The sequence below is a fragment of the Accipiter gentilis genome, chromosome 4 (assembly GCF_929443795.1).
Source record: "Accipiter gentilis chromosome 4, bAccGen1.1, whole genome shotgun sequence".
Taxonomy (NCBI): domain Eukaryota; kingdom Metazoa; phylum Chordata; class Aves; order Accipitriformes; family Accipitridae; genus Astur; species Astur gentilis.
Window position 1 is genome coordinate 1,935,839 of NC_064883.1, and position 68,618 is coordinate 2,004,456.

The window sequence follows — 68,618 nt, forward strand, 5'->3', positions numbered from 1 at the left end:
TGTTGCGGCTAATGATAGGATGCAGAGGGATAGTGAAGACCTGCATTAGCTTTCAGGGCTGGCACCTTCCTTGTGGGAGAAGGAGCCGTAAGTTTGCCTTTTCAAAAAAAGGCTCTGCCGAGAGCGAGCACCGTGACATGCTGAGTCTCTGGGAAAGCAGAGATCCCCAGTGCTGATGTGCCTGTGGATAGGCTGCAGGGGTACGGTGAAGACGAGCAATTTCTTTCAGGGCTGGCACCTTCCTTGTGAGAGAAGGAGCCGTAAGTTTGACTTTTCAGAAAAAGCTTCTGCCGAGAACGAGCACCATGACATGCTGAGTCTCTGGGAAAGCAGAGATCCCCAGTGCTGTTGTGCCTGTGGATAGGCTGCAGGCGGATAGTGAAGACCTGCATTAGCTTTCAGGGCTGGCACCTTCCTTGTGGGAGAAGGAGCCGTAAGTTTGCCTTTTCAGAAAAAGGCTCTGCCGAGAACGAGCACCGTGACATGCTGACTCTCTGGGAAAGCAGAGATCCCCACTGCTGTTGCGTCTAATGATAGGATGCAGAGGGATATTGAAGACCTGCATTAGCTTTCAGGGCTGGCACCTTCCTTGTGGGAGAAGGAGCCGTAAGTTTGCCTTTTCAGAAAAAGCTTCTGCCGAGAAAGAGCACCGTGACATGCTGAGTCTCTGGGAAAGCAGAGATCCCCAGTGTTGTTGTGCCTGTGGAGAGGCTGCAGGGGGACGGTGAAGACCAGCAATTTCTTTCAGGGCTGGCACCTTCCTTGTGGGAGAAGGAGCCGTAAGTTTGCCTTTTCAGAAAAAGGCTCTGCCGAGAGCGAGCACCGTGACATGCTGAGTCTCTGGGAAAGCAGAGATCCCCAGTGCTGTTGTGCCTGTGGATAGGCTGCAGAGGGATACTGAAGATCAGCAGTTTCTTTCAGGGCTGGCACCTTCCTTGTGGGAGAAGGAGCCGTAAGTTTGCCTTTTCAGAAAAAGGCTCTGCCGAGAAAGAGCACCGTGACATGCTGAGTCTCTGGTAAAGCAGAGATCCCCAGTGCTGTTGTGCCTGTGGATAGGCTGCAGGCGGAAAGTGAAGACCTGCATTAGCTTTCAGGGCTGGCACCTTCCTTGTGGGAGAAGGAGCCGTAAGTTTGCCTTTTCAGAAAAAGCTTCTGCAGAGAAAGAGCACCGTGACATGCTGAGCTCTGGGAAAGCAGAGATCCCCAATGCTGTTGCGGCTAAAGATAGGCTGCAGAGGGATAGTGAATACAGGCAAGATCTTTCAGGGCTGGCATTTTCCTTGTGGGAGAAGGAGCCGTAAGTTTGCCTTTTCAGAAAAAGGCTCTGCCGAGAGCGAGCACCGTGACATGCTGAGTCTCTGGGAAAGCAGAGATCCCCAGTGCTGATGTGCCTGTGGATAGGCTGCAGGGGGACGGTGAAGACGAGCAATTTCTTTCAGGGCTGGCACCTTCCTTGTGGGAGAAGGAGCCGTAAGTTTGCCTTTTCAGAAAAAGGCACTGCCGAGAACGGGTACCGTGACATGCTGAGTCTCTGGGAAAGCAGAGATCCCCAGTGCTGTTGTGCCTGTGGATAGGCTGCAGAGGGATACTGAAGATCAGCAGTTTCTTTCAGGGCTGGCACCTTCCTTGTGGGAGAAGGAGCCTTAAGTTTGCCTTTTCAGAAAAAGGCTGTGCCGAGAACGGGCACCGAGACATGGTGAGTCTCTGGGAAAGCAGAGATCCCCAGTGCTGTTGTGCCTGTGGATAGGCTGCAGAGGGATACTGAAGATCAGCAATTTCTTTCAGGGCTGGCACCTTCCTTGTGGGAGAAGGAGCCGTAAGTTTGCCTTTTCAGAAAAAGGCTCTGCCGAGAGCGAGCACCGTGACATGCTGAGTCTCTGGGAAAGCAGAGATCCCCAGTGCTGTTGTGCCTGTGGATAGGCTGCAGGCGGATAGTGAAGAGTTGCACTAGCTTTCAGGGCTGGCACCTACCTTGTGGGAGAAGGAGCCGTAAGTTTGCCTTTTCAAAAAAAGCTTCTGCCGAGAACGAGCACCGTGACATGCTGAGTCTCTGGGAAAGCAGAGATCCCCAGTGCTCTTGTGCCTGTGGATAGGCTGCAGGCGGATAGTGAAGAGCTGCACTAGCTTTCAAGGCTGGCACCTTCCTTGTGGGAGAAGGAGCCCTAAGTTTGCCTTTTCAGAAAAAGGCTGTGCCGAGACGGGCACCGAGACATGCTGAGTCTCTGGGAAAGCAGAGATCCCCAGTGCTGTTGTGCCTGTGGATAGGCTGCAGAGGGATACTGAAGATCAGCAATTTCTTTCAGGGCTGGCACCTTCCTTGTGGGAGAAGGAGCCGTAAGTTTGCCTTTTCAGAAAAAGGCACTGCCGAGAACGGGTACCGTGACATGCTGAGTCTCTGGGAAAGCAGAGATCCCCAGTGCTGTTGTGCCTGTGGATAGGCTGCAGGCGGATAATGAAGACCTGCATTAGCTTTCAGGGCTGGCACCTTCCTTGTGGGAGAAGGAGCCGTAAGTTTGCCTTTTCAGAAAAACCTTCTGCCGAGAATGGGCACCGAGACATGCTGAGTCTCTGGGAAAGCAGAGATCCCCAGTGCTGTTGTGCCTGTGGATAGGCTGCAGGCGGATAGTGAAGACCTGCATTAGCTTTCAGGGCTGGCAGCTTCCTTGTGGGAGAAGGAGCCGTAAGTTTGCCTTTTCAGAAAAAGCTTCTGCCGAGAACGGGCACCGTGACATGCTGAGTCTCTGGGAAAGCAGAGATCCCCAATGCTGTTGCGGCTAAAGATAGGCTGCAGAGGGATAGTGAATACAGGCAAGATCTTTCAGGGCTGGCATTTTCCTTGTGGGAGAAGGAGCCTTAAGATTGCCTTTTCAGAAAAAGGCTCTGCCGAGAGCGAGCACCGTGACATGCTGAGTCTCTGGGAAAGCAGAGATCCCCAGTGCTGTTGTTCCTGTGGATAGGCTGCAGGCGGATAATGAAGACCTGCATTAGCTTTCAGGGCTGGCACCTTCCTTGTGGGAGAAGGAGCCGTAAGTTTGCCTTTTCAGAAAAAGCTTCTGCCGAGAACGGGCACCGTGACATGCTGAGTCTCTGGGAAAGCAGAGATCCCCAATGCTGTTGCGGCTAAAGATAGGCTGCAGAGGGATAGTGAATACAGGCAAGATCTTTCAGGGCTGGCATTTTCCTTGTGGGAGAAGGAGCCGTAAGTTTGCCTTTTCAGAAAAAGGCTCTGCCGAGAGCGAGCACCGTGACAAGCTGAGTCTCTGGGAAAGCAGAGATCCCCAGTGCTGATGTGCCTGTGGATAGGCTGCAGGGGGACGGTGAAGATGAGCAATTTCTTTCAGGGCTGGCACCTTCCTTGTGGGAGAAGAAGCCGTAAGTTTGCCTTTTCAGAAAAAGGCACTGCCGAGAACGGGTACCGTGACATGCTGAGTCTCTGGGAAAGCAGAGATCCCCAGTGCTGTTGTGCCTGTGGATAGGCTGCAGGCGGATAGTGAAGAGCTGCATTAGCTTTCAGGGCTGGCACCTTCCTTGTGGGAGAAGGAGCCTTAAGTTTGCCTTTTCAGAAAAAGGCTGTGCCGAGAACAGGCACCGAGACATGCTGAGTCTCTGGCAAAGCAGAGATCCCCAGTGCTGTTGTGCCTGTGGATAGGCTGCAGAGGGATACTGAAGATCAGCAATTTCTTTCAGGGCTGGCACCTTCCTTGTGGGAGAAGGAGCCGTAAGTTTGACTTTTCAGAAAAAGCTTCTGCCGAGAGCGAGCACCGTGACATGCTGAGTCTCTGGGAAAGCAGAGATCCCCAGTGCTGTTGTGCCTGTGGATAGGCTGCAGAGGGATACTGAAGATCAGCAATTTCTTTCAGGGGTGGCACCTTTCTTGTGGGAGAAGGAGCCGTAAGTTTGACTTTTCAGAAAAAGCTTCTGCCGAGAACGAGCACCGTGACATGCTGAGTCTCTGGGAAAGCAGAGATCCCCACTGCTGTTGCGGCTAATGATAGGATGCAGAGGGATAGTGAAGACCTGCATTAGCTTTCAGGGCTGGCACCTTCCTTGTGGGAGAAGGAGCCGTAAGTTTGCCTTTTCAAAAAAAGGCTCTGCCGAGAGCTAGCACCGTGACATGCTGAGTCTCTGGGAAAGTAGAGATCCCCAGTGCTGATGTGCCTGTGGATAGGCTGCAGGGGGACGGTGAAGACGAGCAATTTCTTTCAGGGCTGGCACCTTCCTTGTGGGAGAAGGAGCCGTAAGTTTGACTTTTCAGAAAAAGCTTCTGCCGAGAACGAGCACCGTGACATGCTGAGTCTCTGGGAAAGCAGAGATCCCCACTGCTGTTTCGTCTAATGATAGGATGCAGAGGGATATTGAAGACCTGCATTAGCTTTCAGGGCTGGCACCTTCCTTGTGGGAGAAGGAGCCGTAAGTTTGACTTTTCAGAAAAAGCTTCTGCCGAGAAAGAGCACAGTGACATGCTGAGTCTCTGGGAAAGCAGAGATCCCCAGTGTTGTTGTGCCTGTGGAGAGGCTGCAGGGGGACGGTGAAGACCAGCAATTTCTTTCAGGGCTGGCACCTTCCTTGTGGGAGAAGGAGCCGTAAGTTTGCCTTTTCAGAAAAAAGCTTCTGCCGAGAACGAGCACCGTGACATGCTGAGTCTCTGGGAAAGCAGAGATCCCCAGTGCTGTTGTGCCTGTGGATAGGCTGCAGAGGGATACTGAAGAACAGCAGTTTCTTTCAGGGCTGGCATCTTCCTTGTGGGAGAAGGAGCCGTAAGTTTGCCTTTTCAGAAAAAGCTTCTGCCGAGAACGGGCACCGTGACATGCTGAGTCTCTGGGAAAGCAGAGATCCCCAGTGCTGTTGTGCCTGTGGATAGGCTGCAGAGGGATACTGAAGATCAGCAATTTCTTTCAGGGCTGGCACCTTTCTTGTGGGAGAAGGAGCCGTAAGTTTGACTTTTCAGAAAAAGCTTCTGCCGAGAACGAGCACCGTGACATGCTGAGTCTCTGGGAAAGCAGAGATTCCCACTGCTGTTGTGCCTGTGGATAGGCTGCAGGCGGATAGTGAAGACCTGCATTAGCTTTCAGGGCTGGCACCTTCCTTGTGGGAGAAGGAGCCGTAAGTTTGCCTTTTCAAAAAAAGGCTCTGCCGAGAGCGAGCACCGTGACATGCTGAGTCTCTGGGAAAGCAGAGATCCCCAGTGCTGATGTGCCTGTGGATAGGCTGCAGGGGTACGGTGAAGACGAGCAATTTCTTTCAGGGCTGGCACCTTCCTTGTGAGAGAAGGAGCCGTAAGTTTGACTTTTCAGAAAAAGCTTCTGCCGAGAACGAGCACCATGACATGCTGAGTCTCTGGGAAAGCAGAGATCCCCAGTGCTGTTGTGCCTGTGGATAGGCTGCAGGCGGATAGTGAAGACCTGCATTAGCTTTCAGGGCTGGCACCTTCCTTGTGGGAGAAGGAGCCGTAAGTTTGCCTTTTCAGAAAAAGCTTCTGCCGAGAAAGAGCTCCGTTACATGCTGACTCTCTGGGAAAGCAGAGATCCCCACTGCTGTTGCGTCTAATGATAGGATGCAGAGGGATATTGAAGACCTGCATTAGCTTTCAGGGCTGGCACCTTCCTTGTGGGAGAAGGAGCCGTAAGTTTGACTTTTCAGAAAAAGCTTCTGCCGAGAAAGAGCACCGTGACATGCTGAGTCTCTGGGAAAGCAGAGATCCCCAGTGTTGTTGTGCCTGTGGAGAGGCTGCAGGGGGACGGTGAAGACCAGCAATTTCTTTCAGGGCTGGCACCTTCCTTGTGGGAGAAGGAGCCGTAAGTTTGCCTTTTCAGAAAAAAGCTTCTGCCGAGAACGAGCACCGTGACATGCTGAGTCTCTGGGAAAGCAGAGATCCCCAGTGCTGTTGTGCCTGTGGATAGGCTGCAGAGGGATACTGAAGATCAGCAGTTTCTTTCAGGGCTGGCACCTTCCTTGTGGGAGAAGGAGCCGTAAGTTTGCCTTTTCAGAAAAAGGCTCTGCCGAGAAAGAGCACCGTGACATGCTGAGTCTCTGGGAAAGCAGAGATCCCCAGTGCTGTTGTGCCTGTGGATAGGCTGCAGGCGGAAAGTGAAGACCTGCATTAGCTTTCAGGGCTGGCACCTTCCTTGTGGGAGAAGGAGCCGTAAGTTTGCCTTTTCAGAAAAAGCTTCTGCAGAGAAAGAGCACCGTGACATGCTGAGTCTCTGGGAAAGCAGAGATCCCCAATGCTGTTGCGGCTAAAGATAGGCTGCAGAGGGATAGTGAATACAGGCAAGATCTTTCAGGGCTGGCATTTTCCTTGTGGGAGAAGGAGCCGTAAGTTTGCCTTTTCAGAAAAAGGCTCTGCCGAGAGCGAGCACCGTGACATGCTGAGTCTCTGGGAAAGCAGAGATCCCCAGTGCTGATGTGCCTGTGGATAGGCTGCAGGGGGACGGTGAAGACGAGCAATTTCTTTCAGGGCTGGCACCTTCCTTGTGGGAGAAGGAGCCGTAAGTTTGCCTTTTCAGAAAAAGGCACTGCCGAGAACGGGTACCGTGACATGCTGAGTCTCTGGGAAAGCAGAGATCCCCAGTGCTGTTGTGCCTGTGGATAGGCTGCAGAGGGATACTGAAGATCAGCAGTTTCTTTCAGGGCTGGCACCTTCCTTGTGGGAGAAGGAGCCTTAAGTTTGCCTTTTCAGAAAAAGGCTGTGCCGAGAACGGGCACCGAGACATGGTGAGTCTCTGGGAAAGCAGAGATCCCCAGTGCTGTTGTGCCTGTGGATAGGCTGCAGAGGGATACTGAAGATCAGCAATTTCTTTCAGGGCTGGCACCTTCCTTGTGGGAGAAGGAGCCGTAAGTTTGCCTTTTCAGAAAAAGGCTCTGCCGAGAGCGAGCACCGTGACATGCTGAGTCTCTGGGAAAGCAGAGATCCCCAGTGCTGTTGTGCCTGTGGATAGGCTGCAGGCGGATAGTGAAGAGTAGCACTAGCTTTCAGGGCTGGCACCTACCTTGTGGGAGAAGGAGCCGTAAGTTTGCCTTTTCAAAAAAAGCTTCTGCCGAGAACGAGCACCGTGACATGCTGAGTCTCTGGGAAAGCAGAGATCCCCAGTGCTCTTGTGCCTGTGGATAGGCTGCAGGCGGATAGTGAAGAGCTGCACTAGCTTTCAAGGCTGGCACCTTCCTTGTGGGAGAAGGAGCCCTAAGTTTGCCTTTTCAGAAAAAGGCTGTGCCGAGAACGGGCACCGAGACATGCTGAGTCTCTGGGAAAGCAGAGATCCCCAGTGCTGTTGTGCCTGTGGATAGGCTGCAGAGGGATACTGAAGATCAGCAATTTCTTTCAGGGCTGGCACCTTCCTTGTGGGAGAAGGAGCCGTAAGTTTGCCTTTTCAGAAAAAGGCACTGCCGAGAACGGGTACCGTGACATGCTGAGTCTCTGGGAAAGCAGAGATCCCCAGTGCTGTTGTGCCTGTGGATAGGCTGCAGGCGGATAGTGAAGACCTGCATTAGCTTTCAGGGCTGGCACCTTCCTTGTGGGAGAAGGAGCCGTAAGTTTGCCTTTTCAGAAAAACCTTCTGCCGAGAATGGGCACCGAGACATGCTGAGTCTCTGGGAAAGCAGAGATCCCCAGTGCTGTTGTGCCTGTGGATAGGCTGCAGGCGGAAAGTGAAGACCTGCATTAGCTTTCAGGGCTGGCACCTTCCTTGTGGGAGAAGGAGCCGTAAGTTTGCCTTTTCAGAAAAAGCATCTGCAGAGAAAGAGCACCGTGACATGCTGAGCTCAGGGAAAGCAGAGATCCCCAATGCTGTTGCGGCTAAAGATAGGCTGCAGAGGGATAGTGAATACAGGCAAGATCTTTCAGGGCTGGCATTTTCCTTGTGGGAGAAGGAGCCGTAAGTTTGCCTTTTCAGAAAAAGGCTCTGCCGAGAGCGAGCACCGTGACATGCTGAGTCTCTGGGAAAGCAGAGATCCCCACTGCTGATGTGCCTGTGGATAGGCTGCAGGGGGACGGTGAAGACGAGCAATTTCTTTCAGGGCTGGCACCTTCCTTGTGGGAGAAGGAGCCGTAAGTTTGCCTTTTCAGAAAAAGGCACTGCCGAGAACGGGTACCGTGACATGCTGAGTCTCTGGGAAAGCAGAGATCCCCAGTGCTGTTGTGCCTGTGGATAGGCTGCAGAGGGATACTGAAGATCAGCAGTTTCTTTCAGGGCTGGCACCTTCCTTGTGGGAGAAGGAGCCTTAAGTTTGCCTTTTCAGAAAAAGGCTGTGCCGAGAACGGGCACCGAGACATGGTGAGTCTCTGGGAAAGCAGAGATCCCCAGTGCTGTTGTGCCTGTGGATAGGCTGCAGAGGGATACTGAAGATCAGCAATTTCTTTCAGGGCTGGCACCTTCCTTGTGGGAGAAGGAGCCGTAAGTTTGCCTTTTCAGAAAAAGGCTCTGCCGAGAGCGAGCACCGTGACATGCTGAGTCTCTGGGAAAGCAGAGATCCCCAGTGCTGTTGTGCCTGTGGATAGGCTGCAGGCGGATAGTGAAGAGTTGCACTAGCTTTCAGGGCTGGCACCTACCTTGTGGGAGAAGGAGCCGTAAGTTTGCCTTTTCAAAAAAAGCTTCTGCCGAGAACGAGCACCGTGACATGCTGAGTCTCTGGGAAAGCAGAGATCCCCAGTGCTCTTGTGCCTGTGGATAGGCTGCAGGCGGATAGTGAAGAGCTGCACTAGCTTTCAAGGCTGGCACCTTCCTTGTGGGAGAAGGAGCCCTAAGTTTGCCTTTTCAGAAAAAGGCTGTGCCGAGAACGGGCACCGAGACATGCTGAGTCTCTGGGAAAGCAGAGATCCCCAGTGCTGTTGTGCCTGTGGATAGGCTGCAGAGGGATACTGAAGATCAGCAATTTCTTTCAGGGCTGGCACCTTCCTTGTGGGAGAAGGAGCCGTAAGTTTGCCTTTTCAGAAAAAGGCACTGCCGAGAACGGGTACCGTGACATGCTGAGTCTCTGGGAAAGCAGAGATCCCCAGTGCTGTTGTGCCTGTGGATAGGCTGCAGGCGGATAATGAAGACCTGCATTAGCTTTCAGGGCTGGCACCTTCCTTGTGGGAGAAGGAGCCGTAAGTTTGCCTTTTCAGAAAAACCTTCTGCCGAGAATGGGCACCGAGACATGCTGAGTCTCTGGGAAAGCAGAGATCCCCAGTGCTGTTGTGCCTGTGGATAGGCTGCAGGCGGATAGTGAAGAGCTGCATTAGCTTTCAGGGCTGGCAGCTTCCTTGTGGGAGAAGGAGCCGTAAGTTTGCCTTTTCAGAAAAAGCTTCTGCCGAGAACGGGCACCGTGACATGCTGAGTCTCTGGGAAAGCAGAGATCCCCAATGCTGTTGCGGCTAAAGATAGGCTGCAGAGGGATAGTGAATACAGGCAAGATCTTTCAGGGCTGGCATTTTCCTTGTGGGAGAAGGAGCCTTAAGATTGCCTTTTCAGAAAAAGGCTCTGCCGAGAGCGAGCACCGTGACATGCTGAGTCTCTGGGAAAGCAGAGATCCCCAGTGCTGTTGTTCCTGTGGATAGGCTGCAGGCGGATAATGAAGACCTGCATTAGCTTTCAGGGCTGGCACCTTCCTTGTGGGAGAAGGAGCCGTAAGTTTGCCTTTTCAGAAAAAGCTTCTGCCGAGAACGGGCACCGTGACATGCTGAGTCTCTGGGAAAGCAGAGATCCCCAATGCTGTTGCGGCTAAAGATAGGCTGCAGAGGGATAGTGAATACAGGCAAGATCTTTCAGGGCTGGCATTTTCCTTGTGGGAGAAGGAGCCGTAAGTTTGCCTTTTCAGAAAAAGGCTCTGCCGAGAGCGAGCACCGTGACAAGCTGAGTCTCTGGGAAAGCAGAGATCCCCAGTGCTGATGTGCCTGTGGATAGGCTGCAGGGGGACGGTGAAGATGAGCAATTTCTTTCAGGGCTGGCACCTTCCTTGTGGGAGAAGAAGCCGTAAGTTTGCCTTTTCAGAAAAAGGCACTGCCGAGAACGGGTACCGTGACATGCTGAGTCTCTGGGAAAGCAGAGATCCCCAGTGCTGTTGTGCCTGTGGATAGGCTGCAGGCGGATAGTGAAGAGCTGCATTAGCTTTCAGGGCTGGCACCTTCCTTGTGGGAGAAGGAGCCTTAAGTTTGCCTTTTCAGAAAAAGGCTGTGCCGAGAACAGGCACCGAGACATGCTGAGTCTCTGGCAAAGCAGAGATCCCCAGTGCTGTTGTGCCTGTGGATAGGCTGCAGAGGGATACTGAAGATCAGCAATTTCTTTCAGGGCTGGCACCTTCCTTGTGGGAGAAGGAGCCGTAAGTTTGACTTTTCAGAAAAAGCTTCTGCCGAGAGCGAGCACCGTGACATGCTGAGTCTCTGGGCAAGTAGAGATCCCCAGTGCTGTTGTGCCTGTGGATAGGCTGCAGAGGGATACTGAAGATCAGCAATTTCTTTCAGGGGTGGCACCTTTCTTGTGGGAGAAGGAGCCGTAAGTTTGACTTTTCAGAAAAAGCTTCTGCCGAGAACGAGCACCGTGACATGCTGAGTCTCTGGGAAAGCAGAGATCCCCACTGCTGTTTCGTCTAATGATAGGATGCAGAGGGATAGTGAAGACCTGCATTAGCTTTCAGGGCTGGCACCTTCCTTGTGGGAGAAGGAGCCGTAAGTTTGACTTTTCAGAAAAAGCTTCTGCCGAGAAAGAGCACAGTGACATGCTGAGTCTCTGGGAAAGCAGAGATCCCCAGTGTTGTTGTGCCTGTGGAGAGGCTGCAGGGGGACGGTGAAGACCAGCAATTTCTTTCAGGGCTGGCACCTTCCTTGTGGGAGAAGGAGCCGTAAGTTTGCCTTTTCAGAAAAAAGCTTCTGCCGAGAACGAGCACCGTGACATGCTGAGTCTCTGGGAAAGCAGAGATCCCCAGTGCTGTTGTGCCTGTGGATAGGCTGCAGAGGGATACTGAAGATCAGCAGTTTCTTTCAGGGCTGGCATCTTCCTTGTGGGAGAAGGAGCCGTAAGTTTGCCTTTTCAGAAAAAGCTTCTGCCGAGAACGGGCACCGTGACATGCTGAGTCTCTGGGAAAGCAGAGATCCCCAGTGCTGTTGTGCCTGTGGATAGGCTGCAGAGGGATACTGAAGATCAGCAATTTCTTTCAGGGCTGGCACCTTTCTTGTGGGAGAAGGAGCCGTAAGTTTGACTTTTCAGAAAAAGCTTCTGCCGAGAACGAGCACCGTGACATGCTGAGTCTCTGGGAAAGCAGAGATTCCCACTGCTGTTGCGGCTAATGATAGGATGCAGAGGGATAGTGAAGACCTGCATTAGCTTTCAGGGCTGGCACCTTCCTTGTGGGAGAAGGAGCCGTAAGTTTGCCTTTTCAAAAAAAGGCTCTGCCGAGAGCGAGCACCGTGACATGCTGAGTCTCTGGGAAAGCAGAGATCCCCAGTGCTGATGTGCCTGTGGATAGGCTGCAGGGGTACGGTGAAGACGAGCAATTTCTTTCAGGGCTGGCACCTTCCTTGTGAGAGAAGGAGCCGTAAGTTTGACTTTTCAGAAAAAGCTTCTGCCGAGAACGAGCACCATGACATGCTGAGTCTCTGGGAAAGCAGAGATCCCCAGTGCTGTTGTGCCTGTGGATAGGCTGCAGGCGGATAGTGAAGACCTGCATTAGCTTTCAGGGCTGGCACCTTCCTTGTGGGAGAAGGAGCCGTAAGTTTGCCTTTTCAGAAAAAGGCTCTGCCGAGAACGAGCACCGTGACATGCTGACTCTCTGGGAAAGCAGAGATCCCCACTGCTGTTTCGTCTAATGATAGGATGCAGAGGGATATTGAAGACCTGCATTAGCTTTCAGGGCTGGCACCTTCCTTGTGGGAGAAGGAGCCGTAAGTTTGCCTTTTCAGAAAAAGCTTCTGCCGAGAAAGAGCACCGTGACATGCTGAGTCTCTGGGAAAGCAGAGATCCCCAGTGTTGTTGTGCCTGTGGAGAGGCTGCAGGGGGACGGTGAAGACCAGCAATTTCTTTCAGGGCTGGCACCTTCCTTGTGGGAGAAGGAGCCGTAAGTTTGCCTTTTCAGAAAAAGGCTCTGCCGAGAGCGAGCACCGTGACATGCTGAGTCTCTGGGAAAGCAGAGATCCCCAGTGCTGTTGTGCCTGTGGATAGGCTGCAGAGGGATACTGAAGATCAGCAGTTTCTTTCAGGGCTGGCACCTTCCTTGTGGGAGAAGGAGCCGTAAGTTTGCCTTTTCAGAAAAAGGCTCTGCCGAGAAAGAGCACCGTGACATGCTGAGTCTCTGGGAAAGCAGAGATCCCCAGTGCTGTTGTGCCTGTGGATAGGCTGCAGGCGGAAAGTGAAGACCTGCATTAGCTTTCAGGGCTGGCACCTTCCTTGTGGGAGAAGGAGCCGTAAGTTTGCCTTTTCAGAAAAAGCTTCTGCAGAGAAAGAGCACCGTGACATGCTGAGCTCTGGGAAAGCAGAGATCCCCAATGCTGTTGCGGCTAAAGATAGGCTGCAGAGGGATAGTGAATACAGGCAAGATCTTTCAGGGCTGGCATTTTCCTTGTGGGAGAAGGAGCCGTAAGTTTGCCTTTTCAGAAAAAGGCTCTGCCGAGAGCGAGCACCGTGACATGCTGAGTCTCTGGGAAAGCAGAGATCCCCAGTGCTGATGTGCCTGTGGATAGGCTGCAGGGGGACGGTGAAGACGAGCAATTTCTTTCAGGGCTGGCACCTTCCTTGTGGGAGAAGGAGCCGTAAGTTTGCCTTTTCAGAAAAAGGCACTGCCGAGAACGGGTACCGTGACATGCTGAGTCTCTGGGAAAGCAGAGATCCCCAGTGCTGTTGTGCCTGTGGATAGGCTGCAGAGGGATACTGAAGATCAGCAGTTTCTTTCAGGGCTGGCACCTTCCTTGTGGGAGAAGGAGCCTTAAGTTTGCCTTTTCAGAAAAAGGCTGTGCCGAGAACGGGCACCGAGACATGGTGAGTCTCTGGGAAAGCAGAGATCCCCAGTGCTGTTGTGCCTGTGGATAGGCTGCAGAGGGATACTGAAGATCAGCAATTTCTTTCAGGGCTGGCACCTTCCTTGTGGGAGAAGGAGCCGTAAGTTTGCCTTTTCAGAAAAAGGCTCTGCCGAGAGCGAGCACCGTGACATGCTGAGTCTCTGGGAAAGCAGAGATCCCCAGTGCTGTTGTGCCTGTGGATAGGCTGCAGGCGGATAGTGAAGAGTTGCACTAGCTTTCAGGGCTGGCACCTACCTTGTGGGAGAAGGAGCCGTAAGTTTGCCTTTTCAAAAAAAGCTTCTGCCGAGAACGAGCACCGTGACATGCTGAGTCTCTGGGAAAGCAGAGATCCCCAGTGCTCTTGTGCCTGTGGATAGGCTGCAGGCGGATAGTGAAGAGCTGCACTAGCTTTCAAGGCTGGCACCTTCCTTGTGGGAGAAGGAGCCCTAAGTTTGCCTTTTCAGAAAAAGGCTGTGCCGAGACGGGCACCGAGACATGCTGAGTCTCTGGGAAAGCAGAGATCCCCAGTGCTGTTGTGCCTGTGGATAGGCTGCAGAGGGATACTGAAGATCAGCAATTTCTTTCAGGGCTGGCACCTTCCTTGTGGGAGAAGGAGCCGTAAGTTTGCCTTTTCAGAAAAAGGCACTGCCGAGAACGGGTACCGTGACATGCTGAGTCTCTGGGAAAGCAGAGATCCCCAGTGCTGTTGTGCCTGTGGATAGGCTGCAGGCGGATAATGAAGACCTGCATTAGCTTTCAGGGCTGGCACCTTCCTTGTGGGAGAAGGAGCCGTAAGTTTGCCTTTTCAGAAAAACCTTCTGCCGAGAATGGGCACCGAGACATGCTGAGTCTCTGGGAAAGCAGAGATCCCCAGTGCTGTTGTGCCTGTGGATAGGCTGCAGGCGGATAGTGAAGACCTGCATTAGCTTTCAGGGCTGGCAGCTTCCTTGTGGGAGAAGGAGCCGTAAGTTTGCCTTTTCAGAAAAAGCTTCTGCCGAGAACGGGCACCGTGACATGCTGAGTCTCTGGGAAAGCAGAGATCCCCAATGCTGTTGCGGCTAAAGATAGGCTGCAGAGGGATAGTGAATACAGGCAAGATCTTTCAGGGCTGGCATTTTCCTTGTGGGAGAAGGAGCCTTAAGATTGCCTTTTCAGAAAAAGGCTCTGCCGAGAGCGAGCACCGTGACATGCTGAGTCTCTGGGAAAGCAGAGATCCCCAGTGCTGTTGTTCCTGTGGATAGGCTGCAGGCGGATAATGAAGACCTGCATTAGCTTTCAGGGCTGGCACCTTCCTTGTGGGAGAAGGAGCCGTAAGTTTGCCTTTTCAGAAAAAGCTTCTGCCGAGAACGGGCACCGTGACATGCTGAGTCTCTGGGAAAGCAGAGATCCCCAATGCTGTTGCGGCTAAAGATAGGCTGCAGAGGGATAGTGAATACAGGCAAGATCTTTCAGGGCTGGCATTTTCCTTGTGGGAGAAGGAGCCGTAAGTTTGCCTTTTCAGAAAAAGGCTCTGCCGAGAGCGAGCACCGTGACAAGCTGAGTCTCTGGGAAAGCAGAGATCCCCAGTGCTGATGTGCCTGTGGATAGGCTGCAGGGGGACGGTGAAGATGAGCAATTTCTTTCAGGGCTGGCACCTTCCTTGTGGGAGAAGAAGCCGTAAGTTTGCCTTTTCAGAAAAAGGCACTGCCGAGAACGGGTACCGTGACATGCTGAGTCTCTGGGAAAGCAGAGATCCCCAGTGCTGTTGTGCCTGTGGATAGGCTGCAGGCGGATAGTGAAGAGCTGCATTAGCTTTCAGGGCTGGCACCTTCCTTGTGGGAGAAGGAGCCTTAAGTTTGCCTTTTCAGAAAAAGGCTGTGCCGAGAACAGGCACCGAGACATGCTGAGTCTCTGGCAAAGCAGAGATCCCCAGTGCTGTTGTGCCTGTGGATAGGCTGCAGAGGGATACTGAAGATCAGCAATTTCTTTCAGGGCTGGCACCTTCCTTGTGGGAGAAGGAGCCGTAAGTTTGACTTTTCAGAAAAAGCTTCTGCCGAGAGCGAGCACCGTGACATGCTGAGTCTCTGGGCAAGTAGAGATCCCCAGTGCTGTTGTGCCTGTGGATAGGCTGCAGAGGGATACTGAAGATCAGCAATTTCTTTCAGGGGTGGCACCTTTCTTGTGGGAGAAGGAGCCGTAAGTTTGACTTTTCAGAAAAAGCTTCTGCCGAGAACGAGCACCGTGACATGCTGAGTCTCTGGGAAAGCAGAGATCCCCACTGCTGTTGCGGCTAATGATAGGATGCAGAGGGATAGTGAAGACCTGCATTAGCTTTCAGGGCTGGCACCTTCCTTGTGGGAGAAGGAGCCGTAAGTTTGCCTTTTCAAAAAAAGGCTCTGCCGAGAGCTAGCACCGTGACATGCTGAGTCTCTGGGAAAGTAGAGATCCCCAGTGCTGATGTGCCTGTGGATAGGCTGCAGGGGGACGGTGAAGACGAGCAATTTCTTTCAGGGCTGGCACCTTCCTTGTGGGAGAAGGAGCCGTAAGTTTGACTTTTCAGAAAAAGCTTCTGCCGAGAACGAGCACCGTGACATGCTGAGTCTCTGGGAAAGCAGAGATCCCCACTGCTGTTTCGTCTAATGATAGGATGCAGAGGGATATTGAAGACCTGCATTAGCTTTCAGGGCTGGCACCTTCCTTGTGGGAGAAGGAGCCGTAAGTTTGACTTTTCAGAAAAAGCTTCTGCCGAGAAAGAGCACAGTGACATGCTGAGTCTCTGGGAAAGCAGAGATCCCCAGTGTTGTTGTGCCTGTGGAGAGGCTGCAGGGGGACGGTGAAGACCAGCAATTTCTTTCAGGGCTGGCACCTTCCTTGTGGGAGAAGGAGCCGTAAGTTTGCCTTTTCAGAAAAAAGCTTCTGCCGAGAACGAGCACCGTGACATGCTGAGTCTCTGGGAAAGCAGAGATCCCCAGTGCTGTTGTGCCTGTGGATAGGCTGCAGAGGGATACTGAAGATCAGCAGTTTCTTTCAGGGCTGGCATCTTCCTTGTGGGAGAAGGAGCCGTAAGTTTGCCTTTTCAGAAAAAGCTTCTGCCGAGAACGGGCACCGTGACATGCTGAGTCTCTGGGAAAGCAGAGATCCCCAGTGCTGTTGTGCCTGTGGATAGGCTGCAGAGGGATACTGAAGATCAGCAATTTCTTTCAGGGCTGGCACCTTTCTTGTGGGAGAAGGAGCCGTAAGTTTGACTTTTCAGAAAAAGCTTCTGCCGAGAACGAGCACCGTGACATGCTGAGTCTCTGGGAAAGCAGAGATTCCCACTGCTGTTGTGCCTGTGGATAGGCTGCAGGCGGATAGTGAAGACCTGCATTAGCTTTCAGGGCTGGCACCTTCCTTGTGGGAGAAGGAGCCGTAAGTTTGCCTTTTCAAAAAAAGGCTCTGCCGAGAGCGAGCACCGTGACATGCTGAGTCTCTGGGAAAGCAGAGATCCCCAGTGCTGATGTGCCTGTGGATAGGCTGCAGGGGTACGGTGAAGACGAGCAATTTCTTTCAGGGCTGGCACCTTCCTTGTGAGAGAAGGAGCCGTAAGTTTGACTTTTCAGAAAAAGCTTCTGCCGAGAACGAGCACCATGACATGCTGAGTCTCTGGGAAAGCAGAGATCCCCAGTGCTGTTGTGCCTGTGGATAGGCTGCAGGCGGATAGTGAAGACCTGCATTAGCTTTCAGGGCTGGCACCTTCCTTGTGGGAGAAGGAGCCGTAAGTTTGCCTTTTCAGAAAAAGCTTCTGCCGAGAAAGAGCTCCGTTACATGCTGACTCTCTGGGAAAGCAGAGATCCCCACTGCTGTTGCGTCTAATGATAGGATGCAGAGGGATATTGAAGACCTGCATTAGCTTTCAGGGCTGGCACCTTCCTTGTGGGAGAAGGAGCCGTAAGTTTGACTTTTCAGAAAAAGCTTCTGCCGAGAAAGAGCACCGTGACATGCTGAGTCTCTGGGAAAGCAGAGATCCCCAGTGTTGTTGTGCCTGTGGAGAGGCTGCAGGGGGACGGTGAAGACCAGCAATTTCTTTCAGGGCTGGCACCTTCCTTGTGGGAGAAGGAGCCGTAAGTTTGCCTTTTCAGAAAAAAGCTTCTGCCGAGAACGAGCACCGTGACATGCTGAGTCTCTGGGAAAGCAGAGATCCCCAGTGCTGTTGTGCCTGTGGATAGGCTGCAGTGGGATACTGAAGATCAGCAGTTTCTTTCAGGGCTGGCACCTTCCTTGTGGGAGAAGGAGCCGTAAGTTTGCCTTTTCAGAAAAAGGCTCTGCCGAGAAAGAGCACCGTGACATGCTGAGTCTCTGGGAAAGCAGAGATCCCCAGTGCTGTTGTGCCTGTGGATAGGCTGCAGGCGGAAAGTGAAGACCTGCATTAGCTTTCAGGGCTGGCACCTTCCTTGTGGGAGAAGGAGCCGTAAGTTTGCCTTTTCAGAAAAAGCTTCTGCAGAGAAAGAGCACCGTGACATGCTGAGTCTCTGGGAAAGCAGAGATCCCCAATGCTGTTGCGGCTAAAGATAGGCTGCAGAGGGATAGTGAATACAGGCAAGATCTTTCAGGGCTGGCATTTTCCTTGTGGGAGAAGGAGCCGTAAGTTTGCCTTTTCAGAAAAAGGCTCTGCCGAGAGCGAGCACCGTGACATGCTGAGTCTCTGGGAAAGCAGAGATCCCCAGTGCTGATGTGCCTGTGGATAGGCTGCAGGGGGACGGTGAAGACGAGCAATTTCTTTCAGGGCTGGCACCTTCCTTGTGGGAGAAGGAGCCGTAAGTTTGCCTTTTCAGAAAAAGGCACTGCCGAGAACGGGTACCGTGACATGCTGAGTCTCTGGGAAAGCAGAGATCCCCAGTGCTGTTGTGCCTGTGGATAGGCTGCAGAGGGATACTGAAGATCAGCAGTTTCTTTCAGGGCTGGCACCTTCCTTGTGGGAGAAGGAGCCTTAAGTTTGCCTTTTCAGAAAAAGGCTGTGCCGAGAACGGGCACCGAGACATGGTGAGTCTCTGGGAAAGCAGAGATCCCCAGTGCTGTTGTGCCTGTGGATAGGCTGCAGAGGGATACTGAAGATCAGCAATTTCTTTCAGGGCTGGCACCTTCCTTGTGGGAGAAGGAGCCGTAAGTTTGCCTTTTCAGAAAAAGGCTCTGCCGAGAGCGAGCACCGTGACATGCTGAGTCTCTGGGAAAGCAGAGATCCCCAGTGCTGTTGTGCCTGTGGATAGGCTGCAGGCGGATAGTGAAGAGTTGCACTAGCTTTCAGGGCTAGCACCTACCTTGTGGGAGAAGGAGCCGTAAGTTTGCCTTTTCAAAAAAAGCTTCTGCCGAGAACGAGCACCGTGACATGCTGAGTCTCTGGGAAAGCAGAGATCCCCAGTGCTCTTGTGCCTGTGGATAGGCTGCAGGCGGATAGTGAAGAGCTGCACTAGCTTTCAAGGCTGGCACCTTCCTTGTGGGAGAAGGAGCCCTAAGTTTGCCTTTTCAGAAAAAGGCTGTGCCGAGAACGGGCACCGAGACATGCTGAGTCTCTGGGAAAGCAGAGATCCCCAGTGCTGTTGTGCCTGTGGATAGGCTGCAGAGGGATACTGAAGATCAGCAATTTCTTTCAGGGCTGGCACCTTCCTTGTGGGAGAAGGAGCCGTAAGTTTGCCTTTTCAGAAAAAGGCACTGCCGAGAACGGGTACCGTGACATGCTGAGTCTCTGGGAAAGCAGAGATCCCCAGTGCTGTTGTGCCTGTGGATAGGCTGCAGGCGGATAGTGAAGACCTGCATTAGCTTTCAGGGCTGGCACCTTCCTTGTGGGAGAAGGAGCCGTAAGTTTGCCTTTTCAGAAAAACCTTCTGCCGAGAATGGGCACCGAGACATGCTGAGTCTCTGGGAAAGCAGAGATCCCCAGTGCTGTTGTGCCTGTGGATAGGCTGCAGGCGGAAAGTGAAGACCTGCATTAGCTTTCAGGGCTGGCACCTTCCTTGTGGGAGAAGGAGCCGTAAGTTTGCCTTTTCAGAAAAAGCTTCTGCAGAGAAAGAGCACCGTGACATGCTGAGCTCTGGGAAAGCAGAGATCCCCAATGCTGTTGCGGCTAAAGATAGGCTGCAGAGGGATAGTGAATACAGGCAAGATCTTTCAGGGCTGGCATTTTCCTTGTGGGAGAAGGAGCCGTAAGTTTGCCTTTTCAGAAAAAGGCTCTGCCGAGAGCGAGCACCGTGACATGCTGAGTCTCTGGGAAAGCAGAGATCCCCAGTGCTGATGTGCCTGTGGATAGGCTGCAGGGGGACGGTGAAGACGAGCAATTTCTTTCAGGGCTGGCACCTTCCTTGTGGGAGAAGGAGCCGTAAGTTTGCCTTTTCAGAAAAAGGCACTGCCGAGAACGGGTACCGTGACATGCTGAGTCTCTGGGAAAGCAGAGATCCCCAGTGCTGTTGTGCCTGTGGATAGGCTGCAGAGGGATACTGAAGATCAGCAGTTTCTTTCAGGGCTGGCACCTTCCTTGTGGGAGAAGGAGCCTTAAGTTTGCCTTTTCAGAAAAAGGCTGTGCCGAGAACGGGCACCGAGACATGGTGAGTCTCTGGGAAAGCAGAGATCCCCAGTGCTGTTGTGCCTGTGGATAGGCTGCAGAGGGATACTGAAGATCAGCAATTTCTTTCAGGGCTGGCACCTTCCTTGTGGGAGAAGGAGCCGTAAGTTTGCCTTTTCAGAAAAAGGCTCTGCCGAGAGCGAGCACCGTGACATGCTGAGTCTCTGGGAAAGCAGAGATCCCCAGTGCTGTTGTGCCTGTGGATAGGCTGCAGGCGGATAGTGAAGAGTTGCACTAGCTTTCAGGGCTGGCACCTACCTTGTGGGAGAAGGAGCCGTAAGTTTGCCTTTTCAAAAAAAGCTTCTGCCGAGAACGAGCACCGTGACATGCTGAGTCTCTGGGAAAGCAGAGATCCCCAGTGCTCTTGTGCCTGTGGATAGGCTGCAGGCGGATAGTGAAGAGCTGCACTAGCTTTCAAGGCTGGCACCTTCCTTGTGGGAGAAGGAGCCCTAAGTTTGCCTTTTCAGAAAAAGGCTGTGCCGAGAACGGGCACCGAGACATGCTGAGTCTCTGGGAAAGCAGAGATCCCCAGTGCTGTTGTGCCTGTGGATAGGCTGCAGAGGGATACTGAAGATCAGCAATTTCTTTCAGGGCTGGCACCTTCCTTGTGGGAGAAGGAGCCGTAAGTTTGCCTTTTCAGAAAAAGGCACTGCCGAGAACGGGTACCGTGACATGCTGAGTCTCTGGGAAAGCAGAGATCCCCAGTGCTGTTGTGCCTGTGGATAGGCTGCAGGCGGATAATGAAGACCTGCATTAGCTTTCAGGGCTGGCACCTTCCTTGTGGGAGAAGGAGCCGTAAGTTTGCCTTTTCAGAAAAACCTTCTGCCGAGAATGGGCACCGAGACATGCTGAGTCTCTGGGAAAGCAGAGATCCCCAGTGCTGTTGTGCCTGTGGATAGGCTGCAGGCGGATAGTGAAGAGCTGCATTAGCTTTCAGGGCTGGCAGCTTCCTTGTGGGAGAAGGAGCCGTAAGTTTGCCTTTTCAGAAAAAGCTTCTGCCGAGAACGGGCACCGTGACATGCTGAGTCTCTGGGAAAGCAGAGATCCCCAATGCTGTTGCGGCTAAAGATAGGCTGCAGAGGGATAGTGAATACAGGCAAGATCTTTCAGGGCTGGCATTTTCCTTGTGGGAGAAGGAGCCTTAAGATTGCCTTTTCAGAAAAAGGCTCTGCCGAGAGCGAGCACCGTGACATGCTGAGTCTCTGGGAAAGCAGAGATCCCCAGTGCTGTTGTTCCTGTGGATAGGCTGCAGGCGGATAATGAAGACCTGCATTAGCTTTCAGGGCTGGCACCTTCCTTGTGGGAGAAGGAGCCGTAAGTTTGCCTTTTCAGAAAAAGCTTCTGCCGAGAACGGGCACCGTGACATGCTGAGTCTCTGGGAAAGCAGAGATCCCCAATGCTGTTGCGGCTAAAGATAGGCTGCAGAGGGATAGTGAATACAGGCAAGATCTTTCAGGGCTGGCATTTTCCTTGTGGGAGAAGGAGCCGTAAGTTTGCCTTTTCAGAAAAAGGCTCTGCCGAGAGCGAGCACCGTGACAAGCTGAGTCTCTGGGAAAGCAGAGATCCCCAGTGCTGATGTGCCTGTGGATAGGCTGCAGGGGGACGGTGAAGATGAGCAATTTCTTTCAGGGCTGGCACCTTCCTTGTGGGAGAAGAAGCCGTAAGTTTGCCTTTTCAGAAAAAGGCACTGCCGAGAACGGGTACCGTGACATGCTGAGTCTCTGGGAAAGCAGAGATCCCCAGTGCTGTTGTGCCTGTGGATAGGCTGCAGGCGGATAGTGAAGAGCTGCATTAGCTTTCAGGGCTGGCACCTTCCTTGTGGGAGAAGGAGCCTTAAGTTTGCCTTTTCAGAAAAAGGCTGTGCCGAGAACAGGCACCGAGACATGCTGAGTCTCTGGCAAAGCAGAGATCCCCAGTGCTGTTGTGCCTGTGGATAGGCTGCAGAGGGATACTGAAGATCAGCAATTTCTTTCAGGGCTGGCACCTTCCTTGTGGGAGAAGGAGCCGTAAGTTTGACTTTTCAGAAAAAGCTTCTGCCGAGAGCGAGCACCGTGACATGCTGAGTCTCTGGGCAAGTAGAGATCCCCAGTGCTGTTGTGCCTGTGGATAGGCTGCAGAGGGATACTGAAGATCAGCAATTTCTTTCAGGGGTGGCACCTTTCTTGTGGGAGAAGGAGCCGTAAGTTTGACTTTTCAGAAAAAGCTTCTGCCGAGAACGAGCACCGTGACATGCTGAGTCTCTGGGAAAGCAGAGATCCCCACTGCTGTTGCGGCTAATGATAGGATGCAGAGGGATAGTGAAGACCTGCATTAGCTTTCAGGGCTGGCACCTTCCTTGTGGGAGAAGGAGCCGTAAGTTTGACTTTTCAGAAAAAGCTTCTGCCGAGAAAGAGCACAGTGACATGCTGAGTCTCTGGGAAAGCAGAGATCCCCAGTGCTGTTGTGCCTGTGGAGAGGCTGCAGGGGGACGGTGAAGACCAGCAATTTCTTTCAGGGCTGGCACCTTCCTTGTGGGAGAAGGAGCCGTAAGTTTGCCTTTTCAGAAAAAAGCTTCTGCCGAGAACGAGCACCGTGACATGCTGAGTCTCTGGGAAAGCAGAGATCCCCAGTGCTGTTGTGCCTGTGGATAGGCTGCAGAGGGATACTGAAGATCAGCAGTTTCTTTCAGGGCTGGCATCTTCCTTGTGGGAGAAGGAGCCGTAAGTTTGCCTTTTCAGAAAAAGCTTCTGCCGAGAACGGGCACCGTGACATGCTGAGTCTCTGGGAAAGCAGAGATCCCCAGTGCTGTTGTGCCTGTGGATAGGCTGCAGAGGGATACTGAAGATCAGCAATTTCTTTCAGGGCTGGCACCTTTCTTGTGGGAGAAGGAGCCGTAAGTTTGACTTTTCAGAAAAAGCTTCTGCCGAGAACGAGCACCATGACATGCTGAGTCTCTGGGAAAGCAGAGATTCCCACTGCTGTTGCGGCTAATGATAGGATGCAGAGGGATAGTGAAGACCTGCATTAGCTTTCAGGGCTGGCACCTTCCTTGTGGGAGAAGGAGCCGTAAGTTTGCCTTTTCAAAAAAAGGCTCTGCCGAGAGCGAGCACCGTGACATGCTGAGTCTCTGGGAAAGCAGAGATCCCCAGTGCTGATGTGCCTGTGGATAGGCTGCAGGGGTACGGTGAAGACGAGCAATTTCTTTCAGGGCTGGCACCTTCCTTGTGAGAGAAGGAGCCGTAAGTTTGACTTTTCAGAAAAAGCTTCTGCCGAGAACGAGCACCATGACATGCTGAGTCTCTGGGAAAGCAGAGATCCCCAGTGCTGTTGTGCCTGTGGATAGGCTGCAGGCGGATAGTGAAGACCTGCATTAGCTTTCAGGGCTGGCACCTTCCTTGTGGGAGAAGGAGCCGTAAGTTTGCCTTTTCAGAAAAAGCTTCTGCCGAGAAAGAGCTCCGTTACATGCTGACTCTCTGGGAAAGCAGAGATCCCCAGTGCTGTTGCGTCTAATGATAGGATGCAGAGGGATATTGAAGACCTGCATTAGCTTTCAGGGCTGGCACCTTCCTTGTGGGAGAAGGAGCCGTAAGTTTGACTTTTCAGAAAAAGCTTCTGCCGAGAAAGAGCACCGTGACATGCTGAGTCTCTGGGAAAGCAGAGATCCCCAGTGTTGTTGTGCCTGTGGAGAGGCTGCAGGGGGACGGTGAAGACCAGCAATTTCTTTCAGGGCTGGCACCTTCCTTGTGGGAGAAGGAGCCGTAAGTTTGCCTTTTCAGAAAAAAGCTTCTGCCGAGAACGAGCACCGTGACATGCTGAGTCTCTGGGAAAGCAGAGATCCCCAGTGCTGTTGTGCCTGTGGATAGGCTGCAGAGGGATACTGAAGATCAGCAGTTTCTTTCAGGGCTGGCACCTTCCTTGTGGGAGAAGGAGCCGTAAGTTTGCCTTTTCAGAAAAAGGCTCTGCCGAGAAAGAGCACCGTGACATGCTGAGTCTCTGGGAAAGCAGAGATCCCCAGTGCTGTTGTGCCTGTGGATAGGCTGCAGGCGGAAAGTGAAGACCTGCATTAGCTTTCAGGGCTGGCACCTTCCTTGTGGGAGAAGGAGCCGTAAGTTTGCCTTTTCAGAAAAAGCTTCTGCAGAGAAAGAGCACCGTGACATGCTGAGTCTCTGGGAAAGCAGAGATCCCCAATGCTGTTGCGGCTAAAGATAGGCTGCAGAGGGATAGTGAATACAGGCAAGATCTTTCAGGGCTGGCATTTTCCTTGTGGGAGAAGGAGCCGTAAGTTTGCCTTTTCAGAAAAAGGCTCTGCCGAGAGCGAGCACCGTGACATGCTGAGTCTCTGGGAAAGCAGAGATCCCCAGTGCTGATGTGCCTGTGGATAGGCTGCAGGGGGACGGTGAAGACGAGCAATTTCTTTCAGGGCTGGCACCTTCCTTGTGGGAGAAGGAGCCGTAAGTTTGCCTTTTCAGAAAAAGGCTGTGCCGAGAACGGGCACCGAGACATGGTGAGTCTCTGGGAAAGCAGAGATCCCCAGTGCTGTTGTGCCTGTGGATAGGCTGCAGAGGGATACTGAAGATCAGCAATTTCTTTCAGGGCTGGCACCTTCCTTGTGGGAGAAGGAGCCGTAAGTTTGCCTTTTCAGAAAAAGGCTCTGCCGAGAGCGAGCACCGTGACATGCTGAGTCTCTGGGAAAGCAGAGATCCCCAGTGCTGTTGTGCCTGTGGATAGGCTGCAGGCGGATAGTGAAGAGTTGCACTAGCTTTCAGGGCTGGCACCTACCTTGTGGGAGAAGGAGCCGTAAGTTTGCCTTTTCAAAAAAAGCTTCTGCCGAGAACGAGCACCGTGACATGCTGAGTCTCTGGGAAAGCAGAGATCCCCAGTGCTCTTGTGCCTGTGGATAGGCTGCAGGCGGATAGTGAAGAGCTGCACTAGCTTTCAAGGCTGGCACCTTCCTTGTGGGAGAAGGAGCCCTAAGTTTGCCTTTTCAGAAAAAGGCTGTGCCGAGAACGGGCACCGAGACATGCTGAGTCTCTGGGAAAGCAGAGATCCCCAGTGCTGTTGTGCCTGTGGATAGGCTGCAGAGGGATACTGAAGATCAGCAATTTCTTTCAGGGCTGGCACCTTCCTTGTGGGAGAAGGAGCCGTAAGTTTGCCTTTTCAGAAAAAGGCACTGCCGAGAACGGGTACCGTGACATGCTGAGTCTCTGGGAAAGCAGAGATCCCCAGTGCTGTTGTGCCTGTGGATAGGCTGCAGGCGGATAGTGAAGACCTGCATTAGCTTTCAGGGCTGGCACCTTCCTTGTGGGAGAAGGAGCCGTAAGTTTGCCTTTTCAGAAAAACCTTCTGCCGAGAATGGGCACCGAGACATGCTGAGTCTCTGGGAAAGCAGAGATCCCCAGTGCTGTTGTGCCTGTGGATAGGCTGCAGGCGGATAGTGAAGAGCTGCATTAGCTTTCAGGGCTGGCAGCTTCCTTGTGGGAGAAGGAGCCGTAAGTTTGCCTTTTCAGAAAAAGCTTCTGCCGAGAACGGGCACCGTGACATGCTGAGTCTCTGGGAAAGCAGAGATCCCCAATGCTGTTGCGGCTAAAGATAGGCTGCAGAGGGATAGTGAATACAGGCAAGATCTTTCAGGGCTGGCATTTTCCTTGTGGGAGAAGGAGCCTTAAGATTGCCTTTTCAGAAAAAGGCTCTGCCGAGAGCGAGCACCGTGACATGCTGAGTCTCTGGGAAAGCAGAGATCCCCAGTGCTGTTGTTCCTGTGGATAGGCTGCAGGCGGATAATGAAGACCTGCATTAGCTTTCAGGGCTGGCACCTTCCTTGTGGGAGAAGGAGCCGTAAGTTTGCCTTTTCAGAAAAAAGGCTCTGCTGAGAACGAGCACCGTGACATGCTGAGTCTCTGGCAAAGCAGAGATCCCCAGTGCTGTTGTGCCTGTGGATAGGCTGCAGAGGGATACTGAAGATCAGCAGTTTCTTTCAGGGCTGGCACCTTCCTTGTGGGAGAAGGAGCCGTAAGTTTGCCTTATCAGAAAAAGCTTCTGCCGAGAACGGGCACCGTGACATGCTGAGTCTCTGGGAAAGCAGAGATCCCCAGTGCTGTTGCGGCTAATGATAGGATGCAGAGGGATACTGAAGACCAGCAGTTTCTTTCAGGGCTGGCACCTTCCTTGTGGGAGAAGGAGCCGTAAGTTTGCCTTTTCAGAAAAAGGCTCTGCCGAGAAAGAGCACCGAGACATGCTGAGTCTCTGGGAAAGCAGAGATCCCCAGTGCTGTTGTGCCTGTGGATAGGATGCAGAGGGATAGTGAAGAGCTGCATTAGCTTTCAGGGCTGGCACCTTCCTTGTGGGAGAAGGAGCCGTAAGTTTGCCTTTTCAGAAAAAGCTTCTGCCGAGAACGAGCACCGTGACATGCTGAGTCTCTGGGAAAGCAGAGATCCCCAGTGCTGTACCGGCTAATGATAGGCTGCAGAGGGATACTGAAGATCAGCAATTTCTTTCAGGGCTGGCACCTTCCTTGTGGGAGGACGAGCCGTAAGTTTGCCTTTTCAGAAAAAACTTCTGCCGAGAACGAGCACCGTGACATGCTGAGTCTCTGGGAAAGCAGAGATCCCCAGTGCTGTTGTGCCTGTGGATAGGCTGCAGGCGGATAGTGAAGAGCTGCATTAGCTTTCAGGGCTGGCACCTTCCTTGTGGGAGAAGGAGCCGTAAGTTTGCCTTTTCAGAAAAAGCTTCTGCAGAGAAAGAGCACCGTGACATGCTGAGTCTCTGGGAAAGCAGAGATCCCCAATGCTGTTGCGGCTAAAGATAGGCTGCAGAGGGATAGTGAATACAGGCAAGATCTTTCAGGGCTGGCATTTTCCTTGTGGGAGAAGGAGCCGTAAGTTTGCCTTTTCAGAAAAAGGCTCTGCCGAGAGCGAGCACCGTGACATGCTGAGTCTCTGGGAAAGCAGAGATCCCCAGTGCTGATGTGCCTGTGGATAGGCTGCAGGGGGACGGTGAAGATGAGCAATTTCTTTCAGGGCTGGCACCTTCCTTGTGGGAGAAGAAGCCGTAAGTTTGCCGTTTCAGAAAAAGGCACTGCCGAGAACGGGTACCGTGACATGCTGAGTCTCTGGGAAAGCAGAGATCCCCAGTGCTGTTGTGCCTGTGGATAGGCTGCAGGCGGATAGTGAAGAGCTGCATTAGCTTTCAGGGCTGGCACCTTCCTTGTGGGAGAAGGAGCCTTAAGTTTGCCTTTTCAGAAAAAGGCTGTGCCGAGAACAGGCACCGAGACATGCTGAGTCTCTGGGAAAGCAGAGATCCCCAGTGCTGTTGTGCCTGTGGATAGGCTGCAGAGGGATACTGAAGATCAGCAATTTCTTTCAGGGCTGGCACCTTCCTTGTGGGAGAAGGAGCCGTAAGTTTGACTTTTCAGAAAAAGCTTCTGCCGAGAGCGAGCACCGTGACATGCTGAGTCTCTGGGCAAGTAGAGATCCCCAGTGCTGTTGTGCCTGTGGATAGGCTGCAGAGGGATACTGAAGATCAGCAATTTCTTTCAGGGGTGGCACCTTTCTTGTGGGAGAAGGAGCCGTAAGTTTGACTTTTCAGAAAAAGCTTCTGCCGAGAACGAGCACCGTGACATGCTGAGTCTCTGGGAAAGCAGAGATCCCAACTGCTGTTGCGGCTAATGATAGGATGCAGAGGGATAGTGAAGACCTGCATTAGCTTTCAGGGCTGGCACCTTCCTTGTGGGAGAAGGAGCCGTAAGTTTGCCTTTTCAAAAAAAGGCTCTGCCGAGAGCTAGCACCGTGACATGCTGAGTCTCTGGGAAAGTAGAGATCCCCAGTGCTGATGTGCCTGTGGATAGGCTGCAGGGGGACGGTGAAGACGAGCAATTTCTTTCAGGGCTGGCACCTTCCTTGTTGGAGAAGGAGCCGTAAGTTTGACTTTTCAGAAAAAGCTTCTGCCGAGAACGAGCACCGTGACATGCTGAGTCTCTGGGAAAGCAGAGATCCCCACTGCTGTTTCGTCTAATGATAGGATGCAGAGGGATATTGAAGACCTGCATTAGCTTTCAGGGCTGGCACCTTCCTTGTGGGAGAAGGAGCCGTAAGTTTGCCTTTTCAGAAAAAGCTTCTGCAGAGAAAGAGCACCGTGACATGCTGAGTCTCTGGGAAAGCAGAGATCCCCAATGCTGTTGCGGCTAAAGATAGGCTGCAGAGGGATAGTGAATACAGGCAAGATCTTTCAGGGCTGGCATTTTCCTTGTGGGAGAAGGAGCCGTAAGTTTGCCTTTTCAGAAAAAGCTTCTGCCGAGAACGAGCACCGTGACATGCTGAGTCTCTGGGAAAGCAGAGATCCCCAGTGCTGTTGTGCCTGTGGATAGGCTGCAGCAGATAGTGAAGAGCTGCATTAGCTTTCAGGGCTGGCACCTTCCTTGTGGGAGAAGGAGCTGTAAGTTTGCCTTTTCAAAAAAAGTCTCTGCCGAGAACGGGCACCGAGACATGCTGAGTCTCTGGGAAAGCAGAGATCCCCAGTGTTGTTGTGCCTGTGGAGAGGCTGCAGGGGGACGGTGAAGACCAGCAATTTTTTTTCGGGCCTGGCACCTTCCTTGTGGGAGAAGGAGCCGTGAGTTTGCCTTTTCAGAAAAAAGCTTCTGCCGAGAACGAGCACCGTGACATGCTGAGTCTCTGGGAAAGCAGAGATCCCCAGTGCTGTTGTGCCTGTGGATAGGCTGCAGAGAGATACTGAAGATCAGCAGATTCTTTCAGGGCTGGCACCTTCCTTGTGGGAGAAGGAGCCGTAAGTTTGCCTTTTCAGAAAAAAGCTTCTGCCGAGAAAGAACACCGTGACATGCTGAGTCTCTGGGAAATCGGAGATCCCCAGTGCTGTTATGCCTGTGGATAGGCTGCAGAGGGATACTGAAGATCAGCAGTTTCTTTCAGGGCTGGAACCTTCCTTGTGGGAGAAGGAGCCGTAAGTTTGCCTTTTCAGAAAAAGCTTCTGCCGAGAACGGGCACCGTGACATGCTGAGTCTCTGGGAAAGCAGAGATCCCCAGTGCTGTTGTGCCTGTGGATAGGCTGCAGAGGGATACTGAAGATCAGCAGTTTCTTTCAGGGCTGGCACCTTCCTTGTGGGAGAAGGAGCCGTAAGTTTGCCTTTTCAGAAAAAGCTTCTGCCGAGAATGGGCACCGAGACATGCTGAGTCTCTGGGAAAGCAGAGATCCCCAGTGCTGTTGTGCCTGTGGATAGGCTGCAGGCGGATAGTGAAGAGCTGCATTAGCTTTCAGGGCTGGCACCTTCCTTGTGGGAGAAGGAGCCGTAAGTTTGCCTTTTCAATAAAAGGCTCTGTCGAGAACGGGCACCGAGACATGCTGAGTCTCTGGGAAAGCAGAGATCCCCAGTGCTGTTGTGCCTGTGGATAGGCTGCAGAGGGATACTGAAGATCAGCAATTTCTTTCAGGGCTGGCACCTTTCTTGTGGGAGAAGGAGCCGTAAGTTTGACTTTTCAGAAAAAGCTTCTGCCGAGAACGAGCACCGTGACATGCTGAGTCTCAGGGAAAGCAGAGATCCCCAGTGTTGTTGTGCCTGTGGAGAGGCTGCAGGGGGACGGTGAAGACCTGCAATTTCTTTCAGGGCTGGCACCTTCCTTGTGGGAGAAGGAGCCGTGAGTTTGCCTTTTCAGAAAAAAGCTTCTGCCGAGAACGAGCACCGTGACATGCTGAGTCTCTGGGAAAGCAGAGATCCCCAGTGCTGTTGTGCCTGTGGATAGGCTGCAGAGAGATACTGAAGATCAGCAGATTCTTTCAGGGCTGGCACCTTCCTTGTGGGAGAAGGAGCCGTAAGTTTGCCTTTTCAGAAAAAAGCTTCTGCTGAGAAAGAGCACCGTGACATGCTGAGTCTCTGGGAAAGCGGAGATCCCCAGTGCTGTTGTGCCTGTGGATAGGCTGCAGAGGGATACTGAAGATCAGCAGTTTCTTTCAGGGCTGGAACCTTCCTTGTGGGAGAAGGAGCCGTAAGTTTGCCTTTTCAGAAAAAGCTTCTGCCGAGAAAGGGCACCGTGACATGCTGAGTCTCTGGGAAAGCAGAGATCCCCAGTGCTGTTATGCCTGTGGATAGGCTGCAGAGGGATACTGAAGATCAGCAGTTTCTTTCAGGGCTGGAACCTTCCTTGTGGGAGAAGGAGCCGTAAGTTTGCCTTTTCAGAAAAAGCTTCTGCCGAGAACGGGCACCGTGACATGCTGAGTCTCTGGGAAAGCAGAGATCCCCAGTGCTGTTGTGCCTGTGGATAGGCTGCAGAGGGATACTGAAGATAAGCAGTTTCTTTCAGGGCTGGCACCTTCCTTGTGGGAGAAGGAGCCGTAAGTTTGCCTTTTCAGAAAAAGCTTCTGCCGAGAATGGGCACCGAGACATGCTGAGTCTCTGGGAAAGCAGAGATCCCCAGTGCTGTTGTGCCTGTGGATAGGCTGCAGGCGGATAGTGAAGACCTGCATTAGCTTTCAGGGCTGGCACCTTTCTTGTGGGAGAAGGAGCCGTAAGTTTGACTTTTCAGAAAAAGCTTCTGCCGAGAACGAGCACCGTGACATGCTGAGTCTCTGGGAAAGCAGAGATCCCCAGTGCTGTTGTGCCTGTGGAGAGGCTGCAGGGGGACGGTGAAGACCAGCAATTTCTTTCAGGGCTGGCACCTTCCTTGTGGGAGAAGGAGCCGTGAGTTTGCCTTTTCAGAAAAAAGCTTCTGCCGAGAACGAGCACCGTGACATGCTGAGTCTCTGGGAAAGCAGAGATCCCCAGTGCTGTTGTGCCTGTGGATAGACTGCAGAGAGATACTGAAGATCAGCAGATTCTTTCAGGGCTGGCACCTTCCTTGTGGGAGAAGGAGCCGTAAGTTTGACTTTTCAGAAAAAAGCTTCTGCCGAGAAAGAGCACCGTGACATGCTGAGTCTCTGGGAAAGCGGAGATCCCCAGTGCTGTTGTGCCTGTGGATAGGCTGCAGAGGGATACTGAAGATCAGCAATTTCTTTCAGGGCTGGCACCTTTCTTGTGGGAGAAGGAGCCCTAAGTTTGACTTTTCAGAAAAAGCTTCTGCCGAGAACGAGCACCGTGACATGCTGAGTCTCTGGGAAAGCAGAGATCCCCAGTGTTGTTGTGCCTGTGGAGAGGCTGCAGGGGGACGGTGAAGACCAGCAATTTCTTTCAGGGCTGGCACCTTCCTTGTGGGAGAAGGAGCCGTAAGTTTGCCTTTTCAGAAAAAGCTTCTGCCGAGAACGGGCACCGTGACATGCTGAGTCTCTGGGAAAGCAGAGATCCCCAGTGCTGTTGTTGCTGTGGATAGGCTGCAGGCGGTTAGTGAAGACCTGCATTAGCTTTCAGGGCTGGCAGCTCCTTGTGTGAGAAGGAGCCAGACGTTTGCCTTTTCAGAAAAAGCTTCTGCCGAGAAAGAGCACCGTGACATGCTGAGTCTCTGGCAAAGCAGAGATCCCCAGTGCTGTTGCGGCTAAAGATAGGTTGCAGAGGGATAGTGAATACAGGCAAGATCTTTCAGGGCTGGCATTATCCTTGTGGGAGAAGGAGCCATAAGTTTGCCTTTTCAGAAAAATCTTCTGCCGAGAATGAGCACCGTGACATGCTGAGTCTCTGGGAAAGCAGAGATCCCCAATGCTGTTGTGGCTAAAGATAGGCTGCAGAGGGATAGTGAATACAGGCAGGATCTTTCAGGGCTGGCACCTTCCTTGTGGGAGAAGGAGCCGTAAGTTTGCCTTTTCAGAAAAAGGCTCTGCCGAGAGCGAGCACCGTGACATGCTGAGTCTCTGGGAAAGCAGAGATCCCCAGTGCTGTTGTGCCTGTGGATAGGCTGCAGGGGGACGGTGAAGACGAGCAATTTCTTTCAGGGCTGGCACCTTCCTTGTGGGAGAAGGAGCCGTAAGTTTGCCTTTTCAGAAAAAGGTTCTGCCGAGAACGGGCACCGAGACATGCTGAGTCTCTGGGAAAGCAGAGATCCCCAGTGCTGTTGTGCCTGTGGATAGGCTGCAGAGAGATACTGAAGATCAGCAGTTTCTTTCAGGGCTGGCACCTTCCTTGTGGGAGAAGGAGCCGTAAGTTTGCCTTTTCAGAAAAACCTTCTGCCGAGAATGGGCACCGAGACATGCTGAGTCTCTGGGAAAGCAGAGATCCCCAGTGCTGTTGTGCCTGTGGATAGGCTGCAGGCGGAAAGTGAAGAGCTGCATTAGCTTTCAGGGCTGGCACCTTCCTTGTGGGAGAAGGAGCCGTAAGTTTGCCTTTTCAGAAAAAGGCTCTGCCGAGAATGGGCACCGTGACATGCTGAGTCTCTGGGAAAGCAGAGATCCCCAGTGCTGTTGTGCCTGTGGATAGGCTGCAGAGGGATACTGAAGATCAGCAGTTTCTTTCAGGGCTGGCACCTTCCTTGTGGGAGAAGGAGCCGTAAGTTTGCCTTTTCAGAAAAACCTTCTGCCGAGAATGGGCACCGAGACATGCTGAGTCTCTGGGAAAGCAGAGATCCCCAGTGCTGTTGTACCTGTGGATAGGCTGCAGGCGGAAAGTGAAGAGCTGCATTAGCTTTCAGGGCTGGCACCTTCCTTGTGGGAGAAGGAGCCGTAAGTTTGCCTTTTCAGAAAAAGGCTCTGCCGAGAACGGGCACCGTGACATGCTGAGTCTCTGTGAAAGCAGAGATCCCCAGTGCTGTTGTGCCTGTGGATAGGCTGCAGAGGGATACTGAAGATAAGCAGTTTCTTTCAGGGCTGGCACCTTCCTTGTGGGAGAAGGAGCCGTAAGTTTGCCTTTTCAGAAAAAGCTTCTGCCGAGAATGGGCACCGAGACATGCTGAGTCTCTGGGAAAGCAGAGATCCCCAGTGCTGTTGTGCCTGTGGATAGGCTGCAGGCGGATAGTGAAGACCTGCATTAGCTTTCAGGGCTGGCACCTTCCTTGTGGGAGAAGGAGCCGTAAGTTTGCCTTTTCAGAAAAAGCTTCTGCCGAGTATGGGCACCGAGACATGCTGAGTCTCTGGGAAAGCAGAGATCCCCAGTGTTGTTGTGCCTGTGGAGAGGCTGCAGGGGGACGGTGAAGACCAGCAATTTCTTTCAGGGCTGGCACCTTCCTTGTGGGAGAAGGAGCCGTAAGTTTGCCTTTTCAGAAAAAGGCTCTGCCGAGAAAGGGAACCGAGACATGCTGAGTCTCTGGGAAAGCAGAGATCCCCAGTGCTGTTGTGCCTGTGGATAGGCTGCAGAGGGATACTGACGATCAGCAGTTTCTTTCAGGGCTGGCACCTTCCTTGTGGGAGAAGGAGCCGTAAGTTTGCCTTTTCAGAAAAAGCTTCAGCCGAGAACGGGCACCGTGACATGCTGAGTCTCTGGGAAAGCAGAGATCCCCAGTGCTGTTGTGCCTGTGGATAGGCTGCAGAGGAATACTGAAGATCAGCAGTTTCTTTCAGGGCTGGCACCTTCCTTGTGGGAGAAGGAGCCTTAAGTTTGCCTTTTCAGAAAAAGCTTCTGCCGAGAACGGGCACAGAGACATGCTGAGTCTCTGGGAAAGCAGAGATCCCCAGTGCTGTTGTGCCTGTGGACAGGCTGCAGAGGGATACTGAAGATCAGCAATTTCTTTCAGGGCTGGCACCTTCCTTGTGGGAGAAGGAGCCGTAAGTTTGCCTTTTCAGAAAAAGGCTCTGCCGAGAACGGGCACCGTGATATGCTGAGTCTCTGGGAAAGCAGAGATCCCCAGTGCTGTTGTGCCTGTGGATAGGCTGCAGAGGGATACTGAAGATCAGCAGTTTCTTTCAGGGCTGGCACCTTCCTTGTGGGAGAAGGAGCCGTAAGTTTGCCTTTTCAGAAAAAGCTTCTGCCGAGTATGGGCACCGAGACATGCTGAGTCTCTGGGAAAGCAGAGATCCCCAGTGCCGTTGTGCCTGTGGATAGGCTGCAGAGGGATACTGAAGATCAGCAATTTCTTTCAGGGCTGGCACCTTTCTTGTGGGAGAAGGAGCCGTAAGTTTGACTTTTCAGAAAAAGGCTCTGCCGAGAACGAGCACCGTGACATGCTGAGTCTCTGGGAAAGCAGAGATCCCCAGTGCTGTTGTGCCTGTGGATAGGCTGCAGGCGGATAGTGAAGAGCTGCATTAGCTTTCAGGGCTGGCACCTTCCTTGTGGGAGAAGGAGCCGTAAGTTTGCCTTTTCAGAAAAAGGTTCTGCCGAGAACGGGCACCGAGACATGCTGAGTCTCTGGGAAAGCAGAGATCCCCAGTGCTGTTGTGCCTGTGGATAGGCTGCAGAGAGATACTGAAGATCAGCAGATTCTTTCAGGGCTGGCACCTTCCTTGTGGGAGAAGGAGCCGTAAGTTTGCCTTTTCAGAAAAACCTTCTGCCGAGAATGGGCACCGAGACATGCTGAGTCTCTGGGAAAGCAGAGATCCCCAGTGCTGTTGTGCCTGTGGATAGGCTGCAGGCGGATAGTGAAGAGCTGCATTAGCTTTCAGGGCTGGCAGCTTCCTTGTGGGAGAAGGAGCCGTAAGTTTGCCTTTTCAGAAAAAGCTTCTGCCGAGAACGGGCACCGTGACATGCTGAGTCTCTGGGAAAGCAGAGATCCCCAATGCTGTTGCGGCTAAAGATAGGCTGCAGAGGGATAGTGAATACAGGCAAGATCTTTCAGGGCTGGCATTTTCCTTGTGGGAGAAGGAGCCTTAAGATTGCCTTTTCAGAAAAAGGCTCTGCCGAGAGCGAGCACCGTGACATGCTGAGTCTCTGGGAAAGCAGAGATCCCCAGTGCTGTTGTTCCTGTGGATAGGCTGCAGGCGGATAATGAAGACCTGCATTAGCTTTCAGGGCTGGCACCTTCCTTGTGGGAGAAGGAGCCGTAAGTTTGCCTTTTCAGAAAAAAGGCTCTGCTGAGAACGGGCACCGAGACATGCTGAGTCTCTGGGAAAGCAGAGATCCCCAGTGCTGTTGTGCCTGTGGATAGGCTGCAGAGGGATACTGAAGATCAGCAATTTCTTTCAGGGCTGGCACCTTCCTTGTGGGAGAAGGAGCCGTAAGTTTGCCTTTTCAAAAAAAGGCTCTGCCGAGAGCGAGCACCGTGACATGCTGAGTCTCTGGGAAAGTAGAGATCCCCAGTGCTGATGTGCCTGTGGATAGGCTGCAGGGGTACGGTGAAGACGAGCAATTTCTTTCAGGGCTGGCACCTTCCTTGTGGGAGAAGGAGCCGTAAGTTTGACTTTTCAGAAAAAGCTTCTGCCGAGAAAGAGCACCGTGACATGCTGAGTCTCTGGGAAAGCAGAGATCCCCAGTGTTGTTGTGCCTGTGGAGAGGCTGCAGGGGGACGGTGAAGACCAGCAATTTCTTTCAGGGCTGGCACCTTCCTTGTGGGAGAAGGAGCCGTAAGTTTGCCTTTTCAGAAAAAAGCTTCTGCTGAGAACGAGCACCGTGACATGCTGAGTCTCTGGCAAAGCAGAGATCCCCAGTGCTGTTGTGCCTGTGGATAGGCTGCAGAGGGATACTGAAGATCAGCAGTTTCTTTCAGGGCTGGCACCTTCCTTGTGGGAGAAGGAGCCGTAAGTTTGCCTTTTCAGAAAAAGGCTCTGCCGAGAAAGAGCACCGAGACATGCTGAGTCTCTGGGAAAGCAGAGATCCCCAGTGCTGTTGTGCCTGTGGATAGGATGCAGAGGGATAGTGAAGAGCTGCATTAGCTTTCAGGGCTGGCACCTTCCTTGTGGGAGAAGGAGCCGTAAGTTTGCCTTTTCAGAAAAAGCTTCTGCCGAGAACGAGCACCGTGACATGCTGAGTCTCTGGGAAAGCAGAGATCCCCAGTGCTGTACCGGCTAATGATAGGCTGCAGAGGGATACTGAAGATCAGCAATTTCTTTCAGGGCTGGCACCTTCCTTGTGGGAGGACGAGCCGTAAGTTTGCCTTTTCAGAAAAAACTTCTGCCGAGAACGAGCACCGTGACATGCTGAGTCTCTGGGAAAGCAGAGATCCCCAGTGCTGTTGTGCCTGTGGATAGGCTGCAGGCGGATAGTGAAGAGCTGCATTAGCTTTCAGGGCTGGCACCTTCCTTGTGGGAGAAGGAGCCGTAAGTTTGCCTTTTCAGAAAAAGCTTCTGCAGAGAAAGAGCACCGTGACATGCTGAGTCTCTGGGAAAGCAGAGATCCCCAATGCTGTTGCGGCTAAAGATAGGCTGCAGAGGGATAGTGAATACAGGCAAGATCTTTCAGGGCTGGCATTTTCCTTGTGGGAGAAGGAGCCGTAAGTTTGCCTTTTCAGAAAAAGGCTCTGCCGAGAGCGAGCACCGTGACATGCTGAGTCTCTGGGAAAGCAGAGATCCCCAGTGCTGATGTGCCTGTGGATAGGCTGCAGGGGGACGGTGAAGATGAGCAATTTCTTTCAGGGCTGGCACCTTCCTTGTGGGAGAAGAAGCCGTAAGTTTGCCGTTTCAGAAAAAGGCACTGCCGAGAACGGGTACCGTGACATGCTGAGTCTCTGGGAAAGCAGAGATCCCCAGTGCTGTTGTGCCTGTGGATAGGCTGCAGGCGGATAGTGAAGAGCTGCATTAGCTTTCAGGGCTGGCACCTTCCTTGTGGGAGAAGGAGCCTTAAGTTTGCCTTTTCAGAAAAAGGCTGTGCCGAGAACAGGCACCGAGACATGCTGAGTCTCTGGGAAAGCAGAGATCCCCAGTGCTGTTGTGCCTGTGGATAGGCTGCAGAGGGATACTGAAGATCAGCAATTTCTTTCAGGGCTGGCACCTTCCTTGTGGGAGAAGGAGCCGTAAGTTTGACTTTTCAGAAAAAGCTTCTGCCGAGAGCGAGCACCGTGACATGCTGAGTCTCTGGGCAAGTAGAGATCCCCAGTGCTGTTGTGCCTGTGGATAGGCTGCAGAGGGATACTGAAGATCAGCAATTTCTTTCAGGGGTGGCACCTTTCTTGTGGGAGAAGGAGCCGTAAGTTTGACTTTTCAGAAAAAGCTTCTGCCGAGAACGAGCACCGTGACATGCTGAGTCTCTGGGAAAGCAGAGATCCCCACTGCTGTTGCGGCTAATGATAGGATGCAGAGGGATAGTGAAGACCTGCATTAGCTTTCAGGGCTGGCACCTTCCTTGTGGGAGAAGGAGCCGTAAGTTTGCCTTTTCAAAAAAAGGCTCTGCCGAGAGCTAGCACCGAGACATGCTGAGTCTCTGGGAAAGCAGAGATCCCCAGTGCCGTTGTGCCTGTGGATAGGCTGCAGAGGGATACTGAAGATCAGCAATTTCTTTCAGGGCTGGCACCTTTCTTGTGGGAGAAGGAGCCGTAAGTTTGACTTTTCAGAAAAAGGCTCTGCCGAGAACGAGCACCGTGACATGCTGAGTCTCTGGGAAAGCAGAGATCCCCAGTGCTGTTGTGCCTGTGGATAGGCTGCAGGCGGATAGTGAAGAGCTGCATTAGCTTTCAGGGCTGGCACCTTCCTTGTGGGAGAAGGAGCCGTAAGTTTGCCTTTTCAGAAAAAGGTTCTGCCGAGAACGGGCACCGAGACATGCTGAGTCTCTGGGAAAGCAGAGATCCCCAGTGCTGTTGTGCCTGTGGATAGGCTGCAGAGAGATACTGAAGATCAGCAGATTCTTTCAGGGCTGGCACCTTCCTTGTGGGAGAAGGAGCCGTAAGTTTGCCTTTTCAGAAAAACCTTCTGCCGAGAATGGGCACCGAGACATGCTGAGTCTCTGGGAAAGCAGAGATCCCCAGTGCTGTTGTGCCTGTGGATAGGCTGCAGGCGGATAGTGAAGAGCTGCATTAGCTTTCAGGGCTGGCAGCTTCCTTGTGGGAGAAGGAGCCGTAAGTTTGCCTTTTCAGAAAAAGCTTCTGCCGAGAACGGGCACCGTGACATGCTGAGTCTCTGGGAAAGCAGAGATCCCCAATGCTGTTGCGGCTAAAGATAGGCTGCAGAGGGATAGTGAATACAGGCAAGATCTTTCAGGGCTGGCATTTTCCTTGTGGGAGAAGGAGCCTTAAGATTGCCTTTTCAGAAAAAGGCTCTGCCGAGAGCGAGCACCGTGACATGCTGAGTCTCTGGGAAAGCAGAGATCCCCAGTGCTGTTGTTCCTGTGGATAGGCTGCAGGCGGATAATGAAGACCTGCATTAGCTTTCAGGGCTGGCACCTTCCTTGTGGGAGAAGGAGCCGTAAGTTTGCCTTTTCAGAAAAAAGGCTCTGCTGAGAACGGGCACCGAGACATGCTGAGTCTCTGGGAAAGCAGAGATCCCCAGTGCTGTTGTGCCTGTGGATAGGCTGCAGAGGGATACTGAAGATCAGCAATTTCTTTCAGGGCTGGCACCTTCCTTGTGGGAGAAGGAGCCGTAAGTTTGCCTTTTCAAAAAAAGGCTCTGCCGAGAGCGAGCACCGTGACATGCTGAGTCTCTGGGAAAGTAGAGATCCCCAGTGCTGATGTGCCTGTGGATAGGCTGCAGGGGTACGGTGAAGACGAGCAATTTCTTTCAGGGCTGGCACCTTCCTTGTGGGAGAAGGAGCCGTAAGTTTGACTTTTCAGAAAAAGCTTCTGCCGAGAAAGAGCACCGTGACATGCTGAGTCTCTGGGAAAGCAGAGATCCCCAGTGTTGTTGTGCCTGTGGAGAGGCTGCAGGGGGACGGTGAAGACCAGCAATTTCTTTCAGGGCTGGCACCTTCCTTGTGGGAGAAGGAGCCGTAAGTTTGCCTTTTCAGAAAAAAGCTTCTGCTGAGAACGAGCACCGTGACATGCTGAGTCTCTGGCAAAGCAGAGATCCCCAGTGCTGTTGTGCCTGTGGATAGGCTGCAGAGGGATACTGAAGATCAGCAGTTTCTTTCAGGGCTGGCACCTTCCTTGTGGGAGAAGGAGCCGTAAGTTTGCCTTTTCAGAAAAAGGCTCTGCCGAGAAAGAGCACCGAGACATGCTGAGTCTCTGGGAAAGCAGAGATCCCCAGTGCTGTTGTGCCTGTGGATAGGATGCAGAGGGATAGTGAAGAGCTGCATTAGCTTTCAGGGCTGGCACCTTCCTTGTGGGAGAAGGAGCCGTAAGTTTGCCTTTTCAGAAAAAGCTTCTGCCGAGAACGAGCACCGTGACATGCTGAGTCTCTGGGAAAGCAGAGATCCCCAGTGCTGTACCGGCTAATGATAGGCTGCAGAGGGATACTGAAGATCAGCAATTTCTTTCAGGGCTGGCACCTTCCTTGTGGGAGGACGAGCCGTAAGTTTGCCTTTTCAGAAAAAACTTCTGCCGAGAACGAGCACCGTGACATGCTGAGTCTCTGGGAAAGCAGAGATCCCCAGTGCTGTTGTGCCTGTGGATAGGCTGCAGGCGGATAGTGAAGAGCTGCATTAGCTTTCAGGGCTGGCACCTTCCTTGTGGGAGAAGGAGCCGTAAGTTTGCCTTTTCAGAAAAAGCTTCTGCAGAGAAAGAGCACCGTGACATGCTGAGTCTCTGGGAAAGCAGAGATCCCCAATGCTGTTGCGGCTAAAGATAGGCTGCAGAGGGATAGTGAATACAGGCAAGATCTTTCAGGGCTGGCATTTTCCTTGTGGGAGAAGGAGCCGTAAGTTTGCCTTTTCAGAAAAAGGCTCTGCCGAGAGCGAGCACCGTGACATGCTGAGTCTCTGGGAAAGCAGAGATCCCCAGTGCTGATGTGCCTGTGGATAGGCTGCAGGGGGACGGTGAAGATGAGCAATTTCTTTCAGGGCTGGCACCTTCCTTGTGGGAGAAGAAGCCGTAAGTTTGCCGTTTCAGAAAAAGGCACTGCCGAGAACGGGTACCGTGACATGCTGAGTCTCTGGGAAAGCAGAGATCCCCAGTGCTGTTGTGCCTGTGGATAGGCTGCAGGCGGATAGTGAAGAGCTGCATTAGCTTTCAGGGCTGGCACCTTCCTTGTGGGAGAAGGAGCCTTAATTTTGCCTTTTCAGAAAAAGGCTGTGCCGAGAACAGGCACCGAGACATGCTGAGTCTCTGGGAAAGCAGAGATCCCCAGTGCTGTTGTGCCTGTGGATAGGCTGCAGTGGGATACTGAAGATCAGCAATTTCTTTCAGGGCTGGCACCTTCCTTGTGGGAGAAGGAGCCGTAAGTTTGACTTTTCAGAAAAAGCTTCTGCCGAGAGCGAGCACCGTGACATGCTGAGTCTCTGGGCAAGTAGAGATCCCCAGTGCTGTTGTGCCTGTGGATAGGCTGCAGAGGGATACTGAAGATCAGCAATTTCTTTCAGGGGTGGCACCTTTCTTGTGGGAGAAGGAGCCGTAAGTTTGACTTTTCAGAAAAAGCTTCTGCCGAGAACGAGCACCGTGACATGCTGAGTCTCTGGGAAAGCAGAGATCCCCACTGCTGTTTCGTCTAATGATAGGATGCAGAGGGATATTGAAGACCTGCATTAGCTTTCAGGGCTGGCACCTTCCTTGTGGGAGAAGGAGCCGTAAGTTTGACTTTTCAGAAAAAACTTCTGCCGAGACAGAGCACCGTGACATGCTGAGTCTCTGGGAAAGCAGAGATCCCCAATGCTGTTGCGGCTAAAGATAGGCTGCAGAGGGATAGTGAATACAGGCCAGATCTTTCAGGGCTGGCATTTTCCTTGTGGGAGAAGGAGCCGTAAGTTTGCCTTTTCAGAAAAAGCTTCTGCCGAGAACGAGCACCGTGACATGCTGAGTCTCTGGGAAAGCAGGGATCCCCAGTGCTGTTGTGCCTGTGGATAGGCTGCAGCAGATAGTGAAGAGCTGCATTAGCTTTCAGGGCTGGCACCTTCCTTGTGGGAGAAGGAGCTGTAAGTTTGCCTTTTCAAAAAAAGTCTCTGCCGAGAACGGGCACCGAGACATGCTGAGTCTCTGGGAAAGCAGAGATCCCCAGTGTTGTTGTGCCTGTGGAGAGGCTGCAGGGGGACGGTGAAGACCAGCAATTTTTTTTCGGGACTGGCACCTTCCTTGTGGGAGAAGGAGCCGTGAGTTTGCCTTTTCAGAAAAAAGCTTCTGCCGAGAACGAGCACCGTGACATGCTGAGTCTCTGGGAAAGCAGAGATCCCCAGTGCTGTTGTGCCTGTGGATAGGCTGCAGAGAGATACTGAAGATCAGCAGATTCTTTCAGGGCTGGCACCTTCCTTGTGGGAGAAGGAGCCGTAAGTTTGCCTTTTCAGAAAAAAGCTTCTGCCGAGAAAGAACACCGTGACATGCTGAGTCTCTGGGAAAGCGGAGATCCCCAGTGCTGTTATGCCTGTGGATAGGCTGCAGAGGGATACTGAAGATCAGCAGTTTCTTTCAGGGCTGGAACCTTCCTTGTGGGAGAAGGAGCCGTAAGTTTGCCTTTTCAGAAAAAGCTTCTGCCGAGAACGGGCACCGTGACATGCTGAGTCTCTGGGAAAGCAGAGATCCCCAGTGCTGTTGTGCCTGTGGATAGGCTGCAGAGGGATACTGAAGATAAGCAGTTTCTTTCAGGGCTGGCACCTTCCTTGTGGGAGAAGGAGCCGTAAGTTTGCCTTTTCAGAAAAAGCTTCTGCCGAGAATGGGCACCGAGACATGCTGAGTCTCTGGGAAAGCAGAGATCCCCAGTGCTGTTGTGCCTGTGGATAGGCTGCAGGCGGATAGTGAAGACCTGCATTAGCTTTCAGGGCTGGCACCTTTCTTGTGGGAGAAGGAGCCGTAAGTTTGACTTTTCAGAAAAAGCTTCTGCCGAGAACGGGCACCGTGACATGCTGAGTCTCTGGGAAAGCAGAGATCCCCAGTGCTGTTGTGCCTGTGGAGAGGCTGCAGGGGGACGGTGAAGACCAGCAATTTCTTTCAGGGCTGGCACCTTCCTTGTGGGAGAAGGAGCCGTGAGTTTGCCTTTTCAGAAAAAAGCTTCTGCCGAGAACGAGCACCGTGACATGCTGAGTCTCTGGGAAAGCAGAGATCCCCAGTGCTGTTGTGCCTGTGGATAGGCTGCAGAGAGATACTGAAGATCAGCAGATTCTTTCAGGGCTGGCACCTTCCTTGTGGGAGAAGGAGCCGTAAGTTTGACTTTTCAGAAAAAAGCTTCTGCCGAGAAAGAGCACCGTGACATGCTGAGTCTCTGGGAAAGCGGAGATCCCCAGTGCTGTTGTGCCTGTGGATAGGCTGCAGAGGGATACTGAAGATCAGCAATTTCTTTCAGGGCTGGCACCTTTCTTGTGGGAGAAGGAGCCCTAAGTTTGACTTTTCAGAAAAAGCTTCTGCCGAGAACGAGCACCGTGACATGCTGAGTCTCTGGGAAAGCAGAGATCCCCAGTGTTGTTGTGCCTGTGGAGAGGCTGCAGGGGGACGGTGAAGACCAGCAATTTCTTTCAGGGCTGGCACCTTCCTTGTGGGAGAAGGAGCCGTGAGTTTGACTTTTCAGAAAAAAGCTTCTGCCGAGAGCGAGCACCGTGACATACTGAGTCTCTGGGAAAGCAGAGATCCCCAGTGCTGTTGTGCCTGTGGATAGGCTGCAGAGAGATACTGAAGATCAGCAGATTCTTTCAGGGCTGGCACCTTCCTTGTGGGAGAAGGAGCCGTAAGTTTGCCTTTTCAGAAAAAGCTTCTGCCGAGAACGGGCACCGTGACATGCTGAGTCTCTGGGAAAGCAGAGATCCCCAGTGCTGTTGTTGCTGTGGATAGGCTGCAGGCGGTTAGTGAAGACCTGCATTAGCCTTCAGGGCTGGCAGCTCCTTGTGTGAGAAGGAGCCAGACGTTTGCCTTTTCAGAAAAAGCATCTGCCGAGAAAGAGCACCGTGACATGCTGAGTCTCTGGGAAAGCAGAGATCCCCAATGCTGTTGCGGCTAAAGATAGGTTGCAGAGGGATAGTGAATACAGGCAAGATCTTTCAGGGCTGGCATTTTCCTTGTGGGAGAAGGAGCCATAAGTTTGCCTTTTCAGAAAAATCTTCTGCCGAGAATGAGCACCGTGACATGCTGAGTCTCTGGGAAAGCAGAGATCCCCAGTGCTGTTGTGGCTAAAGATAGGCTGCAGAGGGATAGTGAATACAGGCAGGATCTTTCAGGGCTGGCACCTTCCTTGTGGGAGAAGGAGCCGTAAGTTTGCCTTTTCAGAAAAAGGCTCTGCCGAGAGCGAGCACCGTGACATGCTGAGTCTCTGGGAAAGCAGAGATCCCCAGTGCTGTTGTGCCTGTGGATAGGCTGCAGGGGGACGGTGAAGACGAGCAATTTCTTTCAGGGCTGGCACCTTCCTTGTGGGAGAAGGAGCCGTAAGTTTGCCTTTTCAGAAAAAGGCTCTGCCGAGAAAGGGCACCGAGACATGCTGAGTCTCTGGGAAAGCAGAGATCCCCAGTGCTGTTGTGCCTGTGGATAGGCTGCAGAGGGATACTGACGATCAGCAGTTTCTTTCAGGGCTGGCACCTTCCTTGTGGGAGAAGGAGCCGTAAGTTTGCCTTTTCAGAAAAAGCTTCAGCCGAGAACGGGCACCGTGACATGCTGAGTCTCTGGGAAAGCAGAGATCCCCAGTGCTGTTGTGCCTGTGGATAGGCTGCAGAGGAATACTGAAGATCAGCAGTTTCTTTCAGGGCTGGCACCTTCCTTGTGGGAGAAGGAGCCTTAAGTTTGCCTTTTCAGAAAAAGCTTCTGCCGAGAACGGGCACAGAGACATGCTGAGTCTCTGGGAAAGCAGAGATCCCCAGTGCTGTTGTGCCTGTGGACAGGCTGCAGAGGGATACTGAAGATCAGCAATTTCTTTCAGGGCTGGCACCTTCCTTGTGGGAGAAGGAGCCGTAAGTTTGCCTTTTCAGAAAAAGGCTCTGCCGAGAACGGGCACCGTGATATGCTGAGTCTCTGGGAAAGCAGAGATCCCCAGTGCTGTTGTGCCTGTGGATAGGCTGCAGAGGGATACTGAAGATCAGCAGATTCTTTCAGGGCTGGCACCTTCCTTGTGGGAGAAGGAGCCGTAAGTTTGACTTTTCAGAAAAAAGCTTCTGCCGAGAACGAGCACCGTGACATGCTGAGTCTCTGGGAAAGCAGAGATCCCCAGTGCTGTTGTGCCTGTGGATAGACTGCAGAGAGATACTGAAGATCAGCAGATTCTTTCAGGGCTGGCACCTTCCTTGTGGGAGAAGGAGCCGTAAGTTTGACTTTTCAGAAAAAAGCTTCTGCCGAGAAAGAGCACCGTGACATGCTGAGTCTCTGGGAAAGCGGAGATCCCCAGTGCTGTTGTGCCTGTGGATAGGCTGCAGAGGGATACTGAAGATCAGCAATTTCTTTCAGGGCTGGCACCTTTCTTGTGGGAGAAGGAGCCCTAAGTTTGACTTTTCAGAAAAAGCTTCTGCCGAGAACGAGCACCGTGACATGCTGAGTCTCTGGGAAAGCAGAGATCCCCAGTGTTGTTGTGCCTGTGGAGAGGCTGCAGGGGGACGGTGAAGACCAGCAATTTCTTTCAGGGCTGGCACCTTCCTTGTGGGAGAAGGAGCCGTAAGTTTGCCTTTTCAGAAAAAGCTTCTGCCGAGAACGGGCACCGTGACATGCTGAGTCTCTGGGAAAGCAGAGATCCCCAGTGCTGTTGTTGCTGTGGATAGGCTGCAGGCGGTTAGTGAAGACCTGCATTAGCTTTCAGGGCTGGCAGCTCCTTGTGTGAGAAGGAGCCAGACGTTTGCCTTTTCAGAAAAAGCTTCTGCCGAGAAAGAGCACCGTGACATGCTGAGTCTCTGGCAAAGCAGAGATCCCCAGTGCTGTTGCGGCTAAAGATAGGTTGCAGAGGGATAGTGAATACAGGCAAGATCTTTCAGGGCTGGCATTATCCTTGTGGGAGAAGGAGCCATAAGTTTGCCTTTTCAGAAAAATCTTCTGCCGAGAATGAGCACCGTGACATGCTGAGTCTCTGGGAAAGCAGAGATCCCCAATGCTGTTGTGGCTAAAGATAGGCTGCAGAGGGATAGTGAATACAGGCAGGATCTTTCAGGGCTGGCACCTTCCTTGTGGGAGAAGGAGCCGTAAGTTTGCCTTTTCAGAAAAAGGCTCTGCCGAGAGCGAGCACCGTGACATGCTGAGTCTCTGGGAAAGCAGAGATCCCCAGTGCTGTTGTGCCTGTGGATAGGCTGCAGGGGGACGGTGAAGACGAGCAATTTCTTTCAGGGCTGGCACCTTCCTTGTGGGAGAAGGAGCCGTAAGTTTGCCTTTTCAGAAAAAGGTTCTGCCGAGAACGGGCACCGAGACATGCTGAGTCTCTGGGAAAGCAGAGATCCCCAGTGCTGTTGTGCCTGTGGATAGGCTGCAGAGAGATACTGAAGATCAGCAGTTTCTTTCAGGGCTGGCACCTTCCTTGTGGGAGAAGGAGCCGTAAGTTTGCCTTTTCAGAAAAACCTTCTGCCGAGAATGGGCACCGAGACATGCTGAGTCTCTGGGAAAGCAGAGATCCCCAGTGCTGTTGTGCCTGTGGATAGGCTGCAGGCGGAAAGTGAAGAGCTGCATTAGCTTTCAGGGCTGGCACCTTCCTTGTGGGAGAAGGAGCCGTAAGTTTGCCTTTTCAGAAAAAGGCTCTGCCGAGAATGGGCACCGTGACATGCTGAGTCTCTGGGAAAGCAGAGATCCCCAGTGCTGTTGTGCCTGTGGATAGGCTGCAGAGGGATACTGAAGATCAGCAGTTTCTTTCAGGGCTGGCACCTTCCTTGTGGGAGAAGGAGCCGTAAGTTTGCCTTTTCAGAAAAACCTTCTGCCGAGAATGGGCACCGAGACATGCTGAGTCTCTGGGAAAGCAGAGATCCCCAGTGCTGTTGTACCTGTGGATAGGCTGCAGGCGGAAAGTGAAGAGGTGCATTAGCTTTCAGGGCTGGCACCTTCCTTGTGGGAGAAGGAGCCGTAAGTTTGCCTTTTCAGAAAAAGGCTCTGCCGAGAACGGGCACCGTGACATGCTGAGTCTCTGTGAAAGCAGAGATCCCCAGTGCTGTTGTGCCTGTGGATAGGCTGCAGAGGGATACTGAAGATAAGCAGTTTCTTTCAGGGCTGGCACCTTCCTTGTGGGAGAAGGAGCCGTAAGTTTGCCTTTTCAGAAAAAGCTTCTGCCGAGAATGGGCACCGAGACATGCTGAGTCTCTGGGAAAGCAGAGATCCCCAGTGCTGTTGTGCCTGTGGATAGGCTGCAGGCGGATAGTGAAGACCTGCATTAGCTTTCAGGGCTGGCACCTTCCTTGTGGGAGAAGGAGCCGTAAGTTTGCCTTTTCAGAAAAAGCTTCTGCCGAGTATGGGCACCGAGACATGCTGAGTCTCTGGGAAAGCAGAGATCCCCAGTGTTGTTGTGCCTGTGGAGAGGCTGCAGGGGGACGGTGAAGACCAGCAATTTCTTTCAGGGCTGGCACCTTCCTTGTGGGAGAAGGAGCCGTAAGTTTGCCTTTTCAGAAAAAGGCTCTGCCGAGAAAGGGAACCGAGACATGCTGAGTCTCTGGGAAAGCAGAGATCCCCAGTGCTGTTGTGCCTGTGGATAGGCTGCAGAGGGATACTGACGATCAGCAGTTTCTTTCAGGGCTGGCACCTTCCTTGTGGGAGAAGGAGCCGTAAGTTTGCCTTTTCAGAAAAAGCTTCAGCCGAGAACGGGCACCGTGACATGCTGAGTCTCTGGGAAAGCAGAGATCCCCAGTGCTGTTGTGCCTGTGGATAGGCTGCAGAGGAATACTGAAGATCAGCAGTTTCTTTCAGGGCTGGCACCTTCCTTGTGGGAGAAGGAGCCTTAAGTTTGCCTTTTCAGAAAAAGCTTCTGCCGAGAACGGGCACAGAGACATGCTGAGTCTCTGGGAAAGCAGAGATCCCCAGTGCTGTTGTGCCTGTGGACAGGCTGCAGAGGGATACTGAAGATCAGCAATTTCTTTCAGGGCTGGCACCTTCCTTGTGGGAGAAGGAGCCGTAAGTTTGCCTTTTCAGAAAAAGGCTCTGCCGAGAACGGGCACCGTGATATGCTGAGTCTCTGGGAAAGCAGAGATCCCCAGTGCTGTTGTGCCTGTGGATAGGCTGCAGAGGGATACTGAAGATCAGCAGTTTCTTTCAGGGCTGGCACCTTCCTTGTGGGAGAAGGAGCCGTAAGTTTGCCTTTTCAGAAAAAGCTTCTGCCGAGTATGGGCACCGAGACATGCTGAGTCTCTGGGAAAGCAGAGATCCCCAGTGCCGTTGTGCCTGTGGATAGGCTGCAGAGGGATACTGAAGATCAGCAATTTCTTTCAGGGCTGGCACCTTTCTTGTGGGAGAAGGAGCCGTAAGTTTGACTTTTCAGAAAAAGGCTCTGCCGAGAACGAGCACCGTGACATGCTGAGTCTCTGGGAAAGCAGAGATCCCCAGTGCTGTTGTGCCTGTGGATAGGCTGCAGGCGGATAGTGAAGAGCTGCATTAGCTTTCAGGGCTGGCACCTTCCTTGTGGGAGAAGGAGCCGTAAGTTTGCCTTTTCAGAAAAAGGTTCTGCCGAGAACGGGCACCGAGACATGCTGAGTCTCTGGGAAAGCAGAGATCCCCAGTGCTGTTGTGCCTGTGGATAGGCTGCAGAGAGATACTGAAGATCAGCAGATTCTTTCAGGGCTGGCACCTTCCTTGTGGGAGAAGGAGCCGTAAGTTTGCCTTTTCAGAAAAACCTTCTGCCGAGAATGGGCACCGAGACATGCTGAGTCTCTGGGAAAGCAGAGATCCCCAGTGCTGTTGTGCCTGTGGATAGGCTGCAGGCGGATAGTGAAGAGCTGCATTAGCTTTCAGGGCTGGCAGCTTCCTTGTGGGAGAAGGAGCCGTAAGTTTGCCTTTTCAGAAAAAGCTTCTGCCGAGAACGGGCACCGTGACATGCTGAGTCTCTGGGAAAGCAGAGATCCCCAATGCTGTTGCGGCTAAAGATAGGCTGCAGAGGGATAGTGAATACAGGCAAGATCTTTCAGGGCTGGCATTTTCCTTGTGGGAGAAGGAGCCTTAAGATTGCCTTTTCAGAAAAAGGCTCTGCCGAGAGCGAGCACCGTGACATGCTGAGTCTCTGGGAAAGCAGAGATCCCCAGTGCTGTTGTTCCTGTGGATAGGCTGCAGGCGGATAATGAAGACCTGCATTAGCTTTCAGGGCTGGCACCTTCCTTGTGGGAGAAGGAGCCGTAAGTTTGCCTTTTCAGAAAAAAGGCTCTGCTGAGAACGGGCACCGAGACATGCTGAGTCTCTGGGAAAGCAGAGATCCCCAGTGCTGTTGTGCCTGTGGATAGGCTGCAGAGGGATACTGAAGATCAGCAATTTCTTTCAGGGCTGGCACCTTCCTTGTGGGAGAAGGAGCCGTAAGTTTGCCTTTTCAAAAAAAGGCTCTGCCGAGAGCGAGCACCGTGACATGCTGAGTCTCTGGGAAAGTAGAGATCCCCAGTGCTGATGTGCCTGTGGATAGGCTGCAGGGGTACGGTGAAGACGAGCAATTTCTTTCAGGGCTGGCACCTTCCTTGTGGGAGAAGGAGCCGTAAGTTTGACTTTTCAGAAAAAGCTTCTGCCGAGAAAGAGCACCGTGACATGCTGAGTCTCTGGGAAAGCAGAGATCCCCAGTGTTGTTGTGCCTGTGGAGAGGCTGCAGGGGGACGGTGAAGACCAGCAATTTCTTTCAGGGCTGGCACCTTCCTTGTGGGAGAAGGAGCCGTAAGTTTGCCTTTTCAGAAAAAAGCTTCTGCTGAGAACGAGCACCGTGACATGCTGAGTCTCTGGCAAAGCAGAGATCCCCAGTGCTGTTGTGCCTGTGGATAGGCTGCAGAGGGATACTGAAGATCAGCAGTTTCTTTCAGGGCTGGCACCTTCCTTGTGGGAGAAGGAGCCGTAAGTTTGCCTTTTCAGAAAAAGGCTCTGCCGAGAAAGAGCACCGAGACATGCTGAGTCTCTGGGAAAGCAGAGATCCCCAGTGCTGTTGTGCCTGTGGATAGGATGCAGAGGGATAGTGAAGAGCTGCATTAGCTTTCAGGGCTGGCACCTTCCTTGTGGGAGAAGGAGCCGTAAGTTTGCCTTTTCAGAAAAAGCTTCTGCCGAGAACGAGCACCGTGACATGCTGAGTCTCTGGGAAAGCAGAGATCCCCAGTGCTGTACCGGCTAATGATAGGCTGCAGAGGGATACTGAAGATCAGCAATTTCTTTCAGGGCTGGCACCTTCCTTGTGGGAGGACGAGCCGTAAGTTTGCCTTTTCAGAAAAAACTTCTGCCGAGAACGAGCACCGTGACATGCTGAGTCTCTGGGAAAGCAGAGATCCCCAGTGCTGTTGTGCCTGTGGATAGGCTGCAGGCGGATAGTGAAGAGCTGCATTAGCTTTCAGGGCTGGCACCTTCCTTGTGGGAGAAGGAGCCGTAAGTTTGCCTTTTCAGAAAAAGCTTCTGCAGAGAAAGAGCACCGTGACATGCTGAGTCTCTGGGAAAGCAGAGATCCCCAATGCTGTTGCGGCTAAAGATAGGCTGCAGAGGGATAGTGAATACAGGCAAGATCTTTCAGGGCTGGCATTTTCCTTGTGGGAGAAGGAGCCGTAAGTTTGCCTTTTCAGAAAAAGGCTCTGCCGAGAGCGAGCACCGTGACATGCTGAGTCTCTGGGAAAGCAGAGATCCCCAGTGCTGATGTGCCTGTGGATAGGCTGCAGGGGGACGGTGAAGATGAGCAATTTCTTTCAGGGCTGGCACCTTCCTTGTGGGAGAAGAAGCCGTAAGTTTGCCGTTTCAGAAAAAGGCACTGCCGAGAACGGGTACCGTGACATGCTGAGTCTCTGGGAAAGCAGAGATCCCCAGTGCTGTTGTGCCTGTGGATAGGCTGCAGGCGGATAGTGAAGAGCTGCATTAGCTTTCAGGGCTGGCACCTTCCTTGTGGGAGAAGGAGCCGTAAGTTTGCCTTTTCAGAAAAAGGCTGTGCCGAGAACAGGCACCGAGACATGCTGAGTCTCTGGGAAAGCAGAGATCCCCAGTGCTGTTGTGCCTGTGGATAGGCTGCAGAGGGATACTGAAGATCAGCAATTTCTTTCAGGGCTGGCACCTTCCTTGTGGGAGAAGGAGCCGTAAGTTTGACTTTTCAGAAAAAGCTTCTGCCGAGAGCGAGCACCGTGACATGCTGAGTCTCTGGGCAAGTAGAGATCCCCAGTGCTGTTGTGCCTGTGGATAGGCTGCAGAGGGATACTGAAGATCAGCAATTTCTTTCAGGGGTGGCACCTTTCTTGTGGGAGAAGGAGCCGTAAGTTTGACTTTTCAGAAAAAGCTTCTGCCGAGAACGAGCACCGTGACATGCTGAGTCTCTGGGAAAGCAGAGATCCCCACTGCTGTTGCGGCTAATGATAGGATGCAGAGGGATAGTGAAGACCTGCATTAGCTTTCAGGGCTGGCACCTTCCTTGTGGGAGAAGGAGCCGTAAGTTTGCCTTTTCAAAAAAAGGCTCTGCCGAGAGCTAGCACCGAGACATGCTGAGTCTCTGGGAAAGCAGAGATCCCCAGTGCCGTTGTGCCTGTGGATAGGCTGCAGAGGGATACTGAAGATCAGCAATTTCTTTCAGGGCTGGCACCTTTCTTGTGGGAGAAGGAGCCGTAAGTTTGACTTTTCAGAAAAAGGCTCTGCCGAGAACGAGCACCGTGACATGCTGAGTCTCTGGGAAAGCAGAGATCCCCAGTGCTGTTGTGCCTGTGGATAGGCTGCAGGCGGATAGTGAAGAGCTGCATTAGCTTTCAGGGCTGGCACCTTCCTTGTGGGAGAAGGAGCCGTAAGTTTGCCTTTTCAGAAAAAGGTTCTGCCGAGAACGGGCACCGAGACATGCTGAGTCTCTGGGAAAGCAGAGATCCCCAGTGCTGTTGTGCCTGTGGATAGGCTGCAGAGAGATACTGAAGATCAGCAGATTCTTTCAGGGCTGGCACCTTCCTTGTGGGAGAAGGAGCCGTAAGTTTGCCTTTTCAGAAAAACCTTCTGCCGAGAATGGGCACCGAGACATGCTGAGTCTCTGGGAAAGCAGAGATCCCCAGTGCTGTTGTGCCTGTGGATAGGCTGCAGGCGGATAGTGAAGAGCTGCATTAGCTTTCAGGGCTGGCAGCTTCCTTGTGGGAGAAGGAGCCGTAAGTTTGCCTTTTCAGAAAAAGCTTCTGCCGAGAACGGGCACCGTGACATGCTGAGTCTCTGGGAAAGCAGAGATCCCCAATGCTGTTGCGGCTAAAGATAGGCTGCAGAGGGATAGTGAATACAGGCAAGATCTTTCAGGGCTGGCATTTTCCTTGTGGGAGAAGGAGCCTTAAGATTGCCTTTTCAGAAAAAGGCTCTGCCGAGAGCGAGCACCGTGACATGCTGAGTCTCTGGGAAAGCAGAGATCCCCAGTGCTGTTGTTCCTGTGGATAGGCTGCAGGCGGATAATGAAGACCTGCATTAGCTTTCAGGGCTGGCACCTTCCTTGTGGGAGAAGGAGCCGTAAGTTTGCCTTTTCAGAAAAAAGGCTCTGCTGAGAACGGGCACCGAGACATGCTGAGTCTCTGGGAAAGCAGAGATCCCCAGTGCTGTTGTGCCTGTGGATAGGCTGCAGAGGGATACTGAAGATCAGCAATATCTTTCAGGGCTGGCACCTTCCTTGTGGGAGAAGGAGCCGTAAGTTTGCCTTTTCAAAAAAAGGCTCTGCCGAGAGCGAGCACCGTGACATGCTGAGTCTCTGGGAAAGCAGAGATCCCCAGTGCTGATGTGCCTGTGGATAGGCTGCAGGGGTACGGTGAAGACGAGCAATTTCTTTCAGGGCTGGCACCTTCCTTGTGGGAGAAGGAGCCGTAAGTTTGACTTTTCAGAAAAAGCTTCTGCCGAGAAAGAGCACAGTGACATGCTGAGTCTCTGGGAAAGCAGAGATCCCCAGTGTTGTTGTGCCTGTGGAGAGGCTGCAGGGGGACGGTGAAGACCAGCAATTTCTTTCAGGGCTGGCACCTTCCTTGTGGGAGAAGGAGCCGTAAGTTTGCCTTTTCAGAAAAAAGCTTCTGCTGAGAACGAGCACCGTGACATGCTGAGTCTCTGGCAAAGCAGAGATCCCCAGTGCTGTTGTGCCTGTGGATAGGCTGCAGAGGGATACTGAAGATCAGCAGTTTCTTTCAGGGCTGGCACCTTCCTTGTGGGAGAAGGAGCCGTAAGTTTGCCTTTTCAGAAAAAGGATCTGCCGAGAAAGAGCACCGAGACATGCTGAGTCTCTGGGAAAGCAGAGATCCCCAGTGCTGTTGTGCCTGTGGATAGGATGCAGAGGGATAGTGAAGAGCTGCATTAGCTTTCAGGGCTGGCACCTTCCTTGTGGGAGAAGGAGCCGTAAGTTTGCCTTTTCAGAAAAAGCTTCTGCCGAGAAAGAGCACCGTGACATGCTGAGTCTCTGGGAAAGCAGAGATCCCCAGTGCTGTACCGGCTAATGATAGGCTGCAGAGGGATACTGAAGATCAGCAATTTCTTTCAGGGCTGGCACCTTCCTTGTGGGAGGACGAGCCGTAAGTTTGCCTTTTCAGAAAAAACTTCTGCCGAGAACGAGCACCGTGACATGCTGAGTCTCTGGGAAAGCAGAGATCCCCAGTGCTGTTGTGCCTGTGGATAGGCTGCAGGCGGATAGTGAAGACCTGCATTAGCTTTCAGGGCTGGCACCTTCCTTGTGGGAGAAGGAGCCGTAAGTTTGCCTTTTCAGAAAAAGCTTCTGCAGAGAAAGAGCACCGTGACATGCTGAGTCTCTGGGAAAGCAGAGATCCCCAATGCTGTTGCGGCTAAAGATAGGCTGCAGAGGGATAGTGAATACAGGCAAGATCTTTCAGGGCTGGCATTTTCCTTGTGGGAGAAGGAGCCGTAAGTTTGCCTTTTCAGAAAAAGGCTCTGCCGAGAGCGAGCACCGTGACATGCTGAGTCTCTGGGAAAGCAGAGATCCCCAGTGCTGATGTGCCTGTGGATAGGCTGCAGGGGGACGGTGAAGATGAGCAATTTCTTTCAGGGCTGGCACCTTCCTTGTGGGAGAAGAAGCCGTAAGTTTGCCGTTTCAGAAAAAGGCACTGCCGAGAACGGGTACCGTGACATGCTGAGTCTCTGGGAAAGCAGAGATCCCCAGTGCTGTTGTGCCTGTGGATAGGCTGCAGGCGGATAGTGAAGAGCTGCATTAGCTTTCAGGGCTGGCACCTTCCTTGTGGGAGAAGGAGCCTTAATTTTGCCTTTTCAGAAAAAGGCTGTGCCGAGAACAGGCACCGAGACATGCTGAGTCTCTGGGAAAGCAGAGATCCCCAGTGCTGTTGTGCCTGTGGATAGGCTGCAGAGGGATACTGAAGATCAGCAATTTCTTTCAGGGCTGGCACCTTCCTTGTGGGAGAAGGAGCCGTAAGTTTGACTTTTCAGAAAAAGCTTCTGCCGAGAGCGAGCACCGTGACATGCTGAGTCTCTGGGCAAGTAGAGATCCCCAGTGCTGTTGTGCCTGTGGATAGGCTGCAGAGGGATACTGAAGATCAGCAATTTCTTTCAGGGGTGGCACCTTTCTTGTGGGAGAAGGAGCCGTAAGTTTGACTTTTCAGAAAAAGCTTCTGCCGAGAACGAGCACCGTGACATGCTGAGTCTCTGGGAAAGCAGAGATCCCCACTGCTGTTTCGTCTAATGATAGGATGCAGAGGGATATTGAAGACCTGCATTAGCTTTCAGGGCTGGCACCTTCCTTGTGGGAGAAGGAGCCGTAAGTTTGACTTTTCAGAAAAAACTTCTGCCGAGACAGAGCACCGTGACATGCTGAGTCTCTGGGAAAGCAGAGATCCCCAATGCTGTTGCGGCTAAAGATAGGCTGCAGAGGGATAGTGAATACAGGCCAGATCTTTCAGGGCTGGCATTTTCCTTGTGGGAGAAGGAGCCGTAAGTTTGCCTTTTCAGAAAAAGCTTCTGCCGAGAACGAGCACCGTGACATGCTGAGTCTCTGGGAAAGCAGGGATCCCCAGTGCTGTTGTGCCTGTGGATAGGCTGCAGCAGATAGTGAAGAGCTGCATTAGCTTTCAGGGCTGGCACCTTCCTTGTGGGAGAAGGAGCTGTAAGTTTGCCTTTTCAAAAAAAGTCTCTGCCGAGAACGGGCACCGAGACATGCTGAGTCTCTGGGAAAGCAGAGATCCCCAGTGTTGTTGTGCCTGTGGAGAGGCTGCAGGGGGACGGTGAAGACCAGCAATTTTTTTTCGGGACTGGCACCTTCCTTGTGGGAGAAGGAGCCGTGAGTTTGCCTTTTCAGAAAAAAGCTTCTGCCGAGAACGAGCACCGTGACATGCTGAGTCTCTGGGAAAGCAGAGATCCCCAGTGCTGTTGTGCCTGTGGATAGGCTGCAGAGAGATACTGAAGATCAGCAGATTCTTTCAGGGCTGGCACCTTCCTTGTGGGAGAAGGAGCCGTAAGTTTGCCTTTTCAGAAAAAAGCTTCTGCCGAGAAAGAACACCGTGACATGCTGAGTCTCTGGGAAAGCGGAGATCCCCAGTGCTGTTATGCCTGTGGATAGGCTGCAGAGGGATACTGAAGATCAGCAGTTTCTTTCAGGGCTGGAACCTTCCTTGTGGGAGAAGGAGCCGTAAGTTTGCCTTTTCAGAAAAAGCTTCTGCCGAGAACGGGCACCGTGACATGCTGAGTCTCTGGGAAAGCAGAGATCCCCAGTGCTGTTGTGCCTGTGGATAGGCTGCAGAGGGATACTGAAGATAAGCAGTTTCTTTCAGGGCTGGCACCTTCCTTGTGGGAGAAGGAGCCGTAAGTTTGCCTTTTCAGAAAAAGCTTCTGCCGAGAATGGGCACCGAGACATGCTGAGTCTCTGGGAAAGCAGAGATCCCCAGTGCTGTTGTGCCTGTGGATAGGCTGCAGGCGGATAGTGAAGACCTGCATTAGCTTTCAGGGCTGGCACCTTTCTTGTGGGAGAAGGAGCCGTAAGTTTGACTTTTCAGAAAAAGCTTCTGCCGAGAACGGGCACCGTGACATGCTGAGTCTCTGGGAAAGCAGAGATCCCCAGTGCTGTTGTGCCTGTGGAGAGGCTGCAGGGGGACGGTGAAGACCAGCAATTTCTTTCAGGGCTGGCACCTTCCTTGTGGGAGAAGGAGCCGTGAGTTTGCCTTTTCAGAAAAAAGCTTCTGCCGAGAACGAGCACCGTGACATGCTGAGTCTCTGGGAAAGCAGAGATCCCCAGTGCTGTTGTGCCTGTGGATAGGCTGCAGAGAGATACTGAAGATCAGCAGATTCTTTCAGGGCTGGCACCTTCCTTGTGGGAGAAGGAGCCGTAAGTTTGACTTTTCAGAAAAAAGCTTCTGCCGAGAAAGAGCACCGTGACATGCTGAGTCTCTGGGAAAGCGGAGATCCCCAGTGCTGTTGTGCCTGTGGATAGGCTGCAGAGGGATACTGAAGATCAGCAATTTCTTTCAGGGCTGGCACCTTTCTTGTGGGAGAAGGAGCCCTAAGTTTGACTTTTCAGAAAAAGCTTCTGCCGAGAACGAGCACCGTGACATGCTGAGTCTCTGGGAAAGCAGAGATCCCCAGTGTTGTTGTGCCTGTGGAGAGGCTGCAGGGGGACGGTGAAGACCAGCAATTTCTTTCAGGGCTGGCACCTTCCTTGTGGGAGAAGGAGCCGTGAGTTTGACTTTTCAGAAAAAAGCTTCTGCCGAGAGCGAGCACCGTGACATACTGAGTCTCTGGGAAAGCAGAGATCCCCAGTGCTGTTGTGCCTGTGGATAGGCTGCAGAGAGATACTGAAGATCAGCAGATTCTTTCAGGGCTGGCACCTTCCTTGTGGGAGAAGGAGCCGTAAGTTTGCCTTTTCAGAAAAAGCTTCTGCCGAGAACGGGCACCGTGACATGCTGAGTCTCTGGGAAAGCAGAGATCCCCAGTGCTGTTGTTGCTGTGGATAGGCTGCAGGCGGTTAGTGAAGACCTGCATTAGCCTTCAGGGCTGGCAGCTCCTTGTGTGAGAAGGAGCCAGACGTTTGCCTTTTCAGAAAAAGCATCTGCCGAGAAAGAGCACCGTGACATGCTGAGTCTCTGGGAAAGCAGAGATCCCCAATGCTGTTGCGGCTAAAGATAGGTTGCAGAGGGATAGTGAATACAGGCAAGATCTTTCAGGGCTGGCATTTTCCTTGTGGGAGAAGGAGCCATAAGTTTGCCTTTTCAGAAAAATCTTCTGCCGAGAATGAGCACCGTGACATGCTGAGTCTCTGGGAAAGCAGAGATCCCCAGTGCTGTTGTGGCTAAAGATAGGCTGCAGAGGGATAGTGAATACAGGCAGGATCTTTCAGGGCTGGCACCTTCCTTGTGGGAGAAGGAGCCGTAAGTTTGCCTTTTCAGAAAAAGGCTCTGCCGAGAGCGAGCACCGTGACATGCTGAGTCTCTGGGAAAGCAGAGATCCCCAGTGCTGTTGTGCCTGTGGATAGGCTGCAGGGGGACGGTGAAGACGAGCAATTTCTTTCAGGGCTGGCACCTTCCTTGTGGGAGAAGGAGCCGTAAGTTTGCCTTTTCAGAAAAAGGCTCTGCCGAGAAAGGGCACCGAGACATGCTGAGTCTCTGGGAAAGCAGAGATCCCCAGTGCTGTTGTGCCTGTGGATAGGCTGCAGAGGGATACTGACGATCAGCAGTTTCTTTCAGGGCTGGCACCTTCCTTGTGGGAGAAGGAGCCGTAAGTTTGCCTTTTCAGAAAAAGCTTCAGCCGAGAACGGGCACCGTGACATGCTGAGTCTCTGGGAAAGCAGAGATCCCCAGTGCTGTTGTGCCTGTGGATAGGCTGCAGAGGAATACTGAAGATCAGCAGTTTCTTTCAGGGCTGGCACCTTCCTTGTGGGAGAAGGAGCCTTAAGTTTGCCTTTTCAGAAAAAGCTTCTGCCGAGAACGGGCACAGAGACATGCTGAGTCTCTGGGAAAGCAGAGATCCCCAGTGCTGTTGTGCCTGTGGACAGGCTGCAGAGGGATACTGAAGATCAGCAATTTCTTTCAGGGCTGGCACCTTCCTTGTGGGAGAAGGAGCCGTAAGTTTGCCTTTTCAGAAAAAGGCTCTGCCGAGAACGGGCACCGTGATATGCTGAGTCTCTGGGAAAGCAGAGATCCCCAGTGCTGTTGTGCCTGTGGATAGGCTGCAGAGGGATACTGAAGATCAGCAGTTTCTTTCAGGGCTGGCACCTTCCTTGTGGGAGAAGGAGCCGTAAGTTTGCCTTTTCAGAAAAAGCTTCTGCCGAGTATGGGCACCGAGACATGCTGAGTCTCTGGGAAAGCAGAGATCCCCAGTGCCGTTGTGCCTGTGGATAGGCTGCAGAGGGATACTGAAGATCAGCAATTTCTTTCAGGGCTGGCACCTTTCTTGTGGGAGAAGGAGCCGTAAGTTTGACTTTTCAGAAAAAGGCTCTGCCGAGAACGAGCACCGTGACATGCTGAGTCTCTGGGAAAGCAGAGATCCCCAGTGCTGTTGTGCCTGTGGATAGGCTGCAGGCGGATAGTGAAGAGCTGCATTAGCTTTCAGGGCTGGCACCTTCCTTGTGGGAGAAGGAGCCGTAAGTTTGCCTTTTCAGAAAAAGGTTCTGCCGAGAACGGGCACCGAGACATGCTGAGTCTCTGGGAAAGCAGAGATCCCCAGTGCTGTTGTGCCTGTGGATAGGCTGCAGAGAGATACTGAAGATCAGCAGATTCTTTCAGGGCTGGCACCTTCCTTGTGGGAGAAGGAGCCGTAAGTTTGCCTTTTCAGAAAAAAGCTTCTGCCGAGAAAGAGCACCTTGACATGCTGAGTCTCTGGGAAAGCGGAGATCCCCAGTGCTGTTGTGCCTGTGGATAGGCTGCAGAGGGATACTGAAGATCAGCAGTTTCTTTCAGGGCTGGAACCTTCCTTGTGGGAGAAGGAGCCGTAAGTTTGCCTTTTCAGAAAAAGCTTCTGCCGAGAACGGGCACCGTGACATGCTGAGTCTCTGGGAAAGCAGAGATCCCCAGTGCTGTTGTGCCTGTGGATAGGCTGCAGAGGGATACTGAAGATCAGCAGTTTCTTTCAGGGCTGGCACCTTCCTTGTGGGAGAAGGAGCCGTAAGTTTGCCTTTTCAGAAAAACCTTCTGCCGAGAATGGGCACCGAGACATGCTGAGTCTCTGGGAAAGCAGAGATCCCCAGTGCTGTTGTGCCTGTGGATAGGCTGCAGGCGGAAAGTGAAGAGCTGCATTAGCTTTCAGGGCTGGCACCTTCCTTGTGGGAGAAGGAGCCGTAAGTTTGCCTTTTCAGAAAAAGGCTCTGCCGAGAACGGGCACCGTGACATGCTGAGTCTCTGGGAAAGCAGAGATCCCCAGTGTTGTTGTGCCTGTGGAGAGGCTGCAGGGGGACGGTGAAGACCAGCAATTTCTTTCAGGGCTGGCACCTTCCTTGTGGGAGAAGGAACCGTGAGTTTGCCTTTTCAGAAAAAAGCTTCTGCCGAGAACGAGCACCGTGACATGCTGAGTCTCTGGGAAAGCAGAGATCCCCAGTGCTGTTGTGCCTGTGGATAGGCTGCAGAGAGATACTGAAGATCAGCAGATTCTTTCAGGGCTGGCACCTTCCTTGTGGGAGAAGGAGCCGTAAGTTTGCCTTTTCAGAAAAAGGCTTCTGCCGAGAAAGAGCACCGTGACATGCTGAGTCTCTGGGAAAGCGGAGATCCCCAGTGCTGTTGTGCCTGTGGATAGGCTGCAGAGGGATACTGAAGATCAGCAGTTTCTTTCAGGGCTGGAACCTTCCTTGTGGGAGAAGGAGCCGTAAGTTTGCCTTTTCAGAAAAAGCTTCTGCCGAGAACGGGCACCGTGACATGCTGAGTCTCTGGGAAAGCAGAGATCCCCAGTGCTGTTGTGCCTGTGGATAGGCTGCAGAGGGATACTGAAGATCAGCAATTTCTTTCAGGGCTGGCACCTTTCTTGTGGGAGAAGGAGCCGTAAGTTTGACTTTTCAGAAAAAGCTTCTGCCGAGAACGAGCACCGTGACATGCTGAGTCTCTGGAAAAGCAGAGATCCCCAGTGTTGTTGTGCCTGTGGAGAGGCTGCAGGGGGACGGTGAAGACCAGCAATTTCTTTCAGGGCTGGCACATTCCTTGTGGGAGAAGGAGCCGTGAGTTTGACTTTTCAGAAAAAAGCTTCTGCCGAGAACGAGCACCGTGACATGCTGAGTCTCTGGGAAAGCAGAGATCCCCAGTGCTGTTGTTGCTGTGGATAGGCTGCAGGCGGTTAGTGAAGACCTGCATTAGCTTTCAGGGCTGGCAGCTCCTTGTGTGAGAAGGAGCCAGACGTTTGCCTTTTCAGAAAAAGCTTCTGCCGAGAAAGAGCACCGTGACATGCTGAGTCTCTGGGAAAGCAGAGATCCCCAATGCTGTTGCGGCTAAAGATAGGCTGCAGAGGGATAGTGAATACAGGCAAGATCTTTCAGGGCTGGGATTTTCCTTGTGGGAGAAGGAGCCGTAAGTTTGCCTTTTCAGAAAAAGGTTCTGCCGAGAACGGGCACCGAGACATGCTGAGTCTCTGGGAAAGCAGAGATCCCCAATGCTGTTGCGGCTAAAGATAGGCTGCAGAGGGATAGTGAATACAGGCAAGATCTTTCAGGGCTGGCACCTTCCTTGTGGGAGAAGGAGCCGTAAGTTTGCCTTTTCAGAAAAAGGCTCTGCCGAGAGCGAGCACCGTGACATGCTGAGTCTCTGGGAAAGCAGAGATCCCCAGTGCTGTTGTGCCTGTGGATAGGCTGCAGAGGGATACTGACGATCAGCAGTTTCTTTCAGGGCTGGCACCTTCCTTGTGGGAGAAGGAGCCGTAAGTTTGCCTTTTCAGAAAAAGCTTCAGCCGAGAACGGGCACCGTGACATGCTGAGTCTCTGGGAAAGCAGAGATCCCCAGTGCTGATGTGCCTGTGGATAGGCTGCAGAGGAATACTGAAGATCAGCAGTTTCTTTCAGGGCTGGCACCTTCCTTGTGGGAGAAGGAGCCTTAAGTTTGCCTTTTCAGAAAAAGCTTCTGCCGAGAACGGGCACAGAGACATGCTGAGTCTCTGGGAAAGCAGAGATCCCCAGTGCTGTTGTGCCTGTGGATAGGCTGCAGAGGGGTACTGAAGATCAGTAATTTCTTTCAGGGCTGGCACCTTCCTTGTGGGAGAAGGAGCCGTAAGTTTGCCTTTTCAGAAAAAGGCTCTGCCGAGAACGGGCACCGTGATATGCTGAGTCTCTGGGAAAGCAGAGATCCCCAGTGCCGTTGTGCCTGTGGATAGGCTGCAGAGGGATACTGAAGATCAGCAATTTCTTTCAGGGCTGGCACCTTTCTTGTGGGAGAAGGAGCCGTAAGTTTGACTTTTCAGAAAAAGGCTCTGCCGAGAACGAGCACCGTGACATGCTGAGTCTCTGGAAAAGCAGAGATCCCCAGTGTTGTTGCGGCTAATGATAGGCTGTAGGCAGTTAGTGAAGACCTGCATTAGCTTTCAGGGCTGGCAGCTCCTTGCGGGAGAAGGAGCCAGACGTTTGCCTTTTCAGAAAAAGCTTCTGCCGAGAACGAGCACCGTGACATGCTGAGTCTCTGGGAAAGCAGAGATCCCCAGTGCTGTTGTGCCTGTGGATAGGCTGCAGAGGGATACTGAAGATCAGCAGTTTCTTTCAGGGCTGGCACCTTCCTTGTGGGAGAAGGAGCCGTAAGTTTGCCTTTTCAGAAAAAGGCTCTGCCGAGAGCGAGCACCGTGACATGCTGAGTCTCTGGGAAAGCAGAGATCCCCAGTGCTGTTGTGCCTGTGGATAGGCTGCAGGCGGATAGTGAAGAGCTGCATTAGCTTTCAGGGCTGGCACCTTCCTTGTGGGAGAAGGAGCCGTAAGTTTGCCTTTTCAGAAAAAGGCTCTGCCGAGAACGGGCACCGAGACATGCTGAGTCTCTGGGAAAGCAGATATCCCCAGTGCTGTTGTGCCTGTGGATAGGCTGCAGAGGGATACTGAAGATCAGCAATTTCTTTCAGGGCTGGCACCTTCCTTGTGTGAGGACGAGCCGTAAGTTTGACTTTTCAGAAAAAGCTTCTGCCGAGAACGAGCACCGTGACATGCTGAGTCTCTGGGAAAGCAGAGATCCCCAGTGCTGTTGTGCCTGTGGATAGGCTGCAGGCGAATAGTGAAGACCTGCATTAGCTTTCAGGGCTGGCAGCTTCCTTGTGGGAGAAGGAGCGAGACGTTTGCCTTTTCAGAAAAAGCTTCTGCCGAGAACGAGCACCGTGACATGCTGAGTCTCTGGGAAAGCAGAGATCCACAATGCTGTTGCGGCTAATGATAGGATGCAGAGGGATAGTGAAGACCTGCATTAGATTTCAGGGCTGGCACCTTCGTTGTGGGAGAAGGAGCCTTAAGTTTGCCTTTTCAGAAAAAGCTTCTGCCGAGAACGAGCACCGTGACATGCTGAGTCTCTGGAAAAGCAGAGATCCCCAGTGTTGTTGCGGCTAATGATAGGCTGTAGGCAGTTAGTGAAGACCTGCATTAGCTTTCAGGGCTGGCAGCTCCTTGCGGGAGAAGGAGCCAGACGTTTGCCTTTTCAGAAAAAGCTTCTGCCGAGAACGAGCACCGTGACATGCTGAGTCTATGGGAAAGCAGAGATCCCCAGTGCTGTTGTGCCTGTGGATAGGCTGCAGGCGGATAGTGAAGAGCTGCATTAGCTTTCAGGGCTGGCACCTTCCTTGTGGGAGAAGGAGCCGTAAGTTTGCCTTTTCAGAAAAAGCTTCTGCCGAGAACGAGCACCGTGACATGCTGAGTCTCTGGGAAAGCAGAGATCCCCAATGCTGTTGCGGCTAAAGATAGGCTGCAGAGGGATAGTGAATACAGGCAAGATCTTTCAGGGCTGGCATTTTCCTTGTGGGAGAAGGAGCCGTAAGTTTGCCTTTTCAGAAAAAGCTTCTGCCGAGAATGAGCACCGTTACATGCTGAGTCTCTGGGAAAGCAGAGATCCCCAGTGCTGTTGTGCCTGTGGATAGGCTGCAGGGGGACGGTGAAGACGAGCAATTTCTTTCAGGGCTGGCACCTTCCTTGTGGGAGAAGGAGCCATAAGTTTGCCTTTTCAGAAAAAGCTTCTGCCGAGAACGAGCACCGTGACATGCTGAGTCTCTGGGAAAGCAGAGATCCCCAGTGCTGTTGCGGCTAATGATAAACTGCAGAGGGATAGTGAAGAGCTGCATTAGCTTTCAGGGCTGGCACCTTCCTTGTGGGAGAAGGAGCCGTAAGTTTGCCTTTTCAGAAAAAGGCTCTGCCGAGAACGGGCACCGAGACATGCTGAGTCTCTGGGAAAGCAGACATCCCCAGTGCTGTTGTGCCTGTGGATAGGCTGCAGAGGGATACTGAAGACCAGCAATTTCTTTCAGGGCTGGCACCTTCCTTGTGGGAGAAGGAGCCGTAAGTTTGCCTTTTCAGAAAAAGGCTCTGCCGAGAACGAGCACCGTGACATGCTGAGTCTCTGGGCAAGCAGAGATCCCCAGTGCTGTTGTGCCTGTGGATAGGCTGCAGGCGGATAGTGAAGACCTGCATTAGCTTTCAGGGCTGGCACCTTCCTTGTGGGAGAAGGAGCCGTAAGTTTGCCTTTTCAGAAAAAGGTTCTGCCGAGAACGGGCACCGAGACATGCTGACTCTCTGGGAAAGCAGAGATCCCCAGTGCTGTTGTGCCTGTGGATAGGCTGCAGAGGGATACTGAAGATCAGCAGTTTCTTTCAGGGCTGGCACCTTCCTTGTGGGAGGAGGAGCCGTAAGTTTGACTTTTCAGAAAAAGCTTCTGCCGAGAACGAGCACCGTGACATGCTGAGTCTCTGGGAAAGCAGAGATCCCCAGTGCTGTTGTGCCTGTGGATAGGCTGCAGGCGAATAGTGAAGAGCTGCATTAGCTTTCAGGGCTGGCATTTTCCTTGTGGGAGAAGGAGCCGTAAGTTTGCCTTTTCAGAAAAAGGCTATGCCGAGAACGGGCACCGAGACATGCTGAGTCTCTGGGAAAGCAGAGATCCCCAGTGCTGTTGTGCCTGTGGATAGGCTGCAGAGGGATACTGAAGATCAGCAATTTCTTTCAGGGCTGGCACCTTCCTTGTGGGAGAAGGAGCCGTAAGTTTGACTTTTCAGAAAAAGCTTCTGCTGAGTACGAGCACCGTGACATGCTGAGTCTCTGGGAAAGCAGAGATCCCCAGTGCTGTTGTGCCTGTGGATAGGCTGCAGGCGGATAGTGAAGAGCTGCATTAGCTTTCAGGGCTGGCACCTTCCTTGTGGGAGAAGGAGCCGTAAGTTTGCCTTTTCAGAAAAAGCTTCTGCCGAGAAAGAGCACCGTTACATGCTGAGTCTCTGGCAAAGCAGAGATCCCCAATGCTGTTGCGGCTAAAGATAGGCTGCAGAGGGATAGTGAATACAGGCAAGATCTTTCAGGGCTGGCATTTTCCTTGTGGGAGAAGGAGCCGTAAGTTTGCCTTTTCAGAAAAAGCTTCTGCCGAGAGCGAGCACCGTGACATGCTGAGTCTCTGGGAAAGCAGAGATCCCCAGTGCTGATGTGCCTGTGGATAGGCTGCAGGGGGACGGTGAAGACGAGCAATTTGTTTCAGGGCTGGCACCTTCCTTGTGGGAGAAGGAGCCGTAAGTTTGCCTTTTCAGAAAAAGCTTCTGCCGAGAATGGGCACCGAGACATGCTGAGTCTCTGGGAAAGCAGAGATCCCCAGTGCTGTTGTGCCTGTGGATAGGCTGCAGGCGGATAGTGAAGAGCTGCATTAGCTTTCAGGGCTGGCACCTTCCTTGTGGGAGAAGGAGCCGTAAGTTTGCCTTTTCAAAAAAAGGCTCTGCCGAGAACGGGCACCGAGACATGCTGAGTCTCTGGGAAAGCAGAGATCCCCAGTGCTGTTGTGCCTGTGGATAGGCTGCAGAGGGATACTGAAGATCAGCAATTTCTTCAGGGCTGGCACCTTTCTTGTGGGAGAAGGAGCCGTAAGTTTGACTTTTCAGAAAAAGCTTCTGCCGAGAACGAGCACCATGACATGCTGAGTCTCTGGGAAAGCAGAGATCCCCAGTGCTGTTGTGCCTGTGGATAGGCTGCAGGCGGATAGTGAAGACCTGCATTAGCTTTCAGGGCTGGCACCTTCCTTGTGGGAGAAGGAGCCAGACGTTTGCCTTTTCAGAAAAAGCTTCTGCCGAGAACGAGCACCGTGACATGCTGAGTCTCTGGGAAAGCAGAGATCCCCAGTGTTGTTGTGCCTGTGGAGAGGCTGCAGGGGGACGGTGAAGACCAGCAATTTCTTTCAGGGCTGGCACCTTCCTTGTGGGAGAAGGAGCCGTGAGTTTGCCTTTTCAGAAAAAAGCTTCTGCCGAGAACGAGCACCGTGACATGCTGAGTCTCTGGGAAAGCAGAGATCCCCAGTGTTGTTGTGCCTGTGGAGAGGCTGCAGGGGGACGGTGAGTACCAGCAAGATCTTTCAGGGCTGGCAGCTTCCTTGTGGGAGAAGGAGCCGTAAGTTTGCCTTTTCAGAAAAAGCTTCTGCCGAGAACGGGCACCGTGACATGCTGAGTCTCTGGGAAAGCAGAGATCCCCAGTGCTGTTGTGCCTGTGGATAGGCTGCAGGCGGAAAGTGAAGACCTGCATTAGCTTTCAGGTCTGGCAGCTTCCTTGTGTGAGAAGGAGCCGTAAGTTTGCCTTTTCAGAAAAAGGCTCTGCCGAGAACGGGCACGGAGACATGCTGAGTCTCTGGGAAAGCAGAGATCCCCAGTGCTGTTGTGCCTGTGGATAGGTTGCAGAGGGATACTGAAGATCAGCAATTTCTTTCAGGGCTGGCACCTTCCTTGTGGGAGAAGGAGCCGTAAGTTTGCCTTTTCAGAAAAAGCTTCTGCCGAGAACGAGCACCGTGACATGCTGAGTCTCTGGGAAAGCAGAGATCCCCAGTGCTGTTGTGCCTGTGGATAGGCTGCAGAGAGATACTGAAGATCAGCAGATTCTTTCAGGGCTGGCACCTTCCTTGTGGGAGAAGGAGCCGTAAGTTTGCCTTTTCAGAAAAAAGCTTCTGCCGAGAAAGAACACCGTGACATGCTGAGTCTATGGGAAAGCGGAGATCCCCAGTGCTGTTGTGCCTGTGGATAGGCTGCAGAGGGATACTGAAGATCAGCAATTTCTTCAGGGCTGGCACCTTTCTTGTGGGAGAAGGAGCCGTAAGTTTGACTTTTCAGAAAAAGCTTCTGCCGAGAACGAGCACCATGACATGCTGAGTCTCTGGGAAAGCAGAGATCCCCAGTGCTGTTGTGCCTGTGGATAGGCTGCAGGCGGATAGTGAAGACCTGCATTAGCTTTCAGGGCTGGCACCTTCCTTGTGGGAGAAGGAGCCAGACGTTTGCCTTTTCAGAAAAAGCTTCTGCCGAGAACGAGCACCGTGACATGCTGAGTCTCTGGGAAAGCAGAGATCCCCAGTGTTGTTGTGCCTGTGGAGAGGCTGCAGGGGGAAGGTGAAGACCAGCAATTTCTTTCAGGGCTGGCACCTTCCTTGTGGGAGAAGGAGCCGTGAGTTTGCCTTTTCAGAAAAAAGCTTCTGCCGAGAACGAGCACCGTGACATGCTGAGTCTCTGGGAAAGCAGAGATCCCCAGTGTTGTTGTGCCTGTGGAGAGGCTGCAGGGGGACGGTGAGTACCAGCAAGATCTTTCAGGGCTGGCAGCTTCCTTGTGGGAGAAGGAGCCGTAAGTTTGCCTTTTCAGAAAAAGCTTCTGCCGAGAACGGGCACCGTGACATGCCGAGTCTCTGGGAAAGCAGAGATCCCCAGTGCTGTTGTGCCTGTGGATAGGCTGCAGGCGGAAAGTGAAGACCTGCATTAGCTTTCAGGTCTGGCAGCTTCCTTGTGTGAGAAGGAGCCGTAAGTTTGCCTTTTCAGAAAAAGGCTCTGCCGAGAACGGGCACGGAGACATGCTGAGTCTCTGGGAAAGCAGAGATCCCCAGTGCTGTTGTGCCTGTGGATAGGTTGCAGAGGGATACTGAAGATCAGCAATTTCTTTCAGGGCTGGCACCTTCCTTGTGGGAGAAGGAGCCGTAAGTTTGCCTTTTCAGAAAAAGCTTCTGCCGAGAACGAGCACCGTGACATGCTGAGTCTCTGGGAAAGCAGAGATCCCCAGTGCTGTTGTGCCTGTGGATAGGCTGCAGAGAGATACTGAAGATCAGCAGATTCTTTCAGGGCTGGCACCTTCCTTGTGGGAGAAGGAGCCGTAAGTTTGCCTTTTCAGAAAAACCTTCTGCCGAGAATGGGCACCGAGACATGCTGAGTCTCTGGGAAAGCAGAGATCCCCAGTGCTGTTGTGCCTGTGGATAGGCTGCAGAGGGATACTGAAGATCAGCAATTTCTTTCAGGGCTGGCACCTTTCTTGTGGGAGAAGGAGCCGTAAGTTTGACTTTTCAGAAAAAGCTTCTGCCGAGAACGAGCACCGTGACATGCTGAGTCTCTGGGAAAGCAGAGATCCCCAGTGCTGTTGCGGCTAATGATAAGCTGCAGAGGGATAGTGAAGAGCTGCATTAGCTTTCAGGGCTGGCACCTTCCTTGTGGGAGAAGGAGCCGTAAGTTTGCCTTTTCAGAAAAAGGCTCTGCCGAGAACGGGCACCGAGACATGCTGAGTCTCTGGGAAAGCAGAGATCCCCAGTGCTGATGTGCCTGTGGATAGGCTGCAGAGGGATACTGAAGACCAGCAATTTCTTTCAGGGCTGGCACCTTCCTTGTGGGAGAAGGAGCCGTAAGTTTGCCTTTTCAGAAAAAGCTTCTGCCGAGAACGAGCACCGTGACATGCTGAGTCTCTGGGAAAGCAGAGATCCCCAGTGCTGTTGTGCCTGTGGATAGTCTGCAGGCGGATAGTGAAGAGCTGCATTAGCTTTCAGGGCTGGCACCTTCCTTGTGGGAGAAGGAGCCGTAAGTTTGCCTTTTCAAAAAAAGGCTCTGCCGAGAACGGGCACCGAGACATGCTGAGTCTCTGGGAAAGCAGATATCCCCAGTGCTGTTGTGCCTGTGGATAGGCTGCAGAGGGATACTGACGATCAGCAATTTCTTTCAGGGCTGGCACCTTCCTTGTGGGAGGACGAGCCGTAAGTTTGACTTTTCAGAAAAAGCTTCTGCCGAGAACGAGCACCGTGACATGCTGAGTCTCTGGGAAAGCAGAGATCCCCAGTGCTGTTGTGCCTGTGGATAGGCTGCAGGCGAATAGTGAAGACCTGCATTAGCTTTCAGGGCTGGCACCTTCCTTGTGGGAGAAGGAGCGAGACGTTTGCCTTTTCAGAAAAAGCTTCTGCCGAGAACGAGCACCGTGACATGCTGAGTCTCTGGGAAAGCAGAGATCCACAATGCTGTTGCGGCTAATGATAGGATGCAGAGGGATAGTGAAGACCTGCATTAGATTTCAGGGCTGGCACCTTCGTTGTGGGAGAAGGAGCCTTAAGTTTGCCTTTTCAGAAAAAGCTTCTGCCGAGAACGAGCACCGTGACATGCTGAGTCTCTGGGAAAGCAGAGATCCCCAGTGTTGTTGCGGATAATGATAGGCTGTAGGCAGTTAGTGAAGACCTGCATTAGCTTTCAGGGCTGGCAGCTCCTTGCGGGAGAAGGAGCCAGACGTTTGCCTTTTCAGAAAAAGCTTCTGCCGAGAACGAGCACCGTGACATGCTGAGTCTCTGGGAAAGCAGAGATCCCCAATGCTGTTGCGGCTAAAGATAGGCTGCAGAGGGATAGTGAATACAGGCAAGATCTTTCAGGGCTGGCATTTTCCTTGTGGGAGAAGGAGCCGTAAGTTTGCCTTTTCAGAAAAAGCTTCTGCCGAGAACGAGCACCGTGACATGCTGAGTCTCTGGGAAAGCAGAGATCCCCAGTGCTGTTGTGCCTGTGGATAGGCTGCAGAGGGATACTGAAGACCAGCAATTTCTTTCAGGGCTGGCACCTTCCTTGTGGGAGAAGGAGCCGTAAGTTTGCCTTTTCAGAAAAAGGCTCTGCCGAGAGCGAGCACCGTGACATGCTGAGTCTCTGGGAAAGCAGAGATCCCCAGTGCTGTTGTGCCTGTGGATAGGCTGCAGGCGGATAGTGAAGAGCTGCATTAGCTTTCAGGGCTGGCACCTTCCTTGTGGGAGAAGGAGCCGTAAGTTTGCCTTTTCAGAAAAAGGCTCTGCCGAGAACGGGCACCGAGACATGCTGAGTCTCTGGGAAAGCAGAGATCCCCAGTGCTGTTGTGCCTGTGGATAGGCTGCAGAGGGATACTGAAGATCAGCAGTTTCTTTCAGGGCTGGCACCTTCCTTGTGGGAGGAGGAGCCGTAAGTTTGACTTTTCAGAAAAAGCTTCTGCCGAGAACGAGCACCGTGACATGCTGAGTCTCTGGGAAAGCAGAGATCCCCAGTGCTGTTGTGCCTGTGGATAGGCTGCAGGCGAATAGTGAAGAGCTGCATTAGCTTTCAGGGCTGGCATTTTCCTTGTGGGAGAAGGAGCCGTAAGTTTGCCTTTTCAGAAAAAGGCTATGCCGAGAACGGGCACCGAGACATGCTGAGTCTCTGGGAAAGCAGAGATCCCCAGTGCTGTTGTGCCTGTGGATAGGCTGCAGAGGGATACTGAAGATCAGCAATTTCTTTCAGGGCTGGCACCTTCCTTGTGGGAGAAGGAGCCGTAAGTTTGACTTTTCAGAAAAAGCTTCTGCCGAGTACGAGCACCGTGACATGCTGAGTCTCTGGGAAAGCAGAGATCCCCAGTGCTGTTGTGCCTGTGGATAGGCTGCAGGCGGATAGTGAAGACCTGCATTAGCTTTCAGGGCTGGCACCTTCCTTGTGGGAGAAGGAGCCGTAAGTTTGCCTTTTCAGAAAAAGCTTCTGCCGAGAAAGAGCTCCGTTACATGCTGAGTCTCTGGCAAAGCAGAGATCCCCAATGCTATTGCGGCTAAAGATAGGCTGCAGAGGGATAGTGAATACAGGCAAGATCTTTCAGGGCTGGCATTTTCCTTGTGGGAGAAGGAGCTGTAAGTTTGCCTTTTCAGAAAAAGCTTCTGCAGAGAAAGAGCACCGTGACATGCTGAGTCTCTGGGAAAGCAGAGATCCCCAGTGCTGATGTGCCTGTGGATAGGCTGCAGGGGGACGGTGAAGACGAGCAATTTCTTTCAGGGCTGGCACCTTCCTTGTGGGAGAAGGAGCCGTAAGTTTGACTTTTCAGAAAAAGCTTCTGCCGAGAATGGGCACCGAGACATGCTGAGTCTCTGGGAAAGCAGAGATCCCCAGTGCTGTTGTGCCTGTGGATAGGCTGCAGGCGAATAGTGAAGACCTGCATTAGCTTTCAGGGCTGGCACCTTCCTTGTGGGAGAAGGAG